The following is a 72,089-nucleotide window of genomic DNA, read 5'->3' on the forward strand; positions in this document are numbered from 1 at the left end:
TCCAAAACCTCATCACAACAAAACATTTCCAGTTTCTTAAGTGGAATCATCAGCTTGCACTATCTACATATGTAGCAGAACTGAAGAAGTCAAGGCAGCATTATGAATTTGGGGAAATTATGATGATTCTTTGAGGGATCATTTGGCATATGATCTAATAAAAGCAAACATTTGTTGACAAAGATTGACCTTATTTATTCCTAAACTGTGGTTGCTGCTTTCCAACTGGAAATTGAAGTAAGAGAAAAACAGAGGAAGTGATCCAAGATAAAAATTATGTAAACTAATTAACTCCATGCTAGCTGTGTCAGATTAAGCATCCCAGTTAAGTATTTTCTTTGTGGCCAGACCATTAGAGAAGACCATTATTTAAAAGGGGAGTTATATTGGAAATACTGTAAGAAAGGACCTATATAACGAGCTATGTGAAAACAAATGCATCAGGGACAAAATCCACATGAAAGAATAAAGCTATTCAGCCAGCACATGTGAATGTATGCAACACAGTACCCTCCCAAGAGAGTCTAAAGATACCATTTTCAGCAAAAGCATCCATGTGCATCAAGTGATCCGACCGCAAGATTAGAAATAAGCTTTACCATATCAGGTACTGAACTGAGTAAAGAGTTTATCCATATTTCGTGCAGGTAAACTAGAGAAAATTTCTTGGATGCTTTAGCACAGCACAGAGAGGAGATGCATGATCAAGGGCAGGAATAGTCTGGATATGTAAACTGTACAAAGCCAGCCCAAAGGCATAAGTATATTAGGCATATGCATCTGTGTAAGCAAAGAATTTGGTAGGCACTAAGAAGCCCTTAAAGCACTAAGATCCACAGCGGAACAGGATTTGAATATGCAGATTTCTGTGACTAGGAAAAAAGAAAAGGAGTACTTGTGGCACCTTAGAGACTAAGCATTCCGATGAAGTGAGCTGTAGCTCACGAAAGCTTATGCTCAAATAAATTTGTTAGTCTTTAAGTTGCCACAAGTACTCCTTTTCTTTTTGCGAATACAGACAAACATAGCTCCTACTTTGAAACCTGTGACTAGGAAGTCATTTTACTCTGTTTTGTTATTAATTACCCAGCATGGCTAAGATCCAAGAATTGTGTAATAAAGCAGGTTTTTACTTTTCTCTGCCTCTCTTCTTCCTGCTTGTATGTATATTCTTGCTCATTCCAGTATATTTTCACCCTTATTCTTCTCGTGGTAATATCGTTCACTGATCCACTGCACTCCCTGGCCCTCTTACTGATAACTTCCAGGTACAACCTTAGGCTTAAGCAGCCTATGCTTTGGATAAGACACAATGAACCCCTGTACCATTGCACCTGCCCAACCCAAGATTCATTCTTTTACGCTATGACCACCACACCCTGGCCCCCGCCTATCTTCCACTCTGCCAGGAATTTCCACTCCTCTTTGCTTGGAGGTGAAAGTAGGAAGTTACGGTTTTACAGAGTGGTCATGGGGACCTGGATAAAATCTCACATTATCTTCACATATGGCTCCACAAATATAAAAGCAGGCTGTACTTCCTTCTCCCTATTGATTTCAGGTATGTCCCCTCTTTTTCCCATTACTGATGTATGTCTGCAACTCCCCATTCCACTCAGGATTTAACAGTAAGTATTGTTCTGTGAGCTATTGCAACAGAACCCACACATTCTACATTCCTCAACTGCTATTCATGAGGATTAAGAGAGGCTCACTAACAACATGACAAGCTATATTAGGGTTTCTCCCCATTAGCAATTTTTAGTAAGTCTTGAGAAAGACATCCAATTTCACAAACTTACTATGGCTTTTCCACCTCAAGTTCTCAGTATTCTCCTATTCTGCCCCCCTTCTCCTGGCCTTTTCATGTCCCCAGCCCACTCTGATTGCTAATTAATTATTTCAGTTCAGCAGGAGTCAAGTTAGCTTTGTTCACTATGTTAACTATATGAATGAGCATTTAAAACACACACACACACACACACACACACACACTTCATTTTATCAGCCATCATTAAATTAAAGTTTAAGGATTTGACTTATGAACTGTACACAATATGTATACATAGTTCTCTATTCCAGTAAGTATATCCTTAATATTATTTTGGAATGCTTGTTAACATATCTGTCTTCATTTACAGTATAGCAGTTTTCCTTCTTGGACACCAAAAATTGACATAATAAAGTTATTTTTTCAAAGCCTCTTTATAGTATTTATAGTCACAAATGGGACAGATTTTCAACAGCATTCAAAAAAATAGTTTAATTTAAAGAGACAACCCCCTACTCTCAATATGATTTGATATTTCAAGAACTGAGGTTGTCATCTTTGGATTTATTGGTGCAACTGCTCAGCAGCTATGCTTTGCTTCCAAATATTCATGCCTTTTAATTGCCTTTATCATTATTGGTCTTAAATGGTTTGCTTCTCAGTCTGTCTGACTTTAGTATGTCTGAAGTGTGACTTTTTGGAGACATGACTCAGCATGGATATGTTTAAATTGTATGAAAAATTTCAAAAACTTGCCAAAGTTCACACTTCTAAATGTCACCTAAAGCATTAATTAAAATTCTCTTCCAGAGGGGTCAGAGAAACAGTGTTATATAATAAAAAAAGAAAAGGAGTACTTATGGCACCTTAGAGAAACAAATTTATTTGAGCATAAGTTTTCATGAGCTACAGCTCACTTCATCGGGCATCTATCCTTGCACATCAGAGGTACTCTGGATGAGTTTCAATCTCTACTGTCTGAATCCTGTTTGTAAGACTACAAATAGTCTTCAGAGCTATAATAGTGGGAATAAAAAAATACAATGGTAATCAGTCTTTATGTTTGACCACACAAACTGACCAAATTTCCTCTTGGTAGTGCAACTGGATACATTATGGGGGTTCTATGCCTCTAACTAAAGTGTTGGGTATTGCCCAGTTCAGGATACAGGACTAAGTGGGGGTTATTTGCATCGATTCCAGTATGGCAATTCTTATACTTTAACAACCCAATTAAATGCTCATTGAAGTAAAATGGAGACTTTCCATGAACAGTGGATCAGGCCTCATATTTCTTTTGGGGAATACTGAAATGACAGATATTGTTGCCCCTTTGATCCAAGCAGTTAGCCAAAATTCAGGAATTTGCAGGGTTATTTCAGTTTGGATGAGACATCAGTGACAGAAGTGAGACAAAGTCTTTGCATACAGTTTCATAAACAAAAAAGATTACATTAAGCTTGGTTTCCATGAGCAGAGAGGAAACAAAAATCAGGCAGTTTCCTTGCTCAAAAATTCCACAGTTTGCCATTCCAGAAAGCTCTGTGTCTAGCACTTGCTGTTTCTTTTTCTTTTCAGGGTCTTGCTCATAACTCCTTCTGCTGCTTGTCCTTTCAGCACACACACAGCCTGCAATCAGGTAAACCCCCATTGCTTCACCTACTTTAGCTCTGGCTTGGTCATGCAGTCTAGTGCCTGGGTATGCAGTGCCCCCATGTCTACAGCTGGTTTTGCTGTATAATGGCTTCATTGCTCCACCCATTGAGGCTAAAAAAAAAAAGTATTTTGCACATATATTGGCTTTGGATCCAAGAACCCCATAAGGGTAGCCATTAGAACTTTTCATCATAACAGTTTCATCCTACTCATCTGCATATTTTATTGTAGGAAGTTATTAACCGTCACTAACTTGAGTTTGACTCCCTGTTCTTCCCTCAGAATATGCACCTATTTCAACAAGTGGAGTTATACACACCTTCAAAAGAGGAACAGAGACCCAAAACATAATATCTAGCGTACAAGGAAGAAAATATTGCAAGTTTTTGTTGATGTTTTAAAAGCAGTGGAAAAAGTGAGGTTATTTCTGAGACACTGACTTGCTACTTTCTTCCTTCTTCCGCTGGCCTCACAACAAATTCCACCACATTAACCAGAGATGACTTTTCTGGATTATTAGCCTGTACTTTGTTCTTCTTGACATCCAATATACAACGATGTTAAATATAAAGAAGAGCTGTGGGTGCAGTTGTGTGTTTATATATGAAAAGAAACTGTGGATAGATGGAATAGGATGGATAAATGTAAAGTTCTTCTTTAAAAGCAGACATCCGATCCACTAAAGTGTGCACATAAATTAGACAGCAGTGAGTGATGAAATTAGGTCATGTAATTTTCAAAGGAACGATACATTTCTCTGATTGGCTTCCTTCTATCGATTTTAGCTTGCAACCTAAACTTTTCTTAGCTGAGGAAAGCTCAATATATCCTACGTCTGTGCTGTGAATAAACAATTTGGAAAGCACCTGAATTATTTTCATGCCGCTCAGTGCATCTCTGACCAAATGAAAGATTTATAATCAATGGTGATTTTGTTTGGATAATTATTACGTTGTTAAAGAGTGAGGAATGCTTTGAAAATGTTAACTGATGTGGTGAAAGAGCAATTTCTGGTGTCACCACACCACATAAGCCCCTCGTTTTGAAATGTCTTCACTTCAGCTCAGCTGGACTACATATAACCTTTCTAGGCTTACTTAATGCTGCACCTAAAAGCATTCAGCCCTCAAGCTCAGGCAACCTATATGTCAGGCAGGAAAAAAAATAAAAATAAACCTACACAGCTACTTACATTTGTGTTTCTCTGGGGGGGAAGCAAAACAGTTTTGTGCAATTTGTCAAAAGCCAGAAGAGAATTGTGCTTTGATGGACAATTTACGTTAAATGGCTGCAGTTATTGCAGAGCAAAGGATCAGAGCCAAGTATAAAAATCATTTCCAATTGGTTTTACTCAGATGGATTTAATTCTGTACAATTAACTAAAAATCAAACCTTTTATATTTCCCCACTATCTAAAAGCAATCAAAGAAATAGTCAAAAAACTTCTCCTTACTTGCTGGGCTATTTCCCCCACTATCACTGGTATGTAAAAGCTACCACTTTGCTACACCTGAGGCTTGGAGAATACACAAGAGACTGGGTGACTGCTTCAACAAGTGTTGGAGGGGGGAAAATTACCTTTAATTGTACATTTAAATGTTACTGTTCAAGGGTTGAAAATAAAACTAGAGAGTTTTTCTTCCCAAGGCAGTGTGAATACAAAAAATTCACACCACTTCCCTTTCCAAAATGAAAAAAATAAGAATGACTAGTTGTATTTAAAGCTATGGACCCAATCCAGTGCCAACTGAACTCAGCAGGGGTGTCAATATAGTCTCCATCAGCTGGCTCTGTGTCTTATTTTAGGGTGCTGTTGTATGGACTGACCTAGAATTTTGACTGGACTTTCTCTGCCCTGTACTGACTGTTTGCTCCCACCTCTACTTCTCCCTCCCGCTCCTTCAGAGTCATTCCACACCAGCCCCTTTCACCACCACCTTCCCTTCAGTGTCCCCTTTCCCTTCACCTCTCTTTCCATTTAGCTTATCCCCCAAAAATGATATTTGCCATCACATTGTTCACTCTGCTTGTGTGTTATACCCTTTCCACCAGCCTGTCCCTTTCAGATCCGTTTAGATTGTAAGATTTTTGTGGCATGGATTGTCTGCTATTCTTTGTTTCTACAATGTCTACCACAATGGGGTCCAGTTCCTGGTTGGTCCTTAGGCACTAGTACAACAAACATATTTTATTAATAATACAACATTTCCAGAACTCAGTGCTTAAAATTGCACCCATATGTATACAGAGGAACCTTAAAAAAAAAAGGTGGAATGATTTTAGAGGTGCTAAGCAACTACAACTCTCATCAGAAGATGTGGGTGCTCAGCAACTTTGAAAAATCAGGTCACTTACCTAGGAATAGAGGGTACACTTCTGAAAATGAAGCCACTTTTTAGGCATCTAAAATATGGAATTTTGAAGCCAGCTTCAGACACTTGGGTGTGAAGGTTTGGGCCTTACTACTTCCATGCTACCTCCATACACAGCACAGAAAAATACAAAACAAAAACACAATAATCGGTATGCTCTTTCCTGACTCCAATTCCGACCTATTTATAATTTTCACCACTTCCATTTGCGGAGAGCGATCATAATCTCCTGGGTTTTTTTACAGCACTTTATGGTCTCTTTTCAAATTTTTTCTTCCATTTCTGCTTGAATTAAATGTTTACACACTTACCTCAAGTATAATATACAACTATCCATTTGCGGCCTGTGCTGAATGCTTGATATTCTGGATCTAGAACCATCCCTCATTTTTCACAAGTTTGTTTCCAGATGTTCCTGAGGTATGGTCAGGAGTAAGGCCCTGCAGCTGCACCTGCTCAGTACTCCTGACACCATAACGAGCCAGCGAGGCTGCCTGACGGACCATCCTGCTTGATTGGCCGAGGAAGCCAGTAGGCCATTTCTTAAGCTCAGAAGCAGCAGCTCGCTGGCTGCTCAACACACACAGAAACTCTCTCACTAAACCCAATTCCTGCTCTGCTCCTTCACAGCTCCAGCCCAGATCCTGCCCTACACCCACACCTTGTTCCCATCCTGTCCCAGCCTTGTTCTTGCCTCAGAACCAGCCCTGCTCCTGCCTCCCCTGACTCCTGACAATCCAGTTCCGACCCTTGGCCCTGATTCCTGACTCCAACTCTGTCTTGAGCCTGGACTCTGACATTTGGTCTCCAACCACTAGACCCAACTCCCACTTTGACCACTAGGCTGACTGCCTGCAACTCAGTCTCCTAACAGGTGCACACCAGTAGGACTTGGCAATAAGTTGCATTGGAGGGGGCAGGGAGGGGAAAGTAAAAAGAAAAGTGTGTGTAATGCTAACCTTACAGTTTTTGTTCTCTGTCACTTTTTCTGCCAGTCTTTAAGGCTTTGTCCCCCTCATTAAGCTAGTTTAAGAAGTTGTTTTTTGGGGGGGTTGTTTGTTTGCTATTCTTAAAGTGTAATAGATACCTTCTTCAACCATATTTTATTAACCCATACACCTTATAATTCACAGAGATAACACAAGAGGCTACATGATTTATCCAAATTGCTGCCAATGTTAGAAATAAATCCAGAGTCCCTGTTCTAAGCATTAGATTGCATTTTAATACTCATGCTGGTCGTGCAACTAAAGAAGGTCACCACTATTTTAAGCTTTTGACAATTTGAATCTATAAAGAAGTGTGTACAGTATTTTTTCCTCTGATCCTCTCAAATACAGAATGAGCTAGCTGAGACACTATTTATTTATTAACTTTTTATATGAAAATAATGTACAATACCTTTTCCAAACAAATACAGTCAAGCTTGATGAGATATATGACAAAAACACAGTAGGCCAGATCCTCGGCTAGTGTAAATGGGCACAGTTCCATTGAAGTCTATGGAGTTCAGCCAGCTGAGGATCTGGGAGATTTATGGCCACTGGCTTCAGTAGAGCTAGGTCAAATTTACATTAGCTGATGATACAGCCCTCTTCCCCTTTTAGTTTTATGTATGCTCTTAAACTTAAGAGCATAAAAACATTTATACGCAGAAAAATATTCTAAATATAAGAAATATAAAGTGACAGGATATACCAAATGATATAAGACAGTCCTTCAGAGTCCAATTTTGGTTAGATTGAGTGCAGTAACAGTCCGTCATAAGACTGTTGCCGGGTTATTAAGTTTCCTTCTAAAGTATAGCAAAAACTGGGAGTTATGTATCCTCAGATAATTTTCTAGGTCAAGATCTGATCCATTGCAGGAACTATCTTTAACAAAACATATTTTTTTTAAGCTGTAATCCAACAGTTCAAGTTCTTTGTGGCTGACAAGAAAAGTGTGTTTGGCAAGGACCAGACATTTTGCAAAGCTCTCTCCAAAAGCTTTGAATTTTGTGATATTATCACATTGAATGATTTTTAGGAAAGCAGGGTTGATCACTTTTATTACAAAACTCTGAGGGACAACTTTTGCATATTATTGCAAAGCCAGATTGCAGTTAAGAACCTGGATAAAATCATGACATGCCATAGTGTCATACACAGCTATGACAGCTCATGAGACTTCATTCCAGCTAAGCATGTTTTTGTACTCTTAGCGGATGGTGTATTTAGCTTGGAATTTAGAAAAAGTCACAGCAACAAGGGCTTGATAACAGAATGAAACACATTTGTAGAGTGGCCCCCAGTTAATAGCAGTTTCTTCTGTCTGTCTCCCCTTTTCTGTACCCTCCCTTTTACTCTTAGCAGGAAATCTATGATCTGTATAACACCCAAATAGGATTGCCTAGAAAAGAATTATTTACTATTAGAACAAGAAGAGAAAAGAACCATTTCATTTTGTGGAAGATCTTGACAATGGTATCATTCCTTTTTGCAGTCAAAGTCAATAGATTGGCTGTTCACTTATGTTACAACAGATGTTTATTGTCAACAGATTAGCCATACATTTTGCCTTAACCTTGTTCCACAGAAGTATAAAATACCATCATATATGGTATGTGACAGGGTTGGGCTAGATGGCTGTAGGAGAGTAATAGAAGGCAGATATATTAGCCCCAGGCTAAGTAGGTCCCTTTTCCCTGGGTAAGATAACAGGGAACGTTCCAGAACAATCAGGAACCTTCTGGAGACAATTAAGACAGGCTGATTAGAACACCTGCAGCCAATCAAGAAGCTGCTAGAATCAATTAAGGCAGGCTAATCAGGGCACCTGGGTTTTAAAAAGGAGCTCACTTCAGTTTGTGGTGTGCGTGTGAGGAGCTGGGAGCAAGATGCACTAGGAGCTGAGTGTGAGAACATAGAATGTTGGAGGACTGAGGTGTACAAGCATTATCAGACACCAGGAGGAAGGTCCTACGGTGAGGATAAAGAAGGTGTTGGGAGGAGGCCGGGAGGAAGTAGCCCAGGGAGTTGTAGCTGTCGCACAGCTGTTCCAGGAGGGACTCTAGACAGCTGCATTCCAGAGGGCCCTGGGCTGGAACCCAGAGTAGAGGGTGGGCCTGGGTTCCCCCCAAATCCTCCCAACTCCTGGTCAGACATAGGAGGAGTCGACCTGGATTGTGAATTCAGAAAAACGGCGAAGCTGAGGGATGCCGTGAAGCTCCAAGGTGAGCAAATCCGCCAATAAGCGCAAGACCCACCAAGGTAGAGCAGGAACTTTGTCACAGGTAGTATATCACATTGAAAGGAGAAAATATATTGTTAGCTAAGTGGTAATATCCTGGATTATGCTATTTGTCTGTACACTAAACTGTAATTTGTTTATCTTAGTCCATTTTACCTTATATACTATAATTACCGGTGAGGCCCAGTAATATATTCCTAGATGTGCCAAAGCTCCCTTCAGCTCAGGGAGTGCATTGGGAAGCTGGTTCCAGCTCCATGATTCTGGGGTGAGACCCAACTCTGATACCATGGAGCTACTGCCAGTCTCCTCTAAGGTAGTGTCTTCAGTGTGAAAAAAAAGTGTTCTGGAGTTACTAACTCGTGGTAAAATTCTAGTGAAAATAAGGCATCTTGTAGTTTTCACTCAAGCGAGAAGGTCTAGGGAAACCCAACACTCCCTCTTAGTCTTCAACTCTGCCAGCTAACACGTATGGAAACTACAGATTGCCTGGTCTTCACTAGGTTTTTAACTGGATTTAGCTGACTAGTTAAGAGCACAACTTTTTCACAGTGAAGATAAAGGCCTAAAATTACACCAATTGTCATAATAGAACAGCAGGGGATCAGCATTACAGAGCAGAGCTCCATCCTACTCCCATTCCACTCTGAACCGGGCCTATACTGGGCCAGGGAATAGGGTAGGGCAGCAGAGGTTCCCAGTTATTTCCCAGGGGGATTTTCTGCTAGCAATGTGTAACAGGAGTATGGTCCCTTGACCTATAACCAGGCTTGAGAAACAAGCCCTTCATCCCTACAGCTAGGTGAACTGGTTCATTAACAGTCATTGATCAAAAGTCAATCCCCAATGTTTTTAAAAAAAAAAAAAATTAATGAAGTGTGTTCGGTTTTTAATTTTCTTATGTTTCTAAATTTCCTAATTTTACCTAGGACCAAAAGCACTAATACGATGGGGATAGCGACCATCACAGCATTTCTGGTACAGCTGAAATGAGGCTATATTGAAGATCTCATGAAAAAGCAATATCCAATGAGATTGTCAGCTCAGTCTCCTACCAAAGGTGGTGTTCTGGATATCTTGAGATGAACTTCAGATAAGGATCCTAACTTTGAGGCACTCATGCAAACCAAAATACGGAACTTTTTGGAGATTCATCCATTGAGAGTTTTCTCCAAGAACATTAGATAAGACCCATAAATGTCATCTTATGAGGAATTTTGCATTTTAATATTTCAACAGGAGGAAAGCAAAATGAGAAATAAGAGAGCCAGGACAAACGCATAACAAACTACCATTGGAGCTAAGGAAGTATCATTCGATGACACCTGGTTCTTACAGGATAAAAAATATTAAAGAACATAAATATATTATTTCATAAATACACATTTAATCAAATACAGGAGTTTGACCTTGGGCACTGAACATTTTTTCTTGACACAAGTCACGGGAAGTCTTTACTCATAAGACCTTGCATTTCATTTACAAAAGTACTGAATCTTTAAATCATAATATTTCAGTTCTCCCAAAAATGTAGTGGAGAATTGGATACCATCTAAATCCATATTTAAAGTCAATCAAATTGTGTCGAAAGCACTCTGAAAACAACTGTACCTTATTTATTGAATAAATTACATTTACATTATTAATATATTCCAAAAATCTTAAGCATCAAATCCTGTATGACAAAATATAAAACTTTCCAGGCAGAGTTCTTGTACTGAAGGAAAATATTCATTCAGTTTCACTACGTTTATAAACTCCTTAGTCCCCCCATTTAAAGTTTATGTTGCCCTTTCAAGAACATAACCAAGAACATAATTGTACCAATGCATCCTCAGATCTGAGGTTTCTGAATCATGTTTACTGGTACTGATTAAATTAAAAGCTCATTCTTTTGCTCTCTCTCCTGAAGTTCTGTAGATGTTCTGTGGGACCAGTTTCCCAGCAAATAAATTGAGATGGAGGGGAGTGAGGATTTCTCAGCAAAAAATAATATATTTTTGGAAAGAACAAAACTGATCTGAAGAAAAAAGGCCTTTAACAGAAAGACTGAGGCCAAAACCCTTATATGTAGCAGATACATCTAGAATCACTATGATTCCAACACTATGATTTTCAAGCACTTTCTGTACTGATTCAATATATAACAACATTTTTAACTTGCCTAGCATAACAAACGGCAACAAATTAAATCAAAACTATATGATGAAGACTAAAGGGTAGAGCACAACATGAATTTTATAATACAAGAACCACATGCTACACTTAATGTCCATGACTTTCCATTTCACTAGATTGTGACCATAAATTAGTACAGCAGAGATAAGAATCTTATTTAATCCTGCTATCATATGATCTTGAATACGGCAATACGATTTTTTTTTCTTTACAGCATAATTTTGGAAGATGTCACATCATCTGAGTTACAGATCATTTGTGTAACATGAAGACAGTTGGCACTTTCAGGAATGACTGTTGAAGCAGTAACCCTGTCATGCCTATAGCAAGAATTAGGGTTCTGCAGACAGTGTCTGTGTTATATAACAGGCATTATTATATAATGTATCACAAATAGTAGCAAAATCCACTTCGATAGAATTTGAAATAATCTGCTGAGGTTTTATAGCATTTTCAAGGTTATCTGATAGGACTCAAATCACATAGTCCTTACTCATTCTAATCCTAGTTTTATTAGGACCACTCACATGAGTAAGAGCTGTAGCTTTGGGTTAATTATTCTTACCTACAGGAGGGTATTTAAAGAAGGGAATTCCCAAGTAACAATTGGGAACACCAGCTCAGTTCCACCAGTATTGCTGTCTGGCTCTGAAATCCATCTTAAGCACAATTTAATTAAATCTGCTCAGAGCAAGTCTAATTGAGGCCGTAGTGGAAGCAACTGAGAGAGCTGTCTACTCTGGGTTACTAATGTTGCTAATGCCAGTGTAGTTGACCCTTGATTAGCAACAGTAGGATTTTGTTAGAAATATCTATCTAGACAAGACTTTTGTCCAGATCTGTTCTCCAATTCTCTCCCTTTCAGCACCCAAAATGCAGTACAAATTCTTAAACCGGTGCCAAAAAAAGTCCGAGTTTAGGTGCCTAAATATAAAGGACCTGATTTTCAGAGCTGCAGCTGTCTTTACCTCTGAAAGTCAGGTCACACACTTGCTTAGATGTTCTGGATCACTGAAGTTACTTAGAAAACTCTGGCCTGAAATAGTAGTTTCTTACAGTATTAAAGGTATTTGGAAACTCAGTTGGATAATCTTTCGCAATGGGATCCCATGCTGACAAATAATATCTGTTTTCAGTGGGATGGCCACTTCCAGGAGCCAGGCTCAAATGTTAGCGGTAAGTTAAATCTTTTTAACTCATTTCCACGTTTATTCCTGCAGGGAAATATATCTTAAATTGTGAACTTTCATGCTATTGAGCCAAGCAGAATCTTCTCTTCTTTTACCACAGTTTTCAAGGAAACCATTTAGTAAGTTAAAATTCCAAAGGGAAAGGCGTGTTCCAACAAAGCAACATTACTTATTAGTAAAATTAAAATGAGAAATATGGAAATAATCTGATGTGTGCATTTAAGTTAAGGCCCTGATCCAATAAAGCACTGAAACCTGTGCTAAACTTTAAGCACAGTGGGAAATCAGTCTAGACCCTCAACTAGTGTGATTAACGTAGCTCCAAATTTCAGTGGAGTCACACAAATTTACACTGGCTAAAGATCTGACCTATTCTCAGTTTTCAATCCAGTTGACTACTCATGTATTTAAAGTTCAGCATATGCTTAAGTGCTTTTCTGGAATTTGAGCCTAAAAATATAAAGTCTGGGCCAGACCTCTGGTGGCATAAATTGCCCTAGCCTCATTGAAATCTAAAGCTTTACTAATTTACACTAGTTGTGGGTCTGGCCCTTAATGTAAATATCTTACTATATCAGCATGCAGATACTGCAACAGATTTAAAGAGATAACTTGATGTTGTCGAGAAGATCAATGAACAGAGGAAGTTTACTGATGACCCATGACTGCTTTTAGATTCAGGCGTGACAACAAAGAATCTGCAGGCACAACAAGGAGAAATAGGATGATATAGCAGAGGTAGTAAAAGAGGAAAAAGTATAGTAAAAAATGAATGAAATAGAGATACATACGCACACCCCAAATAGCTTTCAGGAATTGGATGTCAGTGAGGGTAATTCAGTGGATGGGTTTATATAACACAAGACAATAAACAGAGGTAGCTATAGAACTAAGAAAAAGAAATATTAGGAGAAGGCGGCTCACTGGTGTCAAAAGAGGCAAGCACGGAAGCAGGCAGTGATTATTCTTTCAGTGGCAAACCATATTACTGGGAGTACTGACAAGTTAGTCAAGAGAATGAGAGGCAAGCATATATAATTGAGTATGTTGGAACAAATGGCAATCAGACATATTCAGAGGTTTAGAGTTTAGGCACCTCAACTGGACAAAGAGACAGGAATTTAAGACTGCGTTTTCTGTTATGGTACCACTTGCTGGTAAAATTGCTGACTTCGACAGCAGATTGTGCTGGGTCATTTATACCCAGTGCGAACAATTGGGATTTTTAGACAACCAAGAGTTTTTGACCTTTATTGGCCTTTCTAGTCCAAATGAGGGGTTTTTTTATTTGAGGATGCACATGCGTGAGTTTAACAGCCCATTTTCCCATACAATTCAGGGGAGAAAGAAAGAAAAGCCAGCTACAAAACTGGATTTTTTTCTGGTTGCCTTCTCTTAAAAGTGAAAACGCTAATGTTCAAGAACATTTTTACACATCACTTCTCTTCCAATCCTGTTTTTGAATTTTTCTATTTTCAGGACAGATTTTTAAAGGCTAGGAAATGGCAAAAGCATATCATTGCTTAGAAACCAGCCCAAGACACTGCATAGCGCATCCCTTGTTGAGGAAGTGCTTAACAAGTTAAAAAAAAAAAGCCTACCCGGAAAAGCATAGTTTTATTCCAGACTTGAAAAAATGTGGCATGCTTTACTGTATTTCCCGTCTCTGCCACTGAAGCGTTAAGCACAAGCCTTTGCAGAAGCATGGCCTAAGTTCCCACACTTAAGGTTATTTGCAATATAAAGGGATCGATTATATAGGGTGTGACAGTTTGCTGTGTGAAAATGCTTCTTCAACCTAGGAAGCTATTATGATTGCATGCAGCTGATTGTCTGGCTATGCCCAAAGAATGATAGGAGACATTAGATATGGGTTTAATCAGGCCGCATCTTAATTATTAGACAGATGTCTGAGACTAACCCAGCAGATAAAATGTGTGCAGTGAAGGTACAAATTTATGTCCCTCCAGGAGATTCACTGCTGGGACCTTACCAATTCCAGCCAACTTTGGGGGCAGGGGGCAGGCTTCCGCAGCTCCCCACCCTATTTATCCAGGTCCCTCCAGCAATTCCCTTGCTGGGACCTTACCGACCACCTCCCCTCGGACGAGGGATTAAGGTGAACTATAAAGGTGGGGGTTGGCTCCCTGCTATACCAATCAGAGGAGTCCCCAACTGCCCCTGGCTTGCTCAATTACCAAGCACCTCTCCTTAATTCCTTTACCAAGCCATTTTTTCATTCTTTTGTGCCATAATTTATGGAGTACCTGCACTGAACATCCATTGTACACTTAAATGAAGAGTTGTGACATATGGCCTACCGCCCATCATGCTATGCATGAACTGAGCCTACCTGAACCTGCTGCAAGGAAGGTGAAAAAACTCTCACTGCACCTGGCCAGCATGGTGGTAAGGAAAAAATTCCTTCCCAGCCCCCCTTAGAGGAGCAGCTAGCATAATGCCCACAGCAGATATAGCTAAAAAGCTGGCATATTTGTGATCTAACTAGGGAGCGAGGATGGGTGCTGCCCAGCCTGTTCCAAGGGATGAGGGGAGGGGCCAGGCCCAGACTGTCCTTTTTAAACCCCTCATTCCTAGGTGGTGAGTTATCCATCACGCTGACTGTTCTTTCCAGCAGTTTTATGTCTCCCCTCCTCCCCCAAGCCAGAAAGCATTGCCCTCTTCTCCCGGCCGGCCAGCCAGCCAGCCAAACCCCTCCCCGCTTAAAGTGCAGGGTGGTGATTGTCTGGCTATGCCGAAAGAACGACAGGAGACATTAGATATGGGTTTAATCAGCTGCAACTTTATTATTAGATGTCTGGGAACTAACCAGTGGATAAATGTGTGTAGTGCAGGTGCAAAATTTATGTCCTCCAGCCGATTCACTGCCGGGATCTTACCATTCCAGCCAATTTGGGGGGCGGGTGGGAGGAGCTTTCACACCATCTCTCCTCCATCCATCCTCTTTCATCCAGGTCCCTCCAGCAATTTCTTACCAGACAGGTGCCCTCCAGCAATTCCCTTGCTGGGACCTTACCGACCACCCACCCATAGGAGGGTTAAAGTAGACTATAATGAGTGGGGTAGGGGGTTGGGTCCCTGCTGTACCAATATAGGATTCCCTAACTACTCCGGGCTTTGCTCAGTTACCAAGAACCTCTCCTAATAATTCCTTTTCCAAGCCATTTTTCATTCTTTTGTGCCTTAATTTATGGAGTACCTGCATATCAAATATGACCTAGCAATGTTTTCTGATGATGCCATCATAAGGAGTTTCACATCAAAAATACTATTCCAAATCAAACCTTTCTATAACCCTCAAAAACGAGACAAGCCAAAGACTCAAAGAAGTCTACAGTCTACATAGTAGGCACAGAGATTGTGTGGTAGTAGACAAACTCTAAAATGACGATGAGAAGAAGAAAGGAGGAAGACCAAAGAATAAAAATATATTGCAAGCCATTCCAGAAGAGAGTCTAGATCGTTTAAGAGACTAGGCTTGTAAATAAAATGTAGCTGGATTAACGTGATTGTAAAACAACATTTACTACACACGAGGTAGAAAACATGCATTTACAGTTTCACAATGATGACAAAGGGCCAAATCCAAAGCCCAAGTCAATGGGAGTTTGTTGGCTTCACCATGCTTTGAATCAGGCCTGAGGAAAGTGATGTAAGAGCTACAGAAAAGTTATTGGGGAAAACATCAGTTCAGTATATGGCTGCATTGAAAAGAAGAGACAATATTGGAATTTAGTCCACAAAGAAAGCACCTACAAGACAGTGCAAAGAACACTGCTGAGTATACAAGGCAGTGGTCAGATTTATCAGTGTGCAAGGGAGTCATGTGACACCCGAGTTTCATGCTGAGAGTGCACCAACCACAGATTGATAGAAAAGCATTCAGTCATAAAAAAATTAGTTCTATTTCACAGTATTTGGCACATAAATGATTCCTATTGAGTACGTCGTTTGTAATGATCCATTACTGGATACTGAATAAGCTGGAATAAACTCAAGCTTGGCAGTACTAAGAGCATATAAGGTTAGGGTACTTAAGACATGTCTACACCAAGTTTAGAAGCCATAATTTCCAGTTTGAAGAGACACCCACGCTATCACTTGTGGAGCTAGCACACTAAAAATAGAAGTGCAGTGGCAGTGGCCTGAGCTGCCAGCCACCTGAATACATACTCATTCAATACACTAGGTATGTACTTGGGTGGCTACCTCAGGCCCCCCTCACCCTTGCCTCTTTGCTGCTTGCACTGCTGCACCCACACTGTATGTGTATCACACTAGTGTCTCCTTGAGCTGGAAATTACACCTTCCAGTTCAAAGTGTAAACCACCACTAAGGGAATAGCCTTACGACGCTGTGTGACACAGAGGCCCTTTGATGTCTGCTGTGTCTGCAATTCTGCTGACTCTGTGTCAGCAATTCTTATCAGGCATGACAGACTCACTGCACCCAACATACTTATGATATATACCCACAAGAGGTCACATAGTATCAATGGAAAACTAATAACTCACCAATCATAAGAATTGTTGCATGATGTATATACATGCTATGCAAAGAGAGTTACACATGTGCTAGAATTACGTTCTTAAAATATGTTTAGCAAGCAATGCATAAGCCCAGACTACCTTAGACAAAAGAATATGCATTTGCTTGTTTGACCAGTCTGGTCATCAGGCACCAACAATGAAAGTACATTTACCTAAGAGGTACACAGACCCAGCAAAACAGTGAGTGAGGGAGATAGTTTCAACTAGAAAGACCAGGGGTCTGAACCACAAATGATAAGCAATTGAATCAACTGATTGTATACTCTTTTATAGTAAAGTAATATGGTAAAATGTATGCATTAACACTACATGACCAATTATGGATACCTAATGATATTATACTTTAAAGTCTGCGACCAAACACAGAGCGAAATAAGTTCTCCCCCACACAGGAGGAAAGGCATCTACCTACCTGTCTCCACCATAAATTAAGCAGGGTAGAATCAAAACAAGAAAGCACAGTTTAGCAGGGGAATGGAGACTGCACTCCCTGGAACCTTTCTGCCTCTCGAAGCAGAGTCAATGAACTTTGGGAAGACAGCATGGCGTCTATACCCCCTCAGGAGAGGGAAGCTAGGGCTGGGCTTACTTTCCAAAGAATACATTTCAGAGTTTTAGTGGACAAAAAAAAGAAAGGGGAACCACTCTGTTATCGCTAAGGGGAACCAAGGAACTGGAGCGCTTGAAATTCCAGAATGTTAGGTCCTCATCCAATGGGGAAGTCTCCTGGAACTAAGTTTAGGTAAGAAACTTGCTTAGGAAAAGACTAACTTACTGAAATTAAGTGTTAAGTCTTAGAAGCATATTTTACTTTTTGTTTGCTTGTAAGCCTTTCTATTGTTATTCCTTATACTTGAACTCACTTAAACCCTCTGTCTTTTTAATTAAACAAACTTGTTTTCCTTTTTACCTAAACAACCCCTGTGCTTTGATTGAAATTAGCATGTTTGTCCAGGTTTCAGAGTAGCAGCCGTGTTAGTCTGTATTCGCAAAAAGAAAAGCAGTACTTGTGGCACCTTAGAGACTAACAAATTTATTAGAGCAATGCATCCGATGAAGTGAGCTGTAGCTCACGAAAGCTTATGCTCTAATAAATTTGTTAGTCTCTAAGGTGCCACAAGTACTGCTTTTCATGTTTGTCCAGTACCAGTTAAATTAATGAGCTGCACTGTATTGACTCTTTCAAGGAACAACAAATTTAACTTCTGTGAGTGTTCCAGCAACAGGCTGGACATGACAGGACAGGTAGTTTTGCAGAAATTCAGAACTGGGGATTCTGGGGGTCACTCTGTAAAAAATAACTATGCAGTAAAAGCCAGGGTGTGACCTGCATGCTTGTAAAACTGGTTACTGGTGTCAGGGCTATGGAGCATAACATTTAAGGCATCTAGAGTTGCAGGCCAGGCGGTGACAAAACCCCTTACTGGTCTAGGTTGAACGCCAATGCATCACACCCTGTAGAGGCCACGTACAATAATAAAGTCAGTAATCATGGGATGAGCCAGCTATTCCCCCTTTACAAGTTTTATTTCTAATCTAAACCGAGAGAGAGAGAGAGAGAGAGAGAGATTGAGCTTCAAGTATCATGTTAAAAATGGCAAAAGCACTCTGGAAAAATATATTCCAACAGTGCTTGAAATTCCCTTTGGAAGGGAGGAAAAATAGTTGCCTCTGATCATGGTAGCATTCAAAAATACAGTCAGGTAGGAAACGACAAGTATTTAAGGTTTGGGAACAAAAACAAAAAAAACAAAAAACTGTTTCTTTTGTTCTTTCACAAACACACTATGAAGAAATCACAGTCACAGCTGGGTCCCAAATAATTATATTTAGTAAATATACACAAGACTAGAAGACCATGCAACATATTTACGCTACTGTTCTGACTGGTTTCTGGTGGCTTCTAAAAACAGAAGTCAGCGAGCCCCACTAGAGGGCTCACAACCTATTTAAGAACATGCTTCCCAATTCTTATACAGCACCCAAAAAAGTAAAATTGTGTGCGTTTTTGTATATTAATAAGGATCATATTTATGTAAACATCTTCTGAAGTATTAGAATCCAAAAACATAATAGTTTGTTACTACTGTAGGAGAACCAGAAAGTAAAACTGACCCTAAAGAGTTTAATTAAGCCATCTAGTTTTACTTCCAAATTGAGCAAAATCCAATACATAGTGACTTTCATCCATGGATCTCACTTCATACTGGATTCAGTATGGAGAAACTGTGTGGGATCCTTACCACCATTTCAGCCCCATAGTGAGGCTAAGCAGCTATAGAGGTCAGCAGTGCTATTGCACAGGAAACCTCTGCACTGCTGAAAGTTAGGCACAGAAGGGAACTCAGGCTGAAATGTTTTTTATGAGGGTCGGTGTTTAGTAGTCAGATAATCCATGTGGCCTTCTCGTTGGTCAGGGAGGGATTCCATCCCCTGACTCTTTCAGCATTCCCCTCCCAAAGCTTGATTTTTTTCAGTTTTTACTTGAAGTGGAGACCATTTGTGAATTTCATCCATAAGCCATGGCACACAAGAGGGTCCAGATAAAGTAATAAAAGAATATACAAATATGAATTGAAGGCCCAGCTAGACTTTCCAGGTTGCGTGGCAGATGAGAGATTGAGAGCCGGTTGGCTCTCTCCAGCTCAGGATATTTAGCAGATAATTGCCTTAGTCTCACCCTTGGCTCTGGAAAGACTACCAGCCTTTTCCCAGGAGCTCTCTCAACTCTCCTTCCTGGATAATACCTGCAGAACTAGACTTCACTAGGCATGTGACTGGGAGTTGAGTTAGAACTGCATTCTCTCAGTCTTCAGCATAGTTAAGTCTCTCTGGTGATTTGCTTCCTGCATCATCTAGTTGCGGAGGTGATTTAGCCCTCGAGCTAAGCCCAGAAAGTCTGCTCCTTCCAGCATAGTCAGAGGACAATGGAAGACACCATTCTTCCATCCCCAGCTCATGCTGGGAACCCAACAGTCCCCATCCTGCCCTGTCTTTTCCCCTTAACATCCAGAGTCACCGCCTCACCTTACCAGGTGGCACTCTGGGGGGGACCAAAGTTCATCCTCTATCGGCTCCCAGCCCTGGGAACCCATAAGAAGTTGAAGAGTCACCGTACCCAAACCAAATACAATAAAATAAAAGACACTCATTCCCAGGGCCTCTTCCTACAATACCATCTCAGCTAGCTGGCCTCCTGCTCTAAGAACAGCTGACTTCACTCATTGCCTCCACCGGGAGAGGCAGGCCAAATGTGGCACAGATTCAGGTAAGCCCTCAACCCTCTTCAAGGACCAGCTCTGAGATACACAGTGGTAAAACATATTGATGGGTTTCAGAACAACAGAAAGGGGATGAGCCTGTTCCATTAAATTGTCTTTTTTCTAACCATTACATGCTTTTGTCAGAAAAGAGTCAGATGATTTCAAGGCAATTCAGTTTAACAAGGGCAAATCTACATATATTGCAGTTTTGTATTTTAAGTGATGGCTCTTCTAGATTCTTCATTCTGTGATTGTGAAAAAGGTGTTGCAAGATACAAGGTTTGTGTGACTGTGGGAAGAATTGTCTGCATTGATTTGGAGAATGGCATAAGTATTCTTTTTCTTCACGAAAGAAGTAACCCTTACTTCTGCTGCTTATTCTGGCAAGGAAAAAGAAAAAGTGAGAGTGTGGAAAGAGGAAAAGATGCAACCATAAATGTATCCGTGCCCTCAGATGGTAACCTATTTCATGAGCAGAAAACAGAATGGAGTGGTTAAAGTGGGAGAGTTGTCTGTTTAACTAGACAACATTTGAAAAATACCCAAAACAGGAAAAGGAAAAAACACACATTAGAAATTTCTCAAAATTTGTTTTTCTAGAAAATTTGCACTAAAGGCTCTTTAACAGACTGGTGACACTGTAGTAAGAATTTACATTCTACTTCTGCATTCACAGTCTAAAAGGAAAAAGGTTTACCTGTGAGTGTAACATAACGCTATCAACACTTACACTTCACTATTGCCTTTCATTTTGCTTTGTTTTCAAGCACATCTCCCAGAGTGCAATCTTTGTTTGGATTGCTATAGTTCTGGAGCTTGTCTAAAGGAAATTCAGTGGAGTGCCATCATTAATGCTTTTTTAATTAAATATTAAATCTGCTGTGGCAGAAAGTATATGAAGTGAACCAGTTTAGCAGCAACCTAAGCAAAAGCTGAGTAAATACATAAATAATTAGAACATCATTTATCTCGCTTTTCCCTGGGAGACAACGAAGCTGAATCAAAAATATAATGTATCTGGGTACTTTAAGACAGATTAGATGAAATTTAAAATGTTTTTCTATACAATACAAGTGAAGTGCTGATTGTTTTATTTATATTTTCATGTTTTCTGAATGCAATGGGAAATTATTTCCTCTAAAGTTGCTAGCTAGATCTGAATGTTGCTTAATAGCATTTCATTCTGCAGTTTCTATTCTTATGACCACCAACCAATACAAATAAATTAATTTTTCAGTGACTCTTGTACAAAATTACAATATGACAACATTTCATATTGATAGAGCTCAGGAAATAATTCATGATCAATACTACATTTAATAGATTTCAGCTCTTTTTCTGTTCATGAATAGCCTGTGAACAGATTGCAGTTTTCTCAGATTTATTTGTTATTCATATTTCTGTGAATAATTCTCAGTCTATTTAGTTCAGGAGAAATTTGTGAGAGTATTTACAATGTGAGTTGTTTTGATTTGACACACAGGTCATGTATGCGTATCAGATTCCTGACTGAATGGGTATAGCTGTTAGAAAGAGGTTTCTGGTACAAATAGTAATGATTATGAAGTCAAAATTCATTTCCATTAACTTTTTTTGCAGTATTTGCTCAACTCTATATACCAAAAACTGGGGCTAAGTGAGCTAAATTGTTATAAATGTACATAAGCAAAGGTTGGAATAAGATGTAAACTATATTAGCAGGTAGTTTATTTTTATTTGCATTTCCTACTACATCCCTCTTTGGTCCACTGTGGTGAAAGTTACAACAACTCAGACTCCCCTGAGACCCACTTACACTTCCCTCCTGATGGGTAATTGACGCCACCTTATATAGTGGCAAAATCTGAACTTGTAATTGACCAGTACTGCTCTATCAGTTGGAGCAACAGAGGAGACTTGAGTGAAGACAAGGCGAGGATAAAATGTTCAAATGCACCTAAGGTCCAGATTTTTAAGGTATTTATGCATTACTGTGCTCAGCCTTGTAATGCCTAACTGATTTAGAAGCCTAAATCTCACTTTCAGAAGTGATTTAGAGCACTTAGAAATCTAAGTACTATTCACTGTCATTGGGATTTTGGCTCTATTTGGGAGTTAGACATTGCAATGCTGAGTGCAACAATGCCTAAATACCTTTAAAATTCTGTGTCTTAAGACTCAGGCTCCTAAATCACCATTTTCAAAAGCGACTTCAAGCCTAAGTCACACTTGAGACTTGTGTACGCTGCCCGTCAATTCGGACTACCGGGTGTGAATAGCAGTTTGCCGCAAAATGCAGCTCTGTAACTCCTGCATATGGACACTGCAGGCGTAAATGGAAAGGCTCTTACAGTATGTCTACACTTCATTAAAACACCCATGTTGGCCTGTGTTAGCTGACTCGGGCTCACAGGGCTAAGGCTGTGGGGCAAAAAATTGCAGTATAGGATTTTGAGCTCAGGCTGGAGCCTGAGCTCTGGGACCCCAAAAGGGGCTCCAGCCCAATCCTGAATGTCTACATTGCAATTTTATAATGCCACAATCAACTGACCTGGGCCACCTGCAGGTGTTTTATTGGTTGGCAGTGTAGATGTAGTCTTAGTGTACTCCTCTTCAAACAGGATATTAATGCAAACTAAGAACCTTTTAGTTTGCACCTGCAGCATCCACATGTGGGAGTTACAGAGCAGCACTTTGGTGAGCACTGCTATTCACACCCCCTGTAGACAGAACTGCAGGGCAATGTGGACACAGCCTTAGGCTCGTAAGTGCCTAAATCACTTTTGAAATAATTCTACCCACAGGGATTTTTACCACCAGGTTAGCCAAATGTGGTCTACTGCCACTTCAAATTCAGGGTTTTCTTCTAACTATTTACTCATAGGTTAGACATCTTTGTAACTAAATATACACAAGCAACAGGCTAATACTGATGTCAGTCATGCTAATAAAGGCAATTCAACTACTCACGTGCTTAAAAGTTATGCATGTGCTTAAATACCTTGTAGAATCAATGCCTACATGAGCTAATTAAATAGAAAGATTGACCTTTAGAAATAAAGATGAGGTGACTTTTGCAATACACAATTCTATTTGTTATGACAAATCAGTCATCTGTTGTAACTCATCATACTGTATCTAATACTTTACATCCCATTCTAGTCCTGTAGTACTGTACTTAATTAAATAAATGTTTTTAATCCTTGCTTGTTAAGTACTGCTGGCTACCATACTATGCTGCTTAGTGACTTAATTACGTTAGACAGACTAAATTGTTTCAAATGAATTCTTACAAAAAGGTCCTTAATAAAATAAAATTGATTTTATTTTGCCCTTTCTGCTTGCTGCCAGAAACTTCTCTCAGGGCCTTCTACATTTTCCCTCCATTAAGCAGCTAGCTGTAAGTCATTGAGCCTATGAACTTTTGCAGTAGCTTGCACTGTTTCTTTCTCCCTTTTAAATGAAGCTTAGGGAGATTTTTGGATCTCTAAGCATTTAGTAGTTTTCTCTCAGGATGAGTGACACCAGTATGGGGATGAGGCAGAGTGCCATAAATTAGCCCTGACTGGGCTGCCTTCTAGTGGCTGGCTACAGCATGACAGGTGCACGTCTCACTTCCTCTTTTCTTCCAGAGACCTCAGTAACACCACACCAGCTTTCCATGTATAAATAGCTCTTGCTGGATTAATTTGTTACAAAAAAGCCTGATGCATACAAATCTTAATAAAAAGTCCCACAACTGAATCCAGAATTCCCCAGCACACTCTAAATAGTACACTCAATCTGTCACGTCCCAACAGCCCATTTGACATGCCAAATGCAGCTCCAGCATCTCTCATGCCACTCCTCTCTCTCAGGCAGTTCTGGCATCTCTAACCACACCTTACTCCAGCATCTCTAGTTGGGTTCTTCTCAAGTATAGTTGTAGTTCTCACCCAGAGATATCAGTGGTCTCACCTCTCCATCATTCCCCAGTCTCAGCTCTCTGGTCTTCTGGCTCGGAGACTAGAGGAGCTGTCTGGCACACTGGGGCTGGGTGGGCAGCGGCCGCCCAGAGCTGGGGGTGCTCTGGGAAGGCTCCTGCTGGGGAGGGGGTTGGCTGGGGCCTTGGGCACAAGGGGAGGGACCAGGGGCTAGCCTCCTGCAACGGCCGGGTCACCGGCCACCCATGGGTGTCTAATTGTAGTGTAGACATACCCATTGAATTTTGCTGGCCCTTCATTATTCTGTCACAGTTTCCCAAATAGTCTCTCCACTAAGTGTCAAGCTTCTGCTATAAAATTAATGCTCAAAGGCCACGCTGAAGGTTGCATTCAAAATGGAGGTTAAAAATACACCATGGCATTCACAAAACCAAAACTGATACAGACATGTGCCCCAAGTTGTCATATACTCGATTGACTGAGCACTATGAATTGAATTAATTAACTGAGATCGTAATGGTTTATGCAAATCTTAACTTTAATCCCATTTTGGGTAATCGCCTAAAAGTTCAGCAAATGCAGGTTCAGGATCATTAAAGTGTTAAAATGAATTTTCAGCCTTGGTTTTGTGGATCTTAATTCAGACTTTCTATGATTCTATTGACGTTACTTGAACAGACTTGTTTTAGTGCACATGTAAGTGTCATGAGTGGTACTAAAGTTCTTCGATTATAAGCCTCTTGTTTGAGGTGAACTATGGTGAATGTGCTTGGATACTATTCCAATCATGGAATATGTTAGCTGGACCTGGTTGTACCACCTATAGTTAAGGTTGCCAAATGTTTCCCATTATAGGGGCTTATTTTCAGTTGCTCAAAATTTTTACCAGAGAGTTTGACCTGAAGTTTTCTATGCTGGGTCTCTGCCTTAGGCTGATTTTAAAAAAATAAAAAAATAAAATCTTTTGAAAAAACAGTTCAGTCATTTTGAAGAATGAGACCAAAGGAAAACACATCGTTTGCCCATGTTAAAAAAATAGTTAATTGTATTTAAAAACTAAATAAAAAAGTAAAGCCACATTTTGCTTTTCATAATTACCCTATATTAGATAATCATTGCTTCATTTTACATTCACTTCATCCAACTGATAAAACAATGTAATACAACATTATCCAACTCAAACCACATAATTATCCATATTGCACTTAAGTAATTACAGGGCAGAACACTTTACTAGCCACTTAAACGTTTCATAATTATTTGACAGTAGATAATTAAGTAAGTAGACTGCAATACTGTCATAAAAGCATTGTGAAAATTCATTATGGAGAAAAGTACAAATGAAAGATGGTTATATTTTATCTTTGCCAAATGTCCTTCTATTCATCTTTACAAATATAAAGACCTCTCAAGTGTGGCACCCAGAGAGTAATTTCCAGGAAATTATTTTGTAGCATGAGAACAAACAAAGACACTTGACATCCTAATGTGTGTGTGTTTCATGTTACCAAAATAGATACCTTATGAAAAACAGGAAGAAATTAAAATTTTGGTGAGAGAAAAAAAAAATCAAAATTTAAGGACCAAGAAATCCAAGACTAAGAAAAGCTGAGACCAAAAAAACCCCCCCCAAAAAACAAAAAGATCCATAGTATCCAGTTTAAAGGATGGCTGAAAGTGAACACTCAAGCCAAAAACTGCTTTCTGGGGAAGGAAGTGTGCTGGAGTACAAGGAAGATCTAGCCAAAGATTGCTAGAGAGACTGGTTCTTTAGCTCAAGCTGTACAGACTCACTGGAAGTCCTTGAGTACTGAGATTACCCTAGTATGAACTAAACTGAAAGCCATCACATAAACTTATTGGTTGTTCAGTCTTTCTGATTGGATGTGTAAAAATAGAGATATTTGATTTGGAAAACGGTCAACAATAGTTGGATAGACAGTAATCTGCTCTTTTGCATATGCAGTACTGTACCGCCCATTCAACAAGTACAAGAAGATATGTAAAAGCATGTGCAAGAAACAAAATGTCTGAAGTTTTAAGGAATTGTTTTGATTTCTGCAATAGTTTGGTGTATAGCATTGTTAGTCTGTATAGCATATGTGGGTCAGATATTTTTATTGAAGATTAGTTTTATTCCTTTTAGTTTCAGGTTTCTTTCACAACACTTTTAAGAGGCATTTATTGATCCGCCTGTCATTTAGAGGCTACAGACTCATTGGTCTGGGAAGAGAAAAATAAATATAGCTTTCAGAGAGGACTCTATTCTTTATTATATAAACAAACATTTTCAAGCCTTGAATTGTTCTACAAACTAAGCTTTCATTATTTCTGTTATAATATTGTATCCCTAACTTTAGAAAATGTTCTTTCACAAAAGGTGTTATCGACATTGGTTGGCAATCTTAATGCTCTCAGACCACGGGGCAGAAACTAGAAACTTACAAAAATTTTCCGATGTTTCCTGTTTTCCTTTTACCTAAGGAAGGGGGAAAAGAGAAAATGAAAAATAACCACCACCTGGTCATCATTCATTCTATTGCATTAAATTGTTTAAAAATAAATAAGAGAAAGGCGATAAAACGTTTCAAATATTTTTGAAAACTATTTCCTTAAAAGTTTCCAATAAAAGTTTTTTCCAAAAATGAAACAATCATTCAAAAAAAATTCCATTTTTGACCAGCTCTAATATTTACAAATTGCTTTCATAACATCTGGCAGTAGGTACTATAGAAGGGTAAATCTAGCAGCCTTGTCTGTCAATAGATAAAATCTTGTGTACCAACTTTTAGTGTTTGTGAACAATTAAAAAAAAAAAGATGCAAGAAACTGCCAGACTGGAAAATGCTGTTGACTTCTACTTTATTCAGAGCTAATGCGCTGAAGGTTGAGAGCTGTCTGCTGTTGGTCAGATATTGTAAGCATTCCATTTATTATGAGCCTTACTGTACGCATTAGGTTTCCAAGAAGAGTAAATCCAAAACTGCTACTAATTAAAAAGTATATTTTAAATAGACTTGACCAAGGAGATGGGATATATACCCAGGTTTTGTTTATCCAAAGGTTTAGGCTAAGTTATAGCTCTTCTCACAAGAATATAGCCCACCATCATGAGTCAAAATATCAGGAGTGAAAACCTGGCTTTCTGGAAAGTCAATGGCAAAATTCAATGGGGTCAGAATTTCTCCCCAGAACATGCTCTGGATATATCAACCCATCTGAACTAGAAAATGAGCAGCTTCTTGTCTTTGATGCAACCAAAATGCTAAGGGTGTTACCCAAAGGACATCTCATTCCCACTATTGAAATGTAAGTGAGAATTCAGGAATGGCCCATCTATACTTCCAACCTTCATACCTAATAAACTCCACAAAAAAGGCAGGCAATAATAAATGCTCCAATTACTGAAACAGAAGACAGAGAAGGCCAAGTTGCTATACATCAGAGGAAAAACCCAGAGCAACCAAACAGTGGAAAACCCCAATTTCATGCATTATCCCCTAAAAGCTTTAGAACAAGTTTGAAGAGTAGAGACAGCCTGGAAATACTATTTTTGTTCAGTGTGAATTTAATTTCCAAGTGTTGGAAATGGAGAGCGTGGAATGAGCAAAACCATCTCAAAGCAAATGCCTCACCCATAAATGACTGAATATTGAATGTTGTAGCTATGTTAGTCTGTATCAGCAAAAACAAGGAGTCCTTGTGATACCTTTGAGACAAATACATTTGTTAGTCTCTAAGGTGACACAAGGACTCCTTGTTGTTTTTGCTGAATATTCAATGTTTTGATTTAGTCTGTTATAGAAATTTGGAAATTTGTCTGCTTCCCTCTGTCAAGGAAGATGTGGCCCTTAACACCCCAAGGATCTGAGAGCTTTCCCCATATACATAGATTTATCCTCACGACCCCTTTCTTTAGGGAGGGAACTCAATCTTTCCGTGCTGTTTGTAAAGGGAAATAAATGTCACCATTTCTTTACTTTGCTTTCATTGAGTACCACTTTACCCCTCAAATATTACCATCAATTCATAGAACTGGGCAGGAAACTTCTCATCCCACAGAAGTTTGAGATGAAACATTTTTCCCTGTTCCAGATCAGGACAAAAAGTTTAAAATCTCAAATTTTCACAAACTGAACATTTGAAAAAGATTTCAGTTTGAATCAAAGTGTTTCATTTCACAATTGTGACCTTTAAAAAAATTCTCTCTAATGACCTCACATTTTAAAACAGCCATTTCAAGCAGAAAACTAGAATTTTTTGGTTGTGGAAATTAAATTAACATTGACATTAACATTATCTACCTCTGGCTGAATTTTTTTGGAAAATTTCCATCAAAATGGTTGTGTCATTCCCAAGAATGAGGGCTAGGGAAACAGACATTGTTTTGACCATATTAAAACATTCTAGTGACCTTTTTCTTTGAAATGCTCTAGTCCCATGCTTTGGAGCAGAGACTTCAAATTAGAAAGGGGGTAACAATTCTGTCAGGTATGTGCCTTTTGCCATCCCCATGAAAGCCATCCAAATTTCACCAAGTGATAAACCTTGGGGGGGGAAAATCACCATTCATACAAGCTCAGTCAGGCATGCTAGAAATTTACAGCTTAAAAATCTCTGAAGATTCCATCTGGACTGGTCATGCTCTATCCAAGGACTGAGCAGCACTTTCCTGCAATTGCATCTCAAGGCTGCTGTGTGCCATCCCCGGTTTCAGCAACTGAACTGAGAGCCTGTTTCTCCTCTGTTCTCAAAGTCCCCCACCTCAACCCCTGCTGGGGCAAGGCAACTTAGAAGAGGAAGATGCCTAATTCAAATGCAGACAGCACAAGGGCTAGATTGGCGAGGGTCGATGAAGTAAATTGGAACTGGAAATTGCTTGTGGGGCATGGGAGGGAGAATATGGACTCGGTGTTCAAGGAGACCTGAGATCCAGAGTGGCAAAGGAGACTAGGACTCGCTGGGCAAGGAGTTTGGGAGAAAAAACTAATACAGGATGAGGAAGCTGAAGAGGGAGACTGGAAGCCAGTGAGGTTAGGGAACATGGATCAGGGGGAGAAGGAGAAATGTGACTGAAGGCCAATGTGGGTAACAGACATATCAGATGAGGAAAGGGGAAGGGTGGGGACTGGGTCAGGGATGAGGAGCCTGAACAATAGAGACTTAGACTAGCTAGAGGGAAGGGTGAGGAATGGGACTGGGAGGAGGTGCCCGGCATGAGGAAGAGAGAGAACTAGGGCAGAGACAAGTTGGAGGGGATGGGGAAAAAGGGGTCAAGCTTGACTTAAGTGACTTGACTAAATCACATAGAAAGTCTTTAGCAGAGGCAGGGACAGAATTTTAGTTTCCCAAGGCAACACTCAACTGCTTTAACTAAAACAGCATCCTCTTTTCCTACAATCCCTGGCCTAATTCATTCAGTATACAGCTTCCAAATTCTAAAACAAGCAAGGCAGGGGTCCTACAGACAACACAACTCTGATTCATCCCCAAATCAGATCCATCCCATGCATTGATGGACATGGGTCCTATGGAAAAAGTAATACATGATCATGTAATTGAAGACTATAGCATATGCATATGGGGCAGCAAATTATTTAAAGATCTTTTAATATAGTCTGTGTGTGTATAATATATACATATATAGGAAGTGCAAGATATAGGCTCCTTGGTAACTTCCCAGATTTGTGTCCACTTTTTAGACATGCCAAGGAGTCAGATTGATATAGTATGTAGCAGTGCCCTTGGAAAAATAGCAAAATGCTTGTATTCCCATGATGCAACATCCATTCACTAAATTAATACAGAAATGTGGTTTAGAGAATGCAGATTTTCCTTTTTCTGTTGTTAACTCTAATAGGGAAACAACCAGGTACCACATATGCAGCAGTCATCTGAAGCACAATGAGCAACTGCAATCTGCTGCTATAGCAGAGACAACAAACCACAAGTGTCTTAGGGACTTCACTTATTTACATGCAGGATAATTCTCGAGGCTGGCCTTTAGAGGACAAGAAAGAGTAAAAGACTAAAAATTCAAGGTGTTAGGGTTAAGACAGAAGAGAGGGGAAAAAGAATAGTTATTTCAGGATTAAAAATAGTTATTGCACCTTTTACAAATGAAAGAAAAGGAGCCTTTATCTGCCCCTGTGACTAGTGAGTATTAGCATTTGCAGTAGACTTTAGTGCTCATTGTTGTCTGATGTTTGAAATTGTGTTGTTCTGAAATATGCTGAGAAAAGATGTTCCGATGACTGCCTCCCTGAAGCTCACAGAGAGGAGACATGCCTCTCATAGGGCTAGCCTAGCGAACAGAAACAGAAAGTAATTTAAAAAATTCAGAATGCTTTTCAATATTATTTTTATAATAGTCCTTGAAGTCCCCCTCCACTCTTTTTTCTATTGTCTCTGGTGGTGTAGGTGCTTGTCAGCTTCCAGCACACACACTCCTTCTGATACTTATGACATGCTGCAAATACATCAGAAACTACAAAGGGAAACATACATTTATCTATGATAAGTAGCAAATGCAATACAAACTACAGATCTTGAAAATGTGACTGATAATGTGAACTCAAAGTCAGTGACAGAGGAATGTTGTTAAGACCTCCTTTAGAATATTACCTTCCCTTTTTCTGGAAAGTTGTAGCACTCATGAAAATGAGAGAATAATACCACCGACTAAAGATGTGATGTGGATCAAGATTCTTTAGGATGAGTTTTACAATTACTAAACTCCTCTCACTTATGACCTTTTCTAAATTTGAACCTAGGCCTCGGGAAGTGAAAAAGTAAGGAGTGCGTGTGAATTCTGACCAGCAGATATTACCCTCTACAGACAGTGAAGTGTTCTTGACTCAGTGGTAGGCCCATACTTACCTGATCCTACAAAACTATTCAAGATTCAGACACAACAAACTTTGATAAGGTGAAGTAGTCACTGCTCATACAGCTACTGCATTCAGGAGATGAGTTTTATGGCATTTTATGGTACAGCTGGTAGGAAAAAAAAATTCACCAGAACAGTTTTCTATTGGAAAATGCAGTTCGGTCAAAATCCAAACATTTGTGGGAGTATCCTGATTAAAAATTTATCCTCAAAAATGTCATCAATTATTTGTTTCTATTTTATCATTCCATTCCAACTTTAGTAAATTATGATTATGTATTTGATGTGTAAATTTAATATCAAAATGAAATTAAACATTATGGAAATATTGAATATTTCCAAGTCAACTTTCTTTAGAGTTTTGATTCTATGGGAAATTGTGACTTTTTAATCACAAATCAGGACAATGAAATATTTCAAAGGTGTGAAATATTTCCATTTTCCAATCAGCTCTGTTTTACAGCTTGGAAATTTCTCTACTGAGCAGACTTAAAAAAAAAAAAGAAGTATCCTGAAATGCTTGCATTTTCCACTGCTTTTAATGTTTATGTATTTATTTATAAGGATGCAGGGATTTGGACTAGGACATGTGTTTTTTAATTACTCTGAGGCTCCCCTTGTAATTTTAATTAGTTTGGAGTTAAGTTCTATATCGAACAATGTCATGGAAGTTTTCATATCTTCATTGCAATACTGTATTGCTTTGGGGATGATTAAGCTTTTAACAAGAAGCCTGTCATCTAGGGAGGAACTAGAAAAGGAGTGCTTGTGGCACCTTAAAGACTAACAAATTTATTTGAGCATAAGCTTTCATGAGCTACAGATGCATCCGATGAAGTGAGCTGTAGCTCATGAAAGCTTATGCTCAAATAAATGTTAGTCTCTAAGGTGCCACAAGTACTCCTTTTCTTTTTGCGAATACAGACTAACACGGCTGCTACTCTGAAACCTGTCATTATGGGAGGAACTAGAGTTTCATCTGTTCACAGAACATATAGGCCTGAATTTCTAGGATGTGTGGAGGGAATAAGTAGAATCAATAATATTTAAAGACCACTGCTTAGAGGTAGTCTTGACTTGCCATGTTTGCAAATTTCATGCCAATCTGTTACTTCCTAAGTTTTTTTCTCTAAGAATCAAAAGAATGTTAAACTTCCCTAAATTACTGATTATTGATAATGTTCCCTTTGTATCTTAAAGAAACATTGCCAAGACTGGTTGACATAAAATTAGACCTGCCAGCTGAATGCATATCATATACCTCCTCTTTTGCTTGTGAACTCCATACAATCTAGTAAGGTGTTGAAATCTTCAGGAGTTTTCTGTCTGGACAATGTATTACCCTCTAAACCCATATATAGAGCTACCACTGACATCAGTGGATGCACAGATCAAGGGCACAATATGTAAGCAGAAGCACTTGTCTGCACAAAACAATGAAGCAGACAAGCACAATAGAGGATGAATCATGGTGAAAATGTCCCACATATATTGTTTTAGATTTTCAGTTCATCTTCACTTCAGGAGCATCACTAGAAAGGTCAGGAAATTTGGAGATCCCACACTCACTAGAAAGTGAAAGATGTGCCCAGATTGCAGGAGCATGTTTCAGTCCTCATTGTGTGACACAAAGTCCCCAGCCAGAACACAGTCCAGCACTGGACTGTAAGGCAAACACAGGTGACCTCACTTTATTGCCCACCACAACTCCAAAAGCAGAATCGAGAACAAGAAGGTGAGGGGGAATTCAAGTAACAGCCTCTGCAGAGATCTCCACCAACAGCCACTTCCCCCTGCCCTCGGGGAATACCCCAGGACAGTTCTTACTGTGTTCTGAAAAGGCTGGTTAGTTTTTAAAGGGACATTACATCACACATCTCTCTGCAGTGGCCCAGGAGTGCTTCATTCACTGCTCTCCATTTCAGAGATAGAGTCATCAAACCAGCCTTCCCATAAGGAATGGCCTTCTTTCTCCCAATTCTAAAACACTCACACTATTGGCCTGGATCATGAGAATATCTTTCCCACAATCGAATAGAGCAAAGTTTTATTTTAGCGGAGCTATGTAAAGCAAACATAGAAACGTATCACAGGCTAATCACAGCATTCTTAGAAATCTGAAAATATCAACAGAAAACTGTTTCACAAGTTCCTCAATTCCTCACTGCTAGTCATTGTGTAGAACGCACATTAAAATTTAAAAATAAAAGTCCTGCACTTATGCTGACTCCATTTTTAACCATATCATATAGTACATCCTATAGAAACCTTGGGTTTACTACAAAAGAAAACCCATAAAGGGAAATTGAATGATGTTCATTACAAAAAAATCGAGTAAATTTTCTTTAGAACCCCGAGTCAAGATCATTCTGACTATCTATAAGATCTTCAGATGCTATCTTCTCCCATAGGAATTTGTCTGACAGTTTCTCATTCTGGTTGCCTCCTGTTAATAGTTTCCAAAAAATTTTGTCTTTTTAGTCTCATTAAGTTCTATATAGACAGGAAAACTTCCTACAGGCTTTGAATGTAATATTACATAGTATCATAAACATAGGAATATCAAAGAAATTACTTTTAAAATAAGTTGTGTCAATACTCTTAGCATTCCCCCTAGGCACTGACATGCAAATTTTACAGCCTGAATAGGTTATATTCTCCTTTTTCATTAAGGGCTATTAAAATCACTTTGGGAGCACAGGCGTAGACACTCCTATCAATAATGGACCTTAAATACTTTGTGAATTGACTTATAAAAGGTGATTTCTGTGCCACTTTTATGAATACTGTGGGGATCTAAAACAAGGCCAAAGTACATGTAATACAAGTAGTTGTGCAATTTTCAAAACAGAAGGTGCATGGGAGATCCTGTGATTATACATATCAAGCACTCCTCATCAGATCATAGAATCATAGAATCATAGAATATCAGGGTTGGAAGGGACCCCAGAAGGTCATCTAGTCCAACCCCCTGCTCAAAGCAGGACCAAGTCCCAGTTAAATCATCCCAGCTAGGGCTTTGTCAAGCCTGACCTTAAAAACCTCTAAGGAAGGAGATTCTACCACCTCCCTAGGTAACGCATTCCAGTGTTTCACCACCCTCTTAGTGAAAAAGTTTTTCCTAATATCCAATCTAAACCTCCCCCATTGCAACTTGAGACCATTACTCCTCGTTCTGTCATCTGCTACCATTGAGAACAGTCTAGAGCCATCCTCTTTGAAACCCCCTTTCAGGTAGTTGAAAGCAGCTATCAAATCCCCCCTCATTCTTCTCTTCTGCAGACTAAACAATCCCAGCTCCCTCAGCCTCTCCTCATAAGTCATGTGCTCTAGACCCCTAATCATTTTCGTTGCCCTTCGTTGTACTCTTTCCAATTTATCCACATCCTTCCTGTAGTGTGGGGCCCAAAACTGGACACAGTACTCCAGATGAGGCCTCACCAGTGTCGAATAGAGGGGAACGATCACGTCCCTCGATCTGCTCGCTATGCCCCTACTTATACAACCCAAAATGCCATTGGCCTTCTTGGCAACAAGGGCACACTGCTGACTCATATCCAGCTTCTCGTCCACTGTCACCCCTAGGTCCTTTTCCGCAGAACTGCTGCCGAGCCATTCGGTCCCTAGTCTGTAGCGGTGCATTGGATTCTTCCATCCTAAGTGCAGGACCCTGCATTTATCCTTATTGAACCTCATTAGATTTCTTTTGGCCCAATCCTCCAATTTGTCTAGGTCCTTCTGTATCCTATCCCTCCCCTCCAGCGTATCTACCACTCCTCCCAGTTTGGTATCATCCGCAAATTTGCTGAGAGTGCAATCCACACCATCCTCCAGATCATTTATGAAGATATTGAACAAAACGGGCCCCAGGACCGACCCCTGGGGCACTCCACTTGACACCGGCTGCCAACTAGACATGGAGCCATTGATCACTACCCGTTGAGCCCGACAATCTAGCCAGCTTTCTACCCACCTTATAGTGCATTCATCCAGCCCATACTTCCTTAACTTGCTGACAAGAATGCTGTGGGAGACCGTGTCAAAAGCTTTGCTAAAGTCAAGAAACAATACATCCACTGCTTTCCCTTCATCCACAGAACCAGTAATCTCATCATAAAAGGCGATTAGATTAGTCAGGCATGACCTTCCCTTGGTGAATCCATGCTGACTGTTCCTGATCACTTTCCTCTCCTCTAAGTGCTTCAGGATTGATTCTTTGAGGACCTGCTCCATGATTTTTCCAGGGACTGAGGTTAGGCTGACCGGCCTGTAGTTCCCAGGATCCTCCTTCTTCCCTTTTTTAAAGATGGGCACTACATTAGCCTTTTTCCAGTCATCCGGGACTTCCCCCGTTCGCCACGAGTTTTCAAAGATAATGGCCAAGGGCTCTGCAATCACAGCCGCCAATTCCTTCAGCACTCTCGGATGCAATTCGTCCGGCCCCATGGACTTGTGCACGTCCAGCTTTTCTAAATAGTCCCTAACCACCTCTATCTCTACAGAGGGCTGGCCATCTCTTCCCCATTTTGTGTTGCCCAGCACAGCAGTCTGGGAGCTGACCTTGTTAGTGAAAACAGAGGCAAAAAAAGCATTGAGTACATTAGCTTTTTCCACATCCTCTGTCACTAGCTTGCCTCCCTCATTCAGTAAGGGGCCCACACTTTCCTTGGCTTTCTTCTTGTTGCCAACATACCTGAAGAAACCCTTCTTGTTACTCTTGACATCTCTTGCTAGCTGCAGCTCCAGGTGCGATTTGGCCCTCCTGATATCTTTCCTACATGCCCGAGCAATATTTTTATACTCTTCCCTGGTCATATGTCCAAGCTTCCACTTCTTGTAAGCTTCTTTTTTATGTTTAAGATCCGCTAGGATTTCACCATTAAGCCAAGCTGGTCGCCTGCCATATTTACTATTCTTTCGAGTCATCGGGATGGTTTGTCCCTGTAACCTCAACAGGGATTCCTTGAAATACAGCCAGCTCTCCTGGACTCCCTTCCCTTTCATGTTAGTCCCCCAGGGGATCCTGGCCATCTGTTCCCTGAGGGAGTCAAAGTCTGCTTTCCTGAAGTCCAGGGTCCGTATCCTGCTGCTTACCTTTCTTCCCTGCGTCAGGATCCTGAACTCAACCAACTCATGGTCACTGCCTCCCAGATTCCCATCCACTTTTGCTTCCCCCACTAATTCTACCCGGTTTGTGAGCAGCAGGTCAAGAAAAGCGCTCCCCCTAGTTGGCTCCCCTAGCACTTGCACCAGGAAATTGTCCCCTACGCTTTCCAAAAACTTCCTGGATTGTCTATGCACCGCTGTATTGCTCTCCCAGCAGATATCAGGAAAATTAAAGTCACCCATGAGAATCAGGGCATGCGATCTAGTAGCTTCCGTGAGTTGCCGGAAGAAAGCCTCATCCACCTCATCCCCCTGGTCCGGTGGTCTATAGCAGACTCCCACCATGACATCACTCTTGTTGCACACACTTCTAAACTTAATCCAGAGACACTCAGGTTTTTCCACAGTTTCGTACCGGAGCTCTGAGCAGTCATACTGCTCCCTTACATACAGTGCTACTCCCCCACCTTTTCTGCCCTGCCTGTCCTTCCTGAACAGTTTATAACCATCCATGACTGTACTCCAGTCATGTGAGTTATCCCACCAAGTCTCTGTTATTCCAATCACGTCATAATTCCTTGACATCACCAGGACCTCCAGTTCTCCCTGCTTGTTTCCAAGGCTTTGTGCATTTGTATATAAGCACTTGAGATAACCTGTTGATCGCCCCTCATTCCCAGTATGAGGCAGGAGCCCTCCCCTCACAGACCTTCCTGCCTGTGCTTCCTCCCGGTATCCCGCTTTCCCACTTACCTCAGGGCTTTGGTCTCCTTCCCCCGGTGAACCTAGTTTAAAGCCCTCCTCACTAGGTTAGCCCGCCTGCTGGCAAAGATGTTCTTCCCTCTCTTCGTAAGATGGAGCCCGTCTCTGCCCAGCACTCCTCCTTCATGGAACACCATCCCATGGTCAAAGAATCCAAAGCCTTCTCTCCGACACCACCTGCGTAGCCATTCGTTGACCTCCACGATTCGACGGTCCCTACCCAGGCCTTTTCCTTCCACGGGGAGGATGGACGAGAACACCACTTGCGCCTCCAACTCCTTTATCCTTCTTCCCAGAGCCACATAGTCCGCAGTGATCCGCTCAAGGTCATTCTTGGCAGTATCATTGGTGCCCACGTGGAGAAGCAGGAAGGGGTAGCGATCCGAGGGCTTGATGAGTCTCGGCAGTCTCTCCGTCACATCACGAATCTTAGCCCCTGGCAAGCAGCAGACTTCTCGGTTTTCCCGGTCAGGGCGGCAGATAGATGACTCAGTCCCCCGGAGGAGAGAGTCCCCGACCACCACCACCCGCCTTCTCCTCTTGGGAGTGGTGGTCGTGGAACCTCCAACCTCAGGACATCGCATCTCATGCCTCCCAACCAGCGGAGTCTCCTTCTGCTTTCTCCCCCCAGACATATCATCTGGTCCACTCTCCGCATTGGTACCTGTGGAGAGAACATGAAAGCGGTTAGTTACCTGTGTCTGTGTTACTGGAACCCGGACATTCCGCTTACCTCTTCTGGAGGTCACATGTTGCCAAGCTTCTTCACTGGCCTCTTGGCTCCTCTGTGCAACCTGCTCTACATCTTTAGAGCTTTGTGCCCCTAGAAGGCTATCCTGAGTTTGGTCCAGAAAATCCTCAGTCTCTCGTATACAACGCAGGGTCGTTACCTGTTGCTCCAGACCTTCAATCTTTTCTTCCAATATGGAGACCAGCTTGCACTTTGTACAGACAAAGTCGCTTCTGTCCTGTGGAAGAAAGACAAACATGGCACATCCAGTGCAGGTCACAACAGCTGAATTCCCCCCTTCCATATCACCTACCTACTACGGAGCTTCCTCAGAGACGTTGGCAAGATGTAAGCCTCACTGGGCTCACTCCAGGCGAACTCCCAGGCAAACTCCTGCTGTGAGCTGCTCTGCTGTCCCCGCTGCTCCGCTGCCGCTCAGCTGGTTCGCGAGGCTCTGGCTATTTTTAAACAGCCAGGCTTCCCTGACGCAAACACACAGACACCCTAATGCCCGCCCCCTGCAGGCTAGCAGCCAATCAGACACTCACTCAGGCTCCCTCCCAGCAAACACACGCTCGGATACTTCCTCAGCAAGCAAACACACACACTCGGATACTTACCAGTCCCAGGCAAACTCCTGCTGTGAGCTGCTCTGCTGTCCCCGCTGCTCCGCTGGTTCGCTGCCGCTCAGCTGGTTCGCGAGGCTCCGGCTATTTTTAAACAGCCAGGCTTCCCTTGATGATTCGTGTGACCCACAATCCTAATGTTAACAGATTTGTTCCAGTAGAAGGTGCTTACAGAGTGTACAGTCTGGCAGTGTTTGACAGCCACATGCATTCAAAAGTCATGGGTCAAACACTAAAATTTTACAGTTTGGTTGAAGAAGTCATAATATTTTGAAAATATAATACCTTTTGAGCTGATTTAGCTTCTGATGTTTGTGCCTTTAGGGTTCACTTTTTCAAGCTGTCCTACCCCTCATAGTTACAGAAATCTTAATTTTTTTATTTTAAATGAAAGCAGAGATTCTCACATAGTCACATGACTCCAGGGCTTTAAGAAAATCTAAGCATTACAAGACTTGTAATGACCTCACAAGAGCTGCCAACAACGCACATCCCATTTTGATAAGTGGTAATCCTTTGAATTGATTGGGTTTTGTGTCTCACTGTAGTACAGAGGTACTGGACTGAACTAACATGCAAGAGAAATGGGGATTCAGGATACAAGACAACTCCAACTCCATTCTCCAATTTCCGTGGGGGTATTTTTTGATTGCTGGTCACATTGCTGTCTGCATTGTCTGCTCTGCAGTTAATACATTGATAGAACTTCCATCAATTACTACTTTTGAGAACAGCCACACAAAATTCTCTCTGGATCAGAGAGAGGGAGATCCTAAGAAACAGGAAAAATCTACTTACAAAACAGCTAGATTTGGACACTGTGGCCTGTCCCCAAGTAAAGGACAGCACATTGCTGTATGGCCCTTGAAGAAGCCTGGGAGTCACAATCTTTTTCCCCATCTCTCTCTAGCTCTGGCGAAAGAGTATGCTTCAAGAGAGCTATAGTCACACATATGCTCCGGACAGGCCAGCATAGCTATGCAGTTAGCCATTTTGTGGCGCAAAGTGGGATAGCACCACCTCCTCCTACTCACCTGCACAAGCCTGATAAGCACCATGCTCAGACAGTGGTCATATGATATACCGGCACAAGGTTGCAAAGATTAACGTCACAGTCCCCCCAACTCCTTTGAGTCAGTGTGCAGCATCGGCCGCAGTCTGGCTCAGATATCCTTCAATATTCATTGTGCCAAGGGAAAAAAAAAAAGAGACAGACTCTATAGCCTGATGATTCACACCTAGGAGATAGAAGATGTGGATTCAAATCCCTCATCTGAGTGAGGCTGAGAGAAGCTTTGACTCCATATTAGCTCCTTCAGGGTGAGTGCCTTTAAAATTCACTTCTCAAATTCTCCAGTTTATTCACTGTAAATTATTCACTGAGCTCTGGATTGAAAATATATGGTATCTGAAGTCTGAACTGTATTGATTTTTGATTGAGCAAAATAAACCTACCCATGTGACTTGGCTGGATCAGTGTAATTTAGAACCACATTTCCTATCTAAATCCAATTTTAAATTCACTTGCTCTGAAAATTTGCTGAAAAATTGTTGTTTCTGTTAATACTCCTGCCTGTTCTCATTCACCATAACATTCATGGATTACAAACACAAACGGGGTGAGAAACTAATCAAATCAAATCATTTACATATGTGCTGGGAGTACCTGTGGTATTCTACAACTAACCGTGCAGCATTTAGTAAATAGCATGTTGTTTCAACTCCTACCTCCCTCCAACATCACAGGCATAAATGGGATCATCAGGCTAAGATCAAGGACCATGTATGTCCATAACCAACCAACCCACCTGTTACCCCAGAATACTGTGGGCCACCACAATTTTAGTTCCTCTTTAGAAAGAATTCTAAGTGTCCCTTTTAGTCAACAACTTGGTACCATTCCCAGAAGTATGCATTTAGAAACAACAATTACTGAATTACAACTTGTAAGATGTTGACAGCTACTAGCATGGAGAGTTGGGGAAGATACTTGATCTGTTGTATTAATTTAGATGGCACATATAGCTCAAAGAGTCAAAGATGTCAACATAACCCAGTCATTGTCCAACATTAAACAGTTTTAAAGAAAGTCCAAGGTTTAATCCATAGAGACCTTAGCCTGCTTGGTACCATGGCAAACACACTATTAAAAATCCTTTTAACATTTTATTAAAAAGATACAAGACAAAAATTAAAGTATTAAGTAAGGCTTTCATTTTAACAGCATCCCTTGTTCCCTGTTTCTTTAACTGGAGAGAGAGTTTTTAGAACCTTTCCCTGACAGTCTCTTTTATGGAAATAACTATCCTTTTGGAGAAAAGAAAAGAAGTTTGCCGATGCTGGAGCTGCTGCTGTTGAGGTCTGATCCCGTCTCCTAGAAAAAAAAAACAAACAAAACAAACCCACACAAATGGAGAGAGAACAGAACAGCAAAAATAGAAAATGCAGCTTCCGTCTCTGGTGATGACTCTTGCCTGCAACCTCACCGCCATGGGCACAGTACCTGAGACCTAGCAAACCTGCACCAGCACTGAGCTACTTAGGGCTTTACATTTTGCAGTTTCTTTCTGGTCACAGGTTTACAATAGTGTTGCAAAATATACAGTCATGGCTAGCTCAGCCAGCCTCTTATTAAAACAGAAGGAAAAATGAGAGAGAGATAAGAAAGAGTAGAAATACAATTGGGAAGGAAGAAGACACAGCAGGGAGACAGCCTCATATTCCTTGTGGAGTTTGGGATTCAGCCAGAACTGGTAGAAGTGTCGATGTCATCTGGGTCCCTGTCTTTGGCCTGGTCTGGTCAAGGCATCTGAGGATCAGAATGAGAGAGGCCTGAGGTCACAGGAGATGGTGGGGGTGGCAGCCATGATGGTGCAGCTTGCTCCATTAGCCAATTTTCGATCAGACAAACTTTTCCAACGTTTGTTTTTCAGGACACCAAAAGGGAGCAATAGGTGAATTAGTCCATCCTCTCATTATTTTGTCCACCAATTAGGCCTAATTTTCGACTCACCGGTTTTGGTTCATTGCTTTCTGGTTCCACTTTTCTTGTTTACCAAGCATGATTTTAACATAGTCCTTGAATTTTATCAGTTTGACTAGTCCAGTCTGTCTCACTTTTGTACCCTTTCACATCAACATTTGTTATTGGTTATTGAATCACTGTGAACTTTCACTCCCTTTTTGTTGATGATCTCATAATTAGGGTAAAGTTGTAGGTCCAATTCACAGCAGACCAAACTCAGGAGCTTGGCAGGTGGACAAACTCAAGTTTTTGGCCCAATTCCAATACTGATCAAATATACCAGTTGTCCAAATACCTCTCCATAAGCATAGCACATTCTTGCCATTCTGTATCCTGCTTACCAATGAACACTCTTTGGTTACAGTTATAGAAATGTGCAGAAGAAGCAGCAGAAGTTCAGAAGCAGTTAACAGGAGCTAATGATTAAGTACGAAACTTAATCCAGCCAAAGCATTTTCTAAATATCCTCATTAAGATCTAATCTAAGGATAATTGCTAAAATGCTATAGGGGACATCCCCTAGCACCAACTAACACTCCCACCAATGGTCAATAACACAACTGTGACCTATAAAACTCAAAAAATCATTTGAAGTCAAAGTCTTCAGCTCCTTCAGCCCTTCCCCTGATAAAATTAAAAAAGTTTGGCGCTGGCAGTTAAGTTGCTGTGATGTACAGAAACTGATGAAGATGCATAAAATGGTGTGTTTTATTACTGTAATTCCCACATGCTATGGTGAGAGGGTGATGACTCAGAAAACCAGGCACTTTGATTGAGTATGGATTTGTGCTTAGAAGGAAACCATTCAGGCTAAGATTAAAATTCATGTGGTAATGAGAACTCATACATTAGTTTTTCACAGCCCTATTACACACTTGTTCCCATCATTTCTAAAACATTTTCTTCACTATTTTCCTTCCTCCTGGAAATAATGACCCCTTTTTTCAAGCCATATTTATAATTTCTATATGTCAAACATTTTATCTTTCTTCAAAGTAACTTCGAATGTGCAAGTTGCTAAAGTTGTTGAAATTTGGCACTCAGAGGAAAAAACAAATTAAACAAATTTGCTTAATCCCAGTAGCTTATAAATCTTTCCTTCAGCCTTCCACAGCTCCAACAGAATGCCGATCTCTCCAGCCTGACATACAGATTTAAACTTGACATTATCTACTGAGTCTTGAAAAAAGTCCTGCATACCAAATTGAATATTTAAAGTGGACATGACTTTCCAATAAGCAATTAATACATTACATTAATTTGATATGCAATGGAATAACATTATGCTCAAGGAACTCATTTATATTTGTATTCTTTAGCTCACATTTGAACTTCGATAGTTAAGTTTACATGTTAGAGTTTTGCCAATTTTCAGTTTTATGTTTTTATATAACTAAAACCCTTGTGTATTCATTTGGTTGACAAATAACTATGCTCAACCTAGATACTTTTTAATCTGATTGGGGTCATTGCTTTTGTGGAAAATAATAAAATCAAAGGGAGGTGAAGCATTAGTATATCTGACTTTTACCTAGGGTTTAGTTTCAATCCAGTTGCTTGCCACTTTAATTCAGCCTCTCCCCCCAACTTCATGGTATGCAAATATTTCTCCTCTGAACCCCTACAGCCAATCCAGAGTTTGAAAATAATCAAATAGAACAGTGTGCAATTTAAGGTCCTGACAACAAGTACAGAAATGTTGTTTTATGCTTGAGGGAACTGTGCACAAACCATCTGCTGCCTTGGTGATTCCCGTGATGCCTGTCAAAGTGAGTATGCATGAAAAGGCAAGGAACGGAAAGGGAGATATTATCACGTTGTTTGGTGCAAGAACCTGAGAAACTTCAGCATCCCTGCTGGACATCATTTTGATAATAATCAGATCCACATGGAATATTGCAAGCTCACCTGTTGTACATGGGGCCCAGGGGAGCATCCCCATTGAGTATTTTCATTAGGATGATGTCATTATGTATTACATGCACAGTGATTTAAGATATTAATATGATCAAATGGATACAGTACTATTTTTATCATCATCAAAGAAGATCTATATAAAGATGAGTTTAATTCCCCATAACCTTACCAAACCTTACCCTTTCACACACACGCATGCACGCACACACCCACCCACCCCAAGGGGAGGACAAAAAAAAACACATCTAGAGAATCAGATGTTTGTATTTTTAAAATCATCACAGAAATCCCCTGAATTGTATCTAAGAGAATCAGATCTGAGAAACTTAAATCAAAGCAGGAGAAAATAATTCCTACAGGATTACATTTTACCTGAAAGAAACATACAGTATATAGATTCCTTTAAGTTATACTACAGAATTGTGGCTATTGCATTTATTCTAAATATAAAACATAGTTGTACTTGTACTTGGGATATTTGCAACTAAATGTTGTGTTATTCACATAGAAGGGGGGAAAATGTATTTATGTGTACACAGAAAACTACGTTAAAAGAACATTAAGGTTGCAGAGCCAGGAAATGCTTGTATTAAGGTTGCCTATATAATCTTAGTTCAGCCCCCTGATGCATGTGTATTATGCTACAGTCTTTCGTTACATGATTCTATACTAATTTTTCCACAGTACCCTTGCCTCAATCAGTGCACAGGATAGAAGGTGCTTTCCTCCTGAGCAACTAATTGAATCATGGGAAGAAAGCAAAATACTTATGTGTGCCCACCCCTCCCAGCTTGCTTATTGCACTCTGAAGACAGAATTATTATTTCCCTTATAGGCTTTTCTATGGCACTTATCACTATAGTTTGAGTGCTTCACAAATATTAATTTTATTTTCATAAGATGTCTATGAGGTGAGTGGATGGTATTATCTCCATTTTACAGATGGGAAATGGAGGCAGAGAGATTAAGGCCAGAAGCTTCCACTAATTTTGGGTGCCCAATTTCAGACACCTAGGACCTGATTTTTCGGAGTACTGGGCATTATATAGCACTTGATGTGCTCAAAACACTGTTCCAATTGACTTCAGTTACACCTGTGAATACTCAGCATTTGGAACATAAAACTAGTAAGCAACTGTGAAAATGTGGTTAAAGTGATTTACCTAGCATCACACAAGAATTCAATATCAGAGGAAGGATTCTCCGGGGTTGCATTCAATTGCCTTGACCATGAGACTACCCTTCTCTTTCTGGCAGTCTCCTGCTTCACTCACTACACTATATCTCCAAAACTTCAGGAACAAATGAGGTGGGGGTCTACAGACCACAACCTTCTTTACTATACAACCTTGATTCATCCCCAGAATAGATCATCCTATCCACTGAATGAAGCATAGGTCTTTTGGGGAAGAATAGTACATTAACTTTTAATTGAAGACTATATCATAATGCATACACACAAGGGGGCTGACAACATTGCACAGATATGTCCGAATTTAAATGCTTGATTTTGCAATATTATTGCTCTTTTAACACAGTTTTGCATATGTAATCTCCTAGGTTTTAAAAAAAGCAAATTGAAAAGTTTTTAGCTACTACTATAGTCAAACAAGTCTCTACTGATCATATGTTAAATGCAATTTTTGAAAGCCTTATAAAGCTGTCATCTTTGGGCAGATTTTCATAGAGATGGCCAAAAGCACATCCCTGACACAAGACCATCCTCTTGCCGAATTTCAAGTCCCTACTGCAAGGTATGGGGACTAGAGTTGTTCAAAGTAAGCCTTAAAAAAAAAAAAAAGAAGACATAAGCAAGCATTTCCTTGGTCCCAGTCTCAGAATTTGCTGAATATTTTTTTTCCAAAAAAATTTCATCTTGAGGCAGACACCCAGCTTGGAAAATTTCAGCTTGAACATTGAAAGTTTGGGAAATCATTAAGCAATTGAAAACAAAGTCTTCTAATAGGAAGAGTAAGGCAACCTTAAAAATAATAATAATACCTTCCTTGCCTATTTTACATGTAGTGTATGTGACACAAACAATAAAATTCATCTACATTCTCTCCTGTCTGCATGTTGATATGTAAATAGATGTAAATGGCAGGGGCTGTAATAGAAACGCTCCAACCCCTCAGACAGAGACAAACACCTACAAGATCTCTATCATGCATTCCTACAACTACAGTACCCACCTGCTGAAGTGAAGAAACAGATTGACAGAGCCAGAAGAGTACCCAGAAGTCACCTACTACAGGACAGGCCCAACAAAGAAAACAACAGAACGCCACTAGCCATCACCTTCAGCCCCCAACTAAAACCTCTCCAACGCATCATCAAGGATCTACAACCTATCCTGAAGGACGAGCCATCGCTCTCTCAGATCTTGGGAGACAGACCAGTCCTTGCTTACAGACAGCCCCCCAATCTGAAGCAAATACTCACCAGCAACCACACACCACACAACAGAACCACTAACCCAGGAACCTATCCTTGCAACAAAGCCCGTTGCCAACTCTGTCCACATATCTATTCAGGGGATACCATCATAGGGCCTAATCACATCAGCCACACTATCAGAGGCTCGTTCACCTGCGCATCTACCAATGTGATATATGCCATCATGTGCCAGCAATGCCCCTCTGCCATGTACATTGGCCAAACTGGACAGTCTCTACGTAAAAGAATGAATGGACACAAATCAGACGTCAAGAATTATAACATTCAAAAACCAGTTGGAGAACACTTCAATCTCTCTGGTCACTCGATCACAGACCTAAGAGTGGCTATCCTTCAACAAAAAAGCTTCAAAAACAGACTCCAACGAGAGACTGCTGAATTGGAATTAATTTGCAAACTGGATACAATTAACTTAGGCTTGAATAGAGACTGGGAATGGATGAGTCATTACACAAAGTAAAACTATTTCCCCATGGTATTTCTCCCTCCCACCCCACCCCCCACTGTTCCTCTGATATTCTTGTTAACTGCTGGAATTAGCCTACCTGCTTGTCACCATGAAAGGTTTTCCTCCTTCCCCCCCCTGCTGTTGGTGATGGCTTATCTTAAGTGATCACTCTCCTTACAGTGTGTATGATAAACCCATTGTTTCATGTTCTCTGTGTGTGTGTGTATATAAATCTCTCCTCTGTTTTTTCCACCAAATGCATCTGATGAAGTGAGCTGTAGCTCACAAAAGCTTATGCTCAAATAAATTTGTTAGTCTCTAAGGTGCCACAATTACTCCTTTTCTTTTTGCGAATACAGACTAACACGGCTGCTACTCTGAAACCAGTCACAGTAAGAGTTGGTTTTGCATTAAACACTGTATACAAATACAGTGATTGTTTCTTTTTCAAGCAGCAGTATAATATTGAAATCCTGACACAGGTAGTGTCTTCTTGGTAGGTTGCTTGCACATACCAGGCTTTCTGGACATCAAGTTGGAATTATTCTCCGATACCATACCACTTAGTCTGGAATTGTTTCCCTTTCAGGCTGCTCAATAATAGTGCTCTTGCGCACATGCCTGCCTAATGGTGGGCTCGATGCTTCCAAGTGCTGAACACCTTGGCCCAGATCCCGCAAAACACTAAAGAATGTGCTTAATTCTGTGCTTGAAGAGTTGGGGGCTGTTAATAACAGAAGGTTTTAAACCCTTTCTTCCACCTGGTTACCACTATTCTATGGAACAGTGGAAAAACGCGTAGGAGCAGACATCCTGTCACAACTCTTAGATCTGGTGCCCTTGGCACACAATTATTTTCAGCTATTATCATATTTGCCTGCTAATTTCACTCTATTTCAAGAATATTTGTGTTTTGCAAAAATTTGGAAGGAGTTTGTTTAAAGTTATCCAATGTACAATACAATATTTTGGTACCATTTCATGATTAGGGCAGTACCGTGTCACTCCGCTCACTGAAGAGGTGACTGGGATACCAAGGTGGCATCAAGCATCTGTCTAAGATAGACCAGCTGCTGGCATCAAGCCTTGTTCCAAGTTCTAGTGAGTCCTCCTTCCTCGGGGCGGTCGATGCTTCCTGGCAGAAGACGGACCCACAGCATAGGGAACCTCCAGCATATGCAATAACTCACCCAAGGAGAGCAAAGGCAGTGACAAACCTAGAGACTACAGATGGAACATGAAAGTTAGAAGGCATATTGAGAATCATTATGATGCTATTTACTCAAATTCTCACCTGCCCATTTTGTCACCAAGAAACCTGCCCCCCTCAAAAAAAAAAAGTATATATTATACATATAAACGGAGTAATACACAGAACAAAAATAAGTCTGTTTCCCTCCTTCCCAAGAGCAATATTCCATGTCCCCTTGTTTTCTACTTTTTGTTGAAGGTCATTACTCCAACCCACCAGCAACTCACATTCTTACTTAGTTATACTGATTGGGATTGCATGCGCCTAAAGACAAGTACCTTGCCTTCTTACGTCTATGTGATTTAGACACATGATTTATGGTAATATTAATAGGTTTCAGAGTAGCAGCCGTGTTAGTCTGTATTCGCAAAAAGAAAAGGAGTACTTGTGGCACCTTAGAGACTAACAAATTTATTAGAGCATAAGCTTTCGTGAGCTACAGCTCACTTCATCGGATGCATTTGGTGGAAAAAACAGAGGAGAGATTTATATACACACACACAGAGAACATGAAACAATGGGTTTATCATACCCACTGTAAGGAGAGTGATCACTTAAGATAAGCCATCACCAACAGCAGGGGGGGGAAGGAGGAAAACCTTTCATGGTGACAAGCAGGTAGGCGAATTCCAGCAGTTAACAAGAATATCAGAGGAACAGTGGGGGGTGGGGTGGGAGGGAGAAATACCATGGGGAAATAGTTTTACTTTGTGTAATGACTCATCCATTCCCAGTCTCTATTCAAGCCTAAGTTAATTGTATCCAGTTTGCAAATTAATTCCAATTCAGCAGTCTCTCGTTGGAGTCTGTTTTTGAAGCTTTTTTGTTGAAGTATAGCCACTCTTAGGTCTGTGATCGAGTGACCAGAGAGATTGAAGTGTTCTCCAACTGGTTTTTGAATGTTATAATTCTTGACGTCTGATTTGTGTCCATTCATTCTTTTACGTAGAGACTGTCCAGTTTGGCCAATGTACATGGCAGAGGGGCATTGCTGGCACATGATGGCATATATCACATTGGTAGATGCGCAGGTGAACGAGCCTCTGATGGTGTGGCTGATGTGATTAGGCCCTATGATGGTATCCCCTGAATAGATATGTGGACAGAGTTGGCAACGGGCTTTGTTGCAAGGATAGGTTCCTGGGTTAGTGGTTCTGTTGTGTGGTGTGTGGTTGCTGGTGAGTATTTGCTTCAGATTGGGGGGCTGTCTGTAAGCAAGGACTGGTCTGTCTCCCAAGATCTGAGAGAGCGATGGCTCGTCCTTCAGGATAGGTTGTAGATCCTTGATGATGCGTTGGAGGGGTTTTAGTTGGGGGCTGAAGGTGATGGCTAGTGGCGTTCTGTTGTTTTCTTTGTTGGGCCTGTCCTGTAGTAGGTGACTTCTGGGTCCACATATCTATTCAGGGGATACCATCATAGGGCCTAATCACATCAGCCACACCATCAGAGGCTCGTTCACCTGCGCATCTACCAATGTGATATATGCCATCATGTGCCAGCAATGCCCCTCTGCCATGTACATTGGCCAAACTGGACAGTCTCTACGTAAAAGAATGAATGGACACAAATCAGACGTCAAGAATTATAACATTCAAAAACCAGTTGGAGAACACTTCAATCTCTCTGGTCACTCGATCACAGACCTAAGAGTGGCTATACTTCAACAAAAAAGCTTCAAAAACAGACTCCAACGAGAGACTGCTGAATTGGAATTAATTTGCAAACTGGATACGATTAACTTAGGCTTGAATAGAGACTGGGAATGGATGAGTCATTACACAAAGTAAAACTATTTCCCCATGGTATTTCTCCCTCCCACCCCACCCCCCACTGTTCCTCTGATATTCTTGTTAACTGCTGGAATTAGCCTACCTGCTTGTCACCATGAAAGGTTTTCCTCCTTCCCCCCCCTGCTGTTGGTGATGGCTTATCTTAAGTGATCACTCTCCTTACAGTGTGTATGATAAACCCATTGTTTCATGTTCTCTGTGTGTGTGTATATAAATCTCTCCTCTGTTTTTTCCACCAAATGCATCCGATGAAGTGAGCTGTAGCTCACGAAAGCTTATGCTCTAATAAATTTGTTAGTCTCTAAGGTGCCACAAGTACTCCTTTTCTTTTTGGTAATATTAATGTAGTAATCAGGAAGTGGGTGAAGAAAAAAAATGATCTTTGGGGGCTAGAGATATGGTAGATTTTGGATCAGAGAAACTGAATGATTGGGGATGGGGTGAAAAAGAAGGTGGCCTGGTTCTAGATGAAGAGAGGAAATAAGAAAATGGAGAGAGAGTTTATAAGAACTTCAGTATATGGACAGTGTGGGTGAAAACAAAAAGGATATAGTTTGGTTAAAGAAAGAAGGTTGGATTGTATCACTGAGAAAGAGGAAAGAGAAAGACCTCAGAAGTTTGGACAAAGCATTTAGATATCTGGACTTTCAAACTGCTGAAGTAACTTTTGAGTTGGCTGATATTTACAGCTTAAGACTTTTTCCTTTCAAAACAATCTTTTTATAGACTTTTCAGAACCTCATCAGAACACTTGATAGAGAACAGATTTTATAATCAAAACCAAAAAACCTCACACAACAGCAAAAACCAATAAGTTCTCATCATTGCAAATGCCCTTAATCTTTATTATTTACTCAGATGTTCTCTTAACTATACCAAAGCTGTTATCCTGGGGTAATAAATCATTTTTTTATGACAGGGACCATATGGTATTTAATTCACTGATGACTCAGTTTTTCAACTGAGCTGTATCACTTTGACAGTAAAATAAATGCTCCACAGTGAAAACAATCCTTCTGAAAATTCATACTATACAATTCTCTGGAGCAACAAGTCTCAGACTTGAAAAAGGCATAGCTGTAGGTTATGTAATGGAAGTATTGCGACACTTTGGGGTTCAACCCAGACCAGTAAGGCATGTGCCACTACCTGCTATGCAACTGTGTGGGCCTTAAATACTATGCTGCTGTGGCTCACAGCCCTGACACTAACCGTCAGCATATGAGCATGCAGGTCACACCCTGCCTTCCACTGTCCAGTTACTTTTTGCAGGGTGACCCCAACACATTCCCAGTCTCAAATTTTCCCCAAACTGTCTGCCTTGTAGCATCCAGTCCTCTCCTGGAACACTCTCTGAAGTTGAGTGCATTGCTTTTTTAGAGACCCAATGCGTTGCAGCCTGTTAGCTTAACAGGGGTGAACTCCTTTCCCTTCAATCAGTGCACTGAACTGATTTATAGTAAAAGAGGTTTATGTAACAAAAGGACATAGGATTAAGTGATACCATGTATATGATATAGAGACGGAAAAGATGACGAGCACACAAAAGTAAAAACAAGTTTCTAAGACTAAAATCTGATTTAACAAATTAGACTCTCTTGTTCAAAGAAGTGTTTCTCACCAAGCCTCTTTTCCAGCATGGGTGACCAGACTATCTGGCTAAGAGCCCTCACATATCTCAAGTGCTCAGTTTCTTTGTTTCTTCAGGTGAAGGATGCCCATGGCTTTCTGTCCATGCTTATGTCTTCCAAAGTTCAATGACCTTGCTTCAGGAGGCAAGTCTATTATTTTCTAATTTGCATTTTGGCCCTTTAACTGTACAAAGGTACATATTAAAATGCACAGATGTACAGTTAAAGGGACAAAGCCCAAAATGGTTATTTAAAATGAGGTATAACGTATATAATGATACAGTATATAGCTACTTCAGGGTATGTCTACACTATGAAATTAGGTCAAATTTATAGAAGTCGGTTTTGTAGAAAGCGTTTTTATACAGTTGAGCGCATGTGTCCCCACAAAAATGTTCTAAGTGCATGTAGTTGGTGGATTGAGTCCACAGTACAGAGGCAACCGTCAACTTCTGGAGCTTTATACTGTGGGTAGCTATCCCGCAGTTCCCGCAGTCTCCACTGCCCATTTGAATTCTGGGTAGAAATCCCAGTGCCTGATGGGGCTAAAACATTGTTGTGGGTGGTTCTGGGTACATATCATCAGGCCCCCATTCCCTCCCTCCCTCCGTAAAAGCAAGGGCAGACAATCGTTTTGCACCTTTTTTCTTGAGTTACCTGTGCAGACGCCATACTACGGCAAGCATGGAGCCTGCTCAGCTAACCATCACCTTATGTCTCATGGGTGCTGGCAGACATGGTACTGCATTGCTACACAGCAGGAGTTTATTGCCTTTTGGCAGCAGACAGTGCAGTATGACTAGTAGCTGTCATCGACGTAGTTCTGGGTGCTCTTTTAACTGGGCGCCTGGGCAAACATGGGAGTGATTCAGCCAGGTCGTTTCCCTTGTTTTGTCTTATGGCGATTGAGTCCTAGCGGCAGTGCACTGTCTTTTAATCTGCAGCCAGCAGAAGATGATGGCCAACAGTCATACCTGCACCGTCTTCTGCCGAGCACCCAGGAGGTGACGATGGCTAGCGGTCGTACTGCACAGTCTGCTGCCAGCAAGATATATAAAGATAGATGAAGTGGCTCAAAACATGAAATAGACCAGATTTGTTTTGTATTAATTTTCTCCTCCCTCCCTCCCTCCCTCTCTCTATGAAATCAACGGCCTGCTAAACCCAGTTTTGAGTTCTATCCTTGAGGCAGCCATTCAGTTTCTCACCAAGCCACCCCCTTTGTTGATTTTAATTCCCTGTAAGCCAAGTCGTCATTCGCCCCTCCCTCCGTCAGGGCAACAGCAGACAAACGTTCCGAGCCTTTTTTCTGTGCAGACGCCATACCACGGCAAGCCTGGAGCCTGCTCAGATCACTCTGGCGATTAGGAACACATTAAACACCACACGCATTATCCAGCAGTATATGCAGCACCAGAACCTGGCAAAGCGAAACCGGGCGAGTAGGCAACATCAGCGCGGTTACGAGAGTGATGAAGACATGGACATAGACTTCTCTCAAAGCACGTGCCCTGGCAATATGGGCATCATGGTACTAATCGGGCAGGCTCATGTGGTGGAATGCCGATTCTGGCCCCAGGAAACAAGCACAGACTGGTGGGACCGCGTAGTGTTGCAGATCTGGGACGATTCCCAGTGGCTGCGAAACTTTCGCATGCATAAGGGCACTTTCATGGAACTTTGTGACTTGCTTTCCCCTGCCCTGAGGCACAAGAATACCAAGATGAGAGCAGCCCTTACAGTTGAGAAGCGAGTGACAATAGCCCTGTGGAAGCTTGCAATGCCAGACAGCTACCGGTCAGTCGGAAATCAATTTGGAGTGGGCAAATCTATTGTGGGGGCTGCTGTGATGCAAGTAGCAACGCAATCAAAGATCTGCTGATATCAAGGGTAGTGAACCTGGGAAATGTGCAGGTCATAGTGGATGGCTTTGCTGCAATGGGATTCCCTAACTATGGTGGGGCCCATAGACGGAACCCATATCCCTATCTTGGCACCGGAGCACCAAGCCAGTGAGTACATAAACCACAAGGGTTACTTTTCAATAGTGCTGCAAGCACTGGTGGATCACAAGGGACGTTTCACCAACATCAACGTGGGATGGCCAGGAAAGGTACATGACGCTCGCATCTTCTGGAACTATGCTCTGTTTCAAAAGCTGCAGGAAGGGACTTTATTCCCAGACCAGAAAATAACCGTTGGGGATGTTGAAATGCCTATAGTTACCTTTGGGGACCCAGCCTACCTGTTAATGCCATGGCTCATGAAGCCATACATAGGCAGCCTAGAGAGTAGTCAGGAGCTGTTCAACTACAGGCTGAGCAAGTGCAGAATGGTGGTAGAATGTGCATTTGGACGTTTAAAAGCGCACTGGCGCAGTTTACTGACTCAGTTAGACCTCAGTGAAATCAATATTCCCACTGTTATTACTGCTTGCTGTGCACTCCAAAATATCTGTGAGAGTAAGGGGGAGACGTTTATGGCGGGATGGGAGGCTGAGGCAAATCGCCTGGCTGCTTTTACGCACAGCCAGACACCAGGGTGGTTAGAAGAGCACAGGAGGGTGTGGTGCACATCAGAGAAGCTTTGAAAACCAGTTTCATGACTGGCCAGGCTACAGTGTGAAAGTTCCGTTTGTTTCTCCTTGATGAAACCCCCGCCCCTTGGTTCACTCTACTTCCCTGTAAGCTAACCACCCTCCCCACCTCCCTTCGATTACCGCTTGCAGAGGCAATAAAGTCATTGTTGCTTCACATTCATGCATTCTTTATTAATTCATCACACAAATAGGGGGATAATTACCAAGGTAGCCCAGGAGGGGTGGTGGAGGAGGGAAGGACAAGGCCACACAGCACTTTAACAAGTTTCAAACTTATTGAATGCCAGCCTTCTGTTACTTGGGCAATCCTCTGGGGTGGAGTGGCTGGGTGGCCGGAGGCCCCTCCACCGCGTTCTTGGGCATCTGGGTGAGGAGGCTATGGAACTTGGGGAGGAGGGCAGTTGGTTACACAAGGGCGGTAGCAGCGGTCTGTGCTCCTGCTGCCTTTCCTGCAGCTCAACCAAATGCTGGAGCATATTAGTTTGATCCTCCAGCAGCCCCAGCATTGAATCCTGCCTCCTCTCATCATGCTGCCGCCACCTTTCAGCTTCAGCCCTCTCTTCAGCCCGCCACCTCTCCTCCCAGTAATTTTGCGCTTTCCTGCACTCTGACATTGTCTGCCTCCATGCATTCGTCTGTGCTTTGTCAGTGTGGGAGGACAGCATGAGCTCAGAGAACATTTCATCGCAAATCCGTTTTTTTCGCCTGCTAATTTTCGCTAGCCTCTGGGAAGGAGACGATCCTGTGATCCTTGAAACTCATGCAGCTGGTGGAGAAAAAAAGAAAAGGGACAGTGGTATTTAAAAAGACATTTTATAGAACAATGGGTACACTCTTCCACGGTAAACCTTGCTGTTAACATTCCATACATAGCACATGTGCTTTTCTTACAAGGTTGCATTTTGCCTCCCTCCACCATGTGGCTAACAGCGGGGAACATTTCTGTTCAGCCATAGGCAAACAGCCCAGCAGGCACCTCTGAATGTCCCCTTAAGAAAAGCACACTATTTCAACCAGGTGACCATGAATGATATCACTCTCCTGAGGATACCACAGAGAGACATAAAGAATGGATGTTGTTTGAACGCCAGCAAACATACACTGCAATACTTTGTTCTACAATGATTCCCGAGTATGTGCTACTGGCCTGCAGTGGTAAAATGTCCTACCATGGTGGATGGAATAAGGCTGCCCTCCCCAGAAACCTTTTGCAAAGGCTTTGGGAGTATATCCAGGAGAGCCACGAATGCCAGGGCAAATTAATCATTAAACATGCTGGCTTTTAAACCTTTTATAGTATTTTAAAAGGTACACTCACCAGTTGTCCCTTCTCCACCTGGTGGGTCTGGGAGGCAGCCTTGGGTGGATTCAGGGGGTAGTGGCTGCAGGTCCAAGGTGAGAAACAGTTCCTGGCTGTCGGGAAAACTGGTTTCTCCGCTTGTTTGCTGTGAGCTATCTACAACCTCGTCTTCCTCATCCCCAAAACCTGCTTCCATGTTGCCTCCATCTCCACTGAAGGAGTCAAACAACACGGCTGGGGTAGTGGTGGCTGAACCCCCTAAAATGGCATGCAGCTCATCTTCATAGAAGCGGCATGTTTGGGGCTCTGACCTGGAGCGGCCGTTCGCCTCTCTGGTTTTCTGGTAGGCTTGCCTCAGCTCCTTAAGTTTCAGGCGGCACTGCTTCGGGTCCCTGTTATGGCCTCTGTCCTTCATGCCCTGGGAGATTTTCACAAATGTTTTGGCATTTCAAAAACTGGAACGTAGTTCTGATAGCACGGATTCCTCTCCCCATACAGCGATCAGATCCCATACTTCCCGTTCGGTCCATGCTGGAGCTCTTTTGCAATTCTGGGACTCCATCATGGTTACCTCTGCTGATGAGCTCTGCATGGTCACCTGCAGCTTGCCACACTGGCCAAACAGGAAATTGAAATTAAAAAGTTCGCAGGCCTTTTCCTGTCTACCTGATCAGTGCATCTGAGTTTAGAGTGCTGTACAGAACGGTCACAATGGAGCACTCTGGGATAGCTCCCGGAGGCCAATACCATCTAATTGCATCCACAGTACCCCAAATTCGACCCAGCGAAACTGATTTCAGCACTAATCCCCTTGTCGGGGGTGGAGTAAGGAAATCGATTTTAAGAGCCCTTTAAGTCAAAAAAAGGGCTTCATCATGTAGACGGGTGCAGAGTTAAATCGATTTAACGCTGCTAAATTTGACCTCAATGCCTAGTGTAGACCAGGGCTCAGAGATTAAAAGAATCTGCCTCTACAATAAGCATGTATAGAGGGGACAAGTAAGATACCCTATTCCTCACAAAGGTACATACTTCTCCCTCTTCTGAGGGACAGCATGGCTACAAAAATGTCAAAGACTCTACATTTTCACCTTTCTATAAGTTTTTCCATGGAAAGAAAAATATTTTAGCCCTGGCTATTTTAAAATGATGCTGCATCTATTAGATACTGTGCTTCCATATGGAAAACCAACAGTGCTACACCTTGTGCTACACTCTGACAGAATTGCAGCATCTGGACCTTTAACCATTTCATTTTTACATCGGCCATTTTACAGCATTTGCATGAAACTCTTGTTCTGAGAGTTCAGTTGCAAGTGATTTGTTATTCTCATAACAGTTAAGAACTTTGTGAACCCAATGTAATCTTCCAGTTGCATTTCACATGAGGAATAAATTATGGTCAGTTTACTGCACAAGTTTTACTTTGCTTCATAAGTACAGCATGAATGACATGCTAACAAGAACAATACTCAGTTTATCCACATGAAACAAACATTTACTATTTCATTTTTCTTAACAAAGAGTGAATGTACCATCTCAATTTTGTTAAGCTGATTTATTGCAAAATTGTGGCATGTTGCAATAGTCCAGCGCAATGTATTAATTAACACAACTGTCTTATAGTAGCAGGTGGAACACGGTGTTCAGGAGAGCAAGCAAATTCATAGTGCAATATCAGTTGGCAATTTTAATGCAGTTTGTCTCCAATTTAAAAAAAAGAAAGGAGAAAGAATAGAAATGTGGTATAAATAATAGCAGGAAATACTGCTTTTGAATAGGCCCAGTCAGCCTACGCCCTACTTCAGGAGGCAGAGGGGCTTACATAAAAGTTATATGTTAGTCACACTCCAGTTCCCGGTGGATGACTACCTGGGCCTCACAAAATCATGATGGAAATTTACTGTGCTTGAAATCTGTTAGGCAGTCTCAGCAGATATGCGGAGTACTGAATGGGTTATGTGGACTTAAGGCCCTTGTCTGAGACGGGTTCCCTCAGGAATGGGTCAAAATCAAAGTGGGCTGGTGGGACAGTGCTCAGAACCTTGCATTGCCCCTGCCTTTTGAGCTGACAATGCCCTATAGACAAGGCTTTGGAATTCTTAAGGCTTGCAGTGCTGCTGACTCATGATTTTATTTCAAGACTTGCACTGAAGTCAATGCAGGATCAGGACCTTTAACTGTATTATTGGTAGTGTTTTTATTCAAATAAAAAGTTTAAAACATTTGTTAAAGAATTTCAAGAGGGCAAATTGATTCATCACCACACCATTTACAGCAGAACAGAGAACCTGTCATTTGAAAGAGAATTCAGTTGTCCCCACTCAGCTGGAGTGACTGGAATGCTGTGATACAGTAGATCTTTGGATACCACATTTCAAAGCCAGGGTCTCTGGCACGCCAGCCATTAAACCCTCGAGCAGCGATTCAGACCGAGGCTCGCAAGCAGCTCTTTAATGCGTCTCCTACGGCTCTTTGCAGTACATGATATTAGAACACTGTGTGGTTTAATTATTAACCAATCTAAGTTATTAACTAATCAGGATGCTTTCACTGTGTTATTAACCAATTGTAGTTGATAAAATAATAATACTTGGTCAGTCATTTTGCTGTGAGAAAAATTCGACAGCGAGCGAGCGAGAGAGTAAATCAAACAATGAATTCGCCCTGCTTTGGCTCTTTTGGGTAATGTTGATCGCTACCTTGGCTGAACCACTGAGGTCTGAGTATCACTGCCCTAGACGCTTGATCACATTATGAGTTCCCATGGACACTGAAGTAGTCAGCTCAAGTGGAAGGATTAAATTACTAGTGCCTGTGCTGGCAAAAAAAGAAAAAAAAAGAAAAAGAAAAAAAGTATCACAATTACTATAAGAAAATGATAAAACCATACAGTAATTCCCAATTTACTTGTATGGAATGGACCTCATTCTATGGGGCTCATCATACCTAGTTCCTTGAGTACCCCCTTTAGCCCATATTTCTCTAGTAGAAGGTATTTAGATATTGCCTGAAGCTCCCACAAGCCAGAGTTCAGTTCCACAATCTGTTGGCTCAGTTGGGGCTGCTCCATATTCTCATTCAGATGCTGTGATTGACTCACACCGGCTTCCAGGCTCTTTTCTGTATTAAGCTACGCACTCCATTCTACAGTACCTGTTTATATAGGTCCTACATCTGCCCTTTAAGAGGACAGTAGCTCTGTCAGATCACGCTAGTCTGGGGCACCTTGGCTACAACTATCTATGGTATTTCCCCCTGTAAAACCCTTGGAGAACCGTTGCCTCTGTGTGCCTAAGAAAGTTTGTTTCAAGCCACTCTGCATCATCACTGCATGCAGCACAGTGTCTGTTGTTTTTGTTCACATCTCACTATCACCTATTTCAAAAGTGGCTGAAAATTCTATTGTCCAATAAACACTAGAACTACTTTGCAGTTTTATTTTATTCACCTGTCTTAAATTTTTAGTGATTGCTTTCAATATTGGTCTCCAAAATGAATGTAACCAAACTAAAAAAAAAGGTATTCTGAGCTGAAACCCAATCCTGGACTTTTAAACAACCTGAGCACAGTAGATGCCACTATTGAGAAAGTTAATCCATTCTTCTCTAGTTCTTATTTATTCCATTATTCTGAATGATGTCTTGTCTTTTGGTATTCACAGTATCTCACTCTTTTCTATGGCTCTGTGTATGTGTTTAATTCTCATTACTTCCCCAATTTTAATCTCATCTGTTCACATTTGTTCTCAAATGTCTTTCTTCTTGTGTGTTTTTTTCAGGGGAAAAGGGGGCAGGGGTGATTACTTTCAAGTTGACAGTGTCCCCAGCTCTACCTTAAACAGAACTAATCAGTTTTGTTATCTCAAAGACTTACTGTAATCCAACAAACAGACCTTACACTAAAGCGAAGGTGGGAGAAGTTGTACTTTTATAGACAAAGCCAAAGGTTAGAAGCAGTAAGTAATTTCTCAGATCCTCATGAACACAGCATAAGCTCATAGATTTGTGTAGGTATTTATTATGTTAGCACCAACTATCATTTTCAGATCTATTCCAACTTTTAATATGTTTACTTGTATTATGACAAAATATACACATCAATATACACACACCATTAAATATACACATACACACTGTATATATTACATTACACAAAAAGCTAAGTCAAAATAACTAAGTTTGCAAAATCAGCACTCAAAAGGTAGGAAATGCAGATGCAACCTTAATTCAGCCCCCCTGTGCATGTGCATTATGGTAGTCTTTAATTAGATGATCACTAACTATTTTTGCACAAGTCGGACCTGTTCTAGGGATGAACAGGGTTGTGTAGTAAAACTGATGAAAGCTTTTGACTTTAGTTTCTCTACCTCAGTTTCCCATTTGTAAAAAAAGGGATACCACCCTCCTCATAGGGGTGTTGTGAAAATAAAAATTAATATTTGTAGAGCACTCAAGCAGTAGTGGTAAGCACCACAGAATAGTCCACAAGAAAATTAATTCTGCCTTCAGAGCAGGGTTTGAATAATGTGCAGTAAATAAGGCCCACATACTGAGCAACAACGAAAACAAAATTCTGCATAGTTGCTCATTAAGTGAGCACTTTCCAGTCTGTGCACTGAATGAGACGAGATACTATGGAAAAACCGTGTGTGATCATGTAACTAAAGACTTGTATCATAATGCATACACACAAGGAATCCAATTTAAGGTTGCACAAGCAACCTTAATTCTAGAATTTCTGAACTTCTGAGTGATTGACTTTGCAACCTAAATAACGGTCTCTCAACTTAGTTTTTTGTATATTATTTCCTGAGATTTAAAAAAAAAAACCTGAAAAAAAAAATCTGTTATGTGGCATCATGTTGACACCCAAATGGTCATCAGCAGGGCTGGTACCTTTACAGCCACTGCCACAGCAAATGGAGTAACTGATAGCAATAGTAGGTTGCCATCCTCTATACAGACTAGCAACCAGCAGTAGAGGGGATGAAAATATCAAATTTTGCAAGTAAGTTTCATAGTTATTTGTTAATAGCAAAGGAAGGGCGAGACTCAGGCATCTTGGGCTCCAGTCCAGATTCTCAAGAAAAGTATTCTCTAGATTCTTCTGCTTGTTTTTACCAAACTTGATCCCTTCAGTCCCATTTTCTCCAACCCAAACCTGTCCCAGTCTCCCTTCTTCCACACCGCTGGTTCCTCATCCCAGGCCCCATTTCTCAGGTTTCACATCCCAGTTTCCTTGTCTAGTAAATCCTAGTCTCACCTCTCCATACTCCCCATTCCAGTCTCTCTTCCCCATCCCCCGCACTCTCTCCCACACACTCTCAGTCTTCTTGCCAACCATTCACAGGTCAGGCCCAACCTTGGCTCTTTCTCCCCAGTAAAGCTGGGCAAAACTCAGGGATTTCCAGTTTGGGAGAAATTCCAGCATTTCAGAATCTGGCTTCATTCCAATTTGGAAACTGGAAATTCTGGAAACAAATTGCTTGACAGGGCTGCCCAGGAACCACAAACCCTAGAAGCCTGGTGTCCCCAGTCCCAAGGCTGTCCACATATCGGGCATGGCTGCTGGGAACCTTGCTGAGCTAGCAGAAAGTTAGGTTTACCACAGAATCATGGCAGGCAGAATTCAGAGAAAGTTTGTCAAATTTTTGCAAGAAATTTCAGCTTTAACAAAGCATTTTCTGATGAAAATAACTAGCTCTAGTCCCCAGTCTCCTTACCAAGCCAGACCTAGGCCTCCCCATCTGAGCACCTCGCTCTCTCTGTCCCCCACCAGCGTCTTTCTCCTTCTCTTACCCCTAGTCCTCATTCACAGTGGTTCCTTGTCTCATTCTCCCTGCGGGAACCCTTCATCCAAGCCGATGAATTTCAAGAACCTGCTCCAAAGCATGAGATGGCTAGAATTTATCAAGAAGTCACTAGAAATGTTTTAACATGAGCCAAAACAATGTATTTTCTTCTTGGAAATGAGTAAGCCATTTTTGTCTGATGTTTTCCAAAATAATTCAGCCAAAGACAGATACCCAGCATAGGAAATTGCAGGCCAAACAGTTAAAGTGTGGCAAAGTTACCAAGCAACTGAAAATAGGTTTTATAATTAAAGTGTTGGGCAATCTTTATAAGTGGTGCTACCAGCCCTAAATCACCTTTCATCCAACCATTTCAAAGTACTTCACTAACCACAGGTATTCTTGTGAGGCTTAACCTTATAAAGTGTTATTAGATCCATGTTACAGATATATACAAAACTGAGGCAAAGAGCGCTTTATGGTCAACTGCTAAACAACCAGTGGGGCCCCTGGACAATCGAGATACAAAAGGAGCACTTAAAGATGATAAAGTCATTGCGGAGAAACTAAATTAATTCTTTGCTTCAGTCTTCACGGCTGAGGATGTTAGGGAGATTCCCAAACCTGAGCTGTCTTTTGTAGGTGACAAATCTGAGGAATTGAAGTGTCACTAGAGGTGGTTTTGGAATTAATTGTGAAACTTAACAGTAACAAGTTACCGGGACCAGATGGCATTCACCCAAGAGTTCTGAAGGAACTCAAATGTGAAATTGCGGAACTATAGTTTGTAACCTGTCCTTTAAATCAGCTACTGTACCCAATGACTGGAAGATAGCTAATCTAACACCAATATTTAAGAAGGGCTCTAGAGGTGATCCTGGCAATTACAGACCGGTAAGTCTAACATCAGTACCAGGCAAATTAGTTGAAACAGTAGTAAAGAATAAAATTGTCAGACACACAGAACATAAATTGTTGCGCAAAAGTCAACATGATTTCTGTAAAGAGGGATCATGTCTTACTAATCTACTAGAGTTCTTTGAGGGGGTCAACAAACATGTGGACAAGGGGGATCCAGTGGACATAGTGTACTTAGATTTCCAGAAAGCCTTTGACAAGATCCCTCACCAAAGGGTCTTAAGTAAATTAAGTTGTCATGGGATAAGAGAGAAGTTCCTTCATGGATTGAGAACTGGTTAAAAGATAGGGAAAAAAGGGTAGGAATAAATGGTAAAATTTTCAGAATGTAGAGGGGTAACTAGTGGTGTTCCCCCAAGGGTCAGTCCTAGGACCAATCTTATTCGACCTATTCATAAATGATCTGGAGAAAGGGGTGAACAGTGAGGTGGCAAAGTTTGCAGATGACACTAAACTGCTCAAGATAGTTAAGACCAAAGCAGACTGTGAAGAACTTCAAAAAGATCTCACAAAACTAAGTGATTGGGCAACAAAATGGCAAATGAAATTTAATGTGGACAAATGTAAAGTAATGCACATTGGAAAAAATAACCCTAACTATACATACAATATGATGGGGACTAATTTAGCTACAACTAATCAGGAGAAAGATCTTGGAGTCATCATGGATAGTTCTTTGAAGACATCCATGCAGTGTGCAAAGGCAGTCAAAAAGGCAAACTGGATGTTAGGAATCATTAAAAAAGGGACGGAGAATATCTTATTGCCCTTAGATAAATCTATGGTATGCCCACATCTTGAATACTGCGTAAAGATGTGGTCTCCTCATCTCAAAAAAGATATACTGGCATTAGAAAAGGTTTTGAGAAGGGCAACTAAAATGATTAGGGGTTTGGAATGGGTCCCATATGCGGAGAGATTAAAGAGGCTAGGACTTTTCAGTTTGGAAAAGAAGAGACTAAGGGGGGATATATGATAGAGGTATATAAAATTATGAGTGGTGAGGAGAAAGTGAATAAGGAAAAGTTATTTACTTGTTCCCATAATATAAGAATTAGAGACCACCAAATGAAATTAATGGGTAGCAGGTTTAAAACAAATAAAAGGAAGTTCTTCTTCACACAGTGCACAGTCAACCTGTGGAACTCCTTGCCTGAGGAGGTTGTAAAGGCTAGGACTATAACAGGGTTTAAAAAGAGAACTAGATAAATTCATGGAGTTTAAGTCCATTAATGGTTATTAGCCAGGATGGGTAAGGAACAGTGTCCCTAGCCTCTGTTTGTCAGAGGGTGGAGATGGATGTTAGGTTCACTCCCTCTGGGGCACCTGGCCATTGTCAGTAGTCAGGATACTAGGCTGGATGGACCTTTGGTCTGACCCAGTGTGGCCGTTCTTATGTTAACTTCCAACCTTCCACTCTCACACACAGATTTCATTCAGAGCTATGTGTTTAGGTTTCATAAACATGAGATGCTAGTTGTGTGTGTGTGTGTGTGTGTGTGTGTGTGTGTGTGTGTGTGTGTGTGTGTGTGTGTGTGTGTGTATATATGTATATATAACACAGCACCTCGAAGCTATAACCTGCCCTCTGAACTATAGAGGAAGGGGATTTGTAATCCCTGATAACATGGTACAATTTCCATTAAAGCATTACCACAATCTCATTTCCACAACTGCCGCCATACTAATATCATCTTTGGTACCACTGCCTAAGTAATTATAATGCAGCTCACAGGATTAGTTTGATAAAGGTTTAAATGGAAAACAAAGTTCAGTCAGTGTCTGCTTCCAGACCCTCTTCCCTCTATACTTTCAGACCTTCAATGCTATACTCTCTTCCATCAGCAATAGACTCTTCCCTATTCAGAAATCTTTTTCTGTGGCACTAGGCTCATCTATCTCACTTGTTGGGCCATTTCTTCTTCAATACCTTTTCTTTGATACTACCTAGCTCTGCCTTCTGATTTCTCCCCCCCCCCCCATCCCTCGCTCCGCTTGGAAAAGCTCCCTCACTATTTAAATAGAAAAAATGTAAATGCTGTATTTAATACAAATACTCATACACACCTAAGAAATATGCTTCATTGAAGATTCCTTCAATCACAGGAATTTAGGAAAAGAGGGGGCCAGTTGGAAGCCACCATTTAATTGAAAAGTTGTGTAGCAAATACCCAGCTTGAAATGCTTCTGTAGATATTCCAGTGAACATTGAGCAGCATGAGATGAGAGAGTCCTCTAAATACAGAATAGAAGTTATGCACCATAAAAATTTGTAATCTCAAATTTAATTAAAGTATGCTTCTTGCCTCGGATAATCATCATCTGTGCTATTCCAACTTTGTGGTATATATCTGATCATTGTTTACATTCAAGGATATAAAAAAATTCAGTCTGATACTGAAAAAAAATCTGGTCCTAGGTCTCTCAAATTTAGTGAGATCTTTTGCCCTTAGTTTGTTAGTATGAGTACATTGCAAGTCATTTTCTGATGATCTCTTAACTGTGAGATAATGTTAACATGAAATAGGGGTTTTTTAATTTAATCTGGTTGTTTATCATCAGCCGTTGAAAATATAAGAAATACGGTCTATTTAACCTGCCACTTTTTAAAATCCTTTTTAAGTCCACTCTGACATAAAGCTAAGTGTGGAGTAAAGTTACATGGAGTGCAGTCCTACATCAGGGAAAATTCCATATTCCAGGTCCATATTTTAGTTCCTACAAGTAACAAAAGAGACCATTCACTCGAAGTCCTTTAAAGTAATTCACTGGAAGTCTTAGCATTAATGCACTATGAGAAATACCATAGTAACAACTAGAAGGAAACTTGGTTATAAATCCATTTAATGATAGTAAGGCATGAATACTCATTGTAGAGCAAGAAATGAAATGTTACAGATGAGACAAACTGCTATGAATCTTTCATTATTCCATTAGAAAATATTGTAATCATGAGTGAAATTCTCGCCGCAACGAAGTCAATGGCAAAATTTCAGTTGACTTCGATGGGGCCAAGATTTTGCCCCATATTCTTATTTTCCATGCTCAGATACCATGCCAAGATCTTAAGTGCCTTAGATCTTCTAGTGTGAAAAATAAGGGTATGTAACACATTTTCAGAAAGTCATGGTAACAGTGGCATTATAACAGTCTATCCAGCTTTTAAAGTTTAATATTGATCAAGGTGGGCGGGGGGAGGGGGAGATTAAAGGAGGTCTCTCAAGTAATAAAAGCTGCTAACAAGTATTTCCTAAGTAACACCAAGTTTCCACGAACTATTCCTTCAGATTGATTGCACTTTTGTCGGGAGCATGCAACTTGCTGTAGCTTCTACGACTACTGTGGCCGCAGTTTTATGGAGAGGAAAAGTATCCTATGTAACCACTCCAATCCCTACTGCATCCCCAATACAGTAATGCACTACCGGGGAACTTATGGGGAACAGTATGCAATGCACACTGTTACATGGCTGCTGCAGTTAAACATCTTAACTCCTACAAGCAAATGGGAAGAGTGTGCAGATGGGTTACACTTATCACAAGTAAATTTGGACACTCAGTTAAACCAACAGCACTGGACAGAATAATACATAATAGGCAGAGTGCAAGATTTCCCCTCAGATAGGATTGAGTCCACAGTTTTGTCATTACACACCAGAGGCCAATTTTTGTACTAATTTATATACTATACAATCCCACTGATTTTAATGCAATTGCACAGCAGGTAAGTAGGCCCAGAACGTGGACCCTGCTGTTTTCACTGTTTGTCCTTTCCTAAATAAACTGACATGTGAAGGGGTGCTGGAACTAGTGGTGCTCAGGAGGGGGGTGGCAGAACCCCCTTGCTTAAAATGGTTTCCATCATATACAGGGTTTACAGTTTTGTTCAATGGCTTTCAGCACCCCACATTATAAAAATGCCAATGCCAATGGGCAGGTGTGCTAAATTATGCAGTGATCCGGTGAATGACAGGAAAAGATCTACCATGAACAAGGGTGATTCTTCCAAACTAATTTCACTTGACATGAGGAACAGGTTCCAAACCAGGTCTCAAGAAGAAGAGTAGCACATTAACATATGTTACTATGCCACCTGATGCTCAGTGATTATACTGATGATTCTTTTATCACTCACTTGATAAGAAAGCAATTTGAATATTCTTGATAATGTATTGGTAACTTTCACTGTGGAATATTTTTGTGGACATTAAAATAGCCTGATAGCAAAATATCGTACAGTCTATTAAAGTCCCAACATTTGAAAATACCTGTGAGGAATCTTGATATTTGTTTTATTTTAATTTAAATGAATCTCAAAAGGAAATACTATTAGAACACTGAGAAGAAAGGCCTTATTTTAATGCTCCCTACCCCCCCCCCCAAAAAACCTATTTTTCTAACATAAATCTAGGTGCCAAAAAAACCAAAAGAAAAGAACTATTCACTCAAAGCATGAAGACATAAGTAGGATGTCATTTTCATCATACATACAAATCAGACCCCTCTGAAAATCTTCCTTCCACCTATAGACTATTCACTTTCCATTAGTTTTGATTTGCTCATCTTTACAGACACAACTTTATTCGTTATCTAGTATATACAAGTTATTACCCCCGCCAATTCTGACTCTACTTTTCTTCATCCATTAGAGTCTGGCTTTTCCTCTGAGACCACAGTGCTATTTGATTAGAGTTTTCCTCAGTTATTCAAACAAACAAGAGGAGGTGGTTCCCCCCCTTAGCAAATTTGTTCATAATCTTCCCTGGAGAATAAAACCTCCTTCAACAAAAAATCTTTCCCCACCAAATAGTCATTATTATACCAGTGGCAAAATATGCACTAGTGAAAGCCAGAATTACAGAAGGACTTAACTTGTCTTTTCATCTTCATACATTACATACATTATGCTTTCTTAGAAATATAAATCTGCTCTTGAATTAGGGAATGAGTGAGTGACAATGTCAATATATTTTATATGAAAAAATTAATGAAACCAGTCTCTCCTTGAAAATGACAATTCACAGTAATTTATCAAACATCTACAGCATAATATCGCCATAATGTTCTGGTATTGGTCAACAATCACCTACCGGTGATTCATAAAGGTCAGTTGTACATGCGGATATTAATAGCTCTGTGAACTAGAGTTGAATGTGAGGTGTTGATTCATTGGTGGACCTTAATGAGCATAGGCCATTCTGCATTTCTATTCTCCAAGAGATCATAAAATACTATAGCTTAGAGCAATCACCATTCTGCCCTAAGGGCTCTCTTTCATGAGGGGCTCCAAAGAGTTCAACTGTCATTCCTCCTATTCAAAGTGCATGAGAGTCTTTAGGAGGCTTAGTAAAGTGACATGGGTTAAGAGTTTTCAGTAAGCTGAAGCACATGGCCTACCTCCATTTCACTTCACTCAGATGGAACAGTGAAGTGTACGCATGTGTTTCACTTTCTCTCTCTGTAGCAGGGATAGAAAAGTCATAGGTGAAATCATCTGTGTTAAAGATTGGTCCAGATCAGGATGAAATGACAGCAGGCTGGAGAAAGCAACCAGAGGACATGGCATAAATTCTATTAGTGCACTTCAGTGTGTTCACTGATGGTCATTCAAGATCAGACTTTAGGAAGCTGATGAGATTCCCAGTTAATTTTAGATGATCAGAGAGCAGCAGTGACCTAGGTGACTTTCCATCTGCACTTGGCCCAGGGGATCATGACCTTCCCTCGGTATCATCATCCATGCCTTTTTTGCTTCAAGATTAGATTTCTGCAATGGATGTGTGCCACATGGGGTTACACCTTAAATTGATTCAGAAATTGAAACTAGTTAGGATACAACAGCAGCTCCTTGCTTGTGAAATGGTGTCTCACCATCAGCTAATATCAGAGCTCCTGGGTCTGCTATGTGTTTTCTGAGTGGCGTTTAAGGTGCTGTAAAGTCCTAAAAGCATGGCATTTGCCTATTAAAAAGGCTACCTCTACCCCATACTCCCATCCACCCCCAACCAGAGTGGTTGTTACCACTAACAACCACACAGCCTCTGCTTCACTCAGATCTGTAATCTGATGAATCGTTTTTGACACCTCCCTCTCCCTTGTACCATATACCCAAGAAGTTGTCAAATACTGCCACCTTTTCCTCACAACGCCTCAGAGAGGTCCTTTACCTCAAGTCCTACACCATATAATGTTTTTTCAAGTCCTCCTCATTTCCTTTCTTAATTCCTGCAAATTCCTCGATACCCAAACTATCCTCCTTCAGTTTGTACAACAACATTGATAAGATCACTTTGCTTGACGATCATTCTTAGTTTCTCACCTTCTTCAATGCCATCATAACTTTTCCCCTTCCTGCTTATCTTCTCTTATATTGTTCACATCACCAACTACACCCTCTGCTCTGCCAGTAATGCCTTGCCTTGTCACCTTCTCACACAAATGTCTCCTTATCTTCTTCAACACCTCTCCTATACACGAGATGCTATTCACAAGACCATTACTACCTCCATAGGGAAGAACTTTAAAAAACCCAGTCTGCCATGACAGTTACTTTTCCCAGAGGTAACTTAAAATGGCAAATGTAAGTTTAAGTTAAAATTAAAATATTAAACTAGGGCATATAAAGTAACAACTTTACAATACCAAAATATGGCTAGTGGTCTTCTTGATCCCTTTTCCCCTTCCTCTGTCTTTAGATGGTGAAATCTTTGGAGCAGAGACTGTGCTTTGTTAGTGTTCAGAAAGTGCCTAGCATATTGTGGGTGTTATCAGAATTAAAATAAATAATACATCAATCTTAGTGAGCATTTCACTGATTTTTAAAAGTACTGCCGCACAGTATAACGTACACCATACAAATACACTTGATTCTAGGCAAACTATAGTAATTGACAACGCTGTTCATGGAGAATGTAAAACAATACAAATTGCAAGTAAAGTAGGTTCCATAAAGATTTTTGTGATATCTCTGCCTTGTTTTATTTTTTGTTGTGTGTGCTATACTATCCACAGGCCTCCAGTTCCAAGGAATAGACAAAAGTCCCATGCATGGTTCAGATACAGTATACACGGAGAAGCAGGATGATCCCCAGGTGCCCAAGCCATAAGCGTCTTATGTCTGAAGTCTCATTCATATTCATTGCCAGCAGAAAACAACTTCATGGATTTTAACTTACCTGGAATCTGGTCTTCTTTACTTTCCTTGAGAGCCATGGCAGCATCTTTCTAAGGAACAGGAAGCCTTGACTAAAAAATTTTTGGGGTATCACTTACCACCTTCAAACACGGTCTCCCAAGCCAAGTACTGCAAGCTGTGCTAAGTTTCTTCCTGTCCATGTGGACCAGTGGTTGCTGTAAACTTTTCTAAATTAACTGTGGCATGTGGAATGAGGTCATCACTAATTTTGTTACACAGGTGACATGAGTGAATTTCACTGCTATCATGATATCAGCATAGTAGCACACTTTACCTTTGGTCAGCAAATATGATATCCAAGGACAACAGCAACATAAGTTGCTATGAGAAATGACAAACCACCAAGCCTCTGCAGAGGCCTTCTCTATATGACAGCACAAAGTGAAACGCAGACAATGGAACCCCACCATCCTCAACTTCCTGGTTTGCTGAGAGGAGTAAATGATTTGAGAGATAAAGTAACATGTACATTAACAACCTTTAAAATACTAGCATGCATTCTTTGCCATTCTCCCTTATTTCAGAGGGATTTGGTAGTGTGAGCAGAGCAAGTCACGGATGCTTTTTTATCACAGGATATTTAGGTGGCACCTGTATGAAGTTAGAGATAAGTATTTGTTTCATCCTAGCTCTAGAAATGAGAGCTTTCTCTGCCAGTGAAAAACCAAAAACATAAGAACAGTCCAAAAATCCTGCTCTCAGTTAGGAATGTAATCACTCATCAGGTCATTAAAGAATGATGGCAATGATTCCATATTTAAGGTACAACCATTTCCAATACAAGCCTGATTTTGATACCTATCCAGTTTTGTGAAAAGGCTTATTCCCATGCAACACTTAAGTGAAATCTATGTCCAGAGAAAACGTTCTGAGGAAGTGAGAGTGGACAAACATTGGGTTTTTCCTTGATCTTGATTCATGACTGCCCAGTGCTGCATAGATTTATGTAAAACTGTGATTTAATGTATTGCTATAATGAACCACCTTGAATTTCTTTCCATCACAAGTCATTCAACATTCCCCTAGGCAGTGGTGGATTAATGCACAGACTCATGAGGCCCATGCATAGGAGCCCCAGCCAATTTAGGGGCCCCTGCAGGAGGGCCGGAACCTGGGTAGAAGTGGGGGGGTGGCCATTGGCACCACACCCTTTGCTCTTCCTCTTCCCTCTGGGGCCCTGCCTTCAGCCATAAACTGGAGCCAGGCCAGGATAAGAGCCTAGATCATTGTGGGGAGCCCCCAACCCTCACAGCTGCCCTTGACTTTTCCCACTCATCCCTTTCAAGCACCCAGCAGTTCTTCAGGATTAGTGCTGTGGAGAGGCCCGATGTTGCTAAGTAGTTCAGTGGATAACACATAGTGAGCTGCTGACTTCTCCCCTTCATGAACCCTGTTACCCACTCCTAAGGCATCTTGGCCCTATGCTGGAAAGTGTTCCTTGATTTCTCAGCAGACAGCACACAGTAACTGTTAGTTCTGGGGAACTTCATCCTCTATTCTTTTCCCAAACAATTCCCCCTGCACTAAGGCAGGTGAGGTGGAGCAGGGAGAATAAGAGGCTCTGAAGCTTTGCTAGGGAAGACCTCCTGTCAAGGTTCCTTCCCCACTCTGAACTCTACAGTACAGATGTGGGGACCTGCATGAAAACCTCCTAAGCTTACTTTTACCAGCTTAGGTTAAAACTTCCCCAAGGTACAAACTATTTTACCCTTTGCCCTTGGACTTCCACTGCCACCACCAAAAGTTTGACTGGGTTTACTGGGAAAGCGTTGTTTGGAAACGTCTTTCCCCCCAAAATCCTCACCAAAACCTTGCACTCCTCTGCCTGGGGAAGGCTTGATAAAAATCCTCACCAATTTGCATAGGTGACCAAAGACCCAAACCCTTGGATCTTAAGAACAATGGGAAAAAAAGCATTCAATTTCTTACAAGAAGAATTTTAATATAAGAAAAGGTAAAAAGAATCACCTCTGTAAAATCAGGATGGTAAATACCTTACAGGGTAATTAGATTCAAAACAGAGAACCCTTCTAGGTAAAACCTTAAGTTACAAAAAAAGACACAAAGACAGGAATATCCATTCTATTCTGCACGCTTAATTTTCTCAGCCATTTAAAGAAATCATAATCTAACGCATATCTAGCTAGATTACTTACTAAATTCTAAGACTCCATTCCTGTTCTGTCCCCAGCAAAAGCATCACACAGACAGACACCCCTTTGTTTCTCACTCCCTCCAGCTTTGAAAGTATTTTATCTCCTCGTTGGTCATTGTGGTCAGGTGCCAGTGAGGTTATCTTAGCTTCTTAACCCTTTACAGGTGAAAGGGTTTTTCCTCTGGCCAGAAGGGATTTTAAAGGCGTTTACCCTTCCCTTTATATTTATGACACCTCCCCTCCAGCTCTTTTCCCAAGCAGGAGCACAAGGAGCATGAGGGCATAACTCATATCACTTCAGTGGGGGCTTTGACTGACTAAAGACTTAAGGGCTGGGCCAAGACATGGATTATCTTTAACATACTTTGCCTTCTGGCACATCTGTCTCATTGACATAACGATACTTGGTACTAAAGTTTGCTTTTTGCACCCACTTCACCCGAATTCAGTCTGTGGCCTGTACATGTCCTCCATTTTGTACTATTACCAGCTGCCTCAATAACAGCACCACTGGACTGATACTCGTCCGAGGAGAACAAATATGGCTTTCTGGAGGCTTTCCGATTTACATGCATATAATTGGGGTGCGGGGGGGAGGAAAGAGGGGGAAAGAATAGGATTTTCAGTCAGACACACTATATGTGAGGGAAAGGGGAGATTGCCTTTTGGGCACTCAGAAAGAAGAGAAATTGATGTTAAAAAAAGAAGAGACCCTTGCTATATCTGCTCAGTATACATTTTCTAACATTCCCACCTTAGAGTTAAATACACACTTTGGAAAGACAGAGGGCCAGATCCTCAGCTGGGTAAGTTAGTTTAGCTCCATTAAATTGATAGAACTTTGCCAGTATACAGAAGCTAAGGATCTGGCCCAGAGAGATGGCTCATTATAGGATGTTCTGGAATCTCTCCCCTTGAATCGTTATTTTCTGTACTCCCGTTTTATTTATTTTTTTTTGCAATACTCTGTACTAGGTATCTCCATTATAAAAATATCAGCTAGATTGTGAAACTAGCATCTTTGTGGGAAGAGCTGAAGAAAAAAGCATCCTGTTCTATTTTAAGTGATACATTTCCACAAAAAATAAAGACAAAAAGGATGTCAGCTTCAGCTGTTCCCAGAAAAAGGATCAATACTTCCAGACAGGCAGTGCAGGTGGTTGCCTAGAGCAGCAAAACTCTAAGGCAGCAAATTGTAAGTGACTGTTTATCGTTTAACTGTGGGCTGTGAAGGTCAAACTTCTTCCAGTTTGCCTAAATCAGGAAAAGCCCTAGCGCTGCCCAAGCTAATGAGAATTTTTGTAGAACTATAGCAAGGCCCTGTGATGGCTCATTTTAAAAAGTCTCAGTAGAAAAGCTGTA

General features: G+C 40.9%; 1 long non-coding RNA gene across 1 annotated transcript; it reads right to left on the reverse strand.

The window, feature by feature from the left end:
* Nucleotides 1-29,749: 29,749 nt before the first annotated feature.
* On the reverse strand, nucleotides 29,750-50,890 carry LOC122458156. The gene is made up of 3 exons (XR_006278038.1): nucleotides 50,758-50,890; nucleotides 32,593-32,686; nucleotides 29,750-30,438 (listed from the first exon to the last, which is right to left on the reverse strand). It is a non-coding gene; the product is annotated as an uncharacterized LOC122458156 (long non-coding RNA).
* Nucleotides 50,891-72,089: the final 21,199 nt, after the last annotated feature.

The sequence above is a fragment of the Dermochelys coriacea genome, chromosome 11 (genome assembly GCF_009764565.3).
Source record: "Dermochelys coriacea isolate rDerCor1 chromosome 11, rDerCor1.pri.v4, whole genome shotgun sequence".
In the NCBI taxonomy this organism is placed as follows: Eukaryota; Metazoa; Chordata; order Testudines; family Dermochelyidae; genus Dermochelys; species Dermochelys coriacea.